At 41.8% G+C, this 72,089-nt stretch overlaps 1 protein-coding gene across 1 annotated transcript; it reads right to left on the reverse strand.

The window, feature by feature from the left end:
• Positions 1–1,255: 1,255 nt before the first annotated feature.
• Positions 1,256–49,693, reverse strand: GLB1L3 (galactosidase beta 1 like 3). The gene is made up of 22 exons (XM_036013663.1): positions 49,564–49,693; positions 49,150–49,248; positions 48,324–48,414; positions 47,696–47,827; positions 47,283–47,495; positions 34,913–34,981; positions 34,180–34,275; positions 32,839–32,947; positions 28,711–28,803; positions 26,731–26,812; positions 25,700–25,764; positions 16,404–16,488; positions 14,133–14,270; positions 13,460–13,540; positions 12,674–12,780; positions 11,687–11,827; positions 11,296–11,367; positions 10,711–10,789; positions 10,175–10,262; positions 9,765–9,876; positions 1,521–1,637; positions 1,256–1,377 (listed from the first exon to the last, which is right to left on the reverse strand). Exons 1-22 carry the CDS (start codon positions 49,691–49,693, stop codon positions 1,306–1,308), a joined length of 2,271 nt encoding a protein of 756 aa, XP_035869556.1. The 3' UTR covers positions 1,256–1,305.
• Positions 49,694–72,089: the final 22,396 nt, after the last annotated feature.

Here is a 72,089-nt window from a genome sequence, read left to right on the forward strand (position 1 = left end):
AAGCTGTGAGCATTTCTCTCTAATACATGAGTAGGCTATATTCTGGACAGCAGGCTTGTGTTTACACTCAGAAAGGATTGACATAGGTAGGCAGCTGAGGTATAAACAAAAGAAGAGACATATTCAAACACCTCTTTAAACTTGGGTGTTTCCATCTACAAAACAGATATGTTGCATGATGGTTAAGTTTAGAAATGATGTATATATTGCATGTGAAATACAGTACATTTCCATGATTTTCATGATTATTACTCCTGGTTTTCTCTATTATTCTATAGGTTTGCCAAAGATTTCATGGGTTTGAGTCTAGAGCCCTGGAGAATAAATTTATGCAGGAATTGTGTAGAATACATGTTAGAATTTTCATCTTCTAAACCAGCCATTCAGATTACTGGGAGAGAAGATAATCTGACTTTGTCCTCATACCAAACAGGGAATTTTCTTTTTCCCTTTGGATAACCAGATTACTTGTTACATTTCTTGAAGCTTTTAAGCACTATTTCTAACAAGGTTGTAGCATGTTGTTATCATGCATTGGTCTGAATTTTGGCCAAATGCTATATTTTGATTATAAGAATGTGATTAGTTTTCAAAGGTATCACTTAAAAAAATCAGTTAGGTTATTCATGTCTGTGTGCCGCATCTCACTAACATCTGCCCACAAGCAGTAAGAGCTTTGATGATACCCAGATGGCTGAGGAGTGACAAGGCACAGAGTACTCAGTGCCAGGCTTTGCTGTCATGCAGTCAGAACCAACCAACCAAGTTTCTGTTTCTTCTGATTGGATGTGACGCACCAGGTCATCTCAAAGACACTCAGGCTGCAGGGAAATGCCTAGAGACATTGTTCACTCTCCTTGGTGTTCCCCCTCTTACACATGCACAGAGCCCAGGTGCTTGCCAGCCAGCATATACAACACTCTAGCATGGACAGAGAAGTAACTCTTACTCTCTCTTCTGTTAGAGATCCTTCACTTCCTCCCATCTAAATACTAATAAGCAGAAATAAAACATGTTTTTATTTTATTCATATCTGTCTACAGGTATATTTAATTAGAGAATAAGAACATCCTAAAGATTCAGCTTTAGGTAAATCAGTCACTGAAGTTTTGAAGAGTTTTTAAAATTGAAAAATAGGCATCATATTGATATACTACAATATTTATAACAATTTTCCCACTAAAAGTTATTTTCACATATTTGCTATTGCAGGCAACAGTATGTTTGATGTTCTAGACATAAGTCCTCCTCCTGAAAACTGCTTGTAGATGAACACCAACAATCCACAACAAAAAATGTTACGGCCTAGTGTTCAAGCTTGGGTTTATCTGTGGTTTGGATATATGAACCACTCTTGCTTCTTTCAAACAGGATGATCTAGGAAGAAAAAAAAAGACTAACAGTAAGAAAGGGTAAGCCTATTCAATACAGGATGTGACAGACACTACAATTTGCATTCTGGGGGTGAAGGCAAATCTTAATATTTGTGACACATAGAGGCAGGGGTGGGGGTGACTCACCTCATTGTCTTCTGGATGAAGCCAGGCACCGGGAAGATAAAGTGTTTCCTGTGGTCCAATGTACCAATATCGTCCAAGGTTACGTCCATTGATGAACACAAATCCGTATTTCCAGTTCTGGAAAGGATGGAGGCTTGAGACATGGAAACAGATTCACACTGGGAACAGAAAATCTAAGGCACTTGAGCAGTGAGAACAAATAGAAACAGACTCAGAGAGCAGGATGAGAGCTAAGAGGGGAATATAGGGTGTGGAGGGATAAAAGGGAAAAGGACTTATGGACAAGGACAACAGTGTGGTATATTGGGGGAAAGGGAGTACAAGGGAACATGGAAAAATACAATAAAAAGGACACACTTTATGGCATTGAAAGTGAAAGTGAGTTTACAAACTTCTGGAAGTCTGACCCTGTTGTACCTGGTCTAGGGATGACAGAGAAAACATGAACCAACATTTTAGTGCTAGTGTTACTATTGTTCCTACCCTATGGTGGATAAAACTACATATGTTTTAACAGCAGGTCTTCTGCTTCCAGAAATAAGTACTAGGTAATACAGAGGAACACTACTGATGAGAGCAGCTGTAAAAGCTGCATGATTTTTGATTTGCTTCAACAAAGTGAAGAATTACAGGACCAGGGTCTAGGAGAAGGAAACTGAGAGACAAGGAGACATTGGGGCAGTTCTTCCACTAGAGGCACCTGCCTGTTTAGGAAGGAGTAGCTGAGTGGAACTTTTCATAGTCTCACAAGTTTCAAGGAACAAAAAAGCAGATGCCAGGGAACCTTATTAAATAATATACACCCTGGGTAGGAACCTGAGAGTCTGCACCCTAGAAGAAGAGTAAATTAGAAACAGTCCAGTCACTGGATGGAAGCCTTGATTCAAATCGTTTCAGTCTTTGCAACTGTAGTAGGTCTAGTGTCCCTGGTCACCTCTAGAAGTGGTTGTAAATCCTCTAACATTTTAGGCCTCGAATTATTTCTAGCACTTTTCATAAAGTCTGCAGTCAGTTGAAAAAATAATCAAGCAGGTGGTGAGGGAAACAATATAATAAAACCAGAGAGGAACAACAGACAACAAAATAGATGTACAGATGATACAGATCATGGATTTACAAGTCACTGGCTTTGAAATAACTATATCAATAAATTGGTATGTCCAAAGAGATAAAAGACAAGACTTAGAATGTTGACAGAGAAGTGTAAACTACACAAAAGGCTATAGTTTATTATTAGTAAGACAAGAAATAACAAGTGTTGAAGAGGTTGTGGAGAGAAACACACATACATTCCTGGTGGGAATGTAAACTGGTACAGCCACTGTGGAAAACAGTACAGAGATTCCTCTATACAGTATAGAGATTCCTCAAAAAATTAAAACCACAGTTACCATATGACCCAGTAATCCCTCTTCTGGATATATACCTAAAAAGTTTGAAAACATTTATTCATAAAGATATTGATCCTTTATGTTCACTGCAGCATTGTTCATGGTGGCCAAGACATGGAAACAACCCAACTGTCTTTCAGTGGATGCATGGATAAAGAAGATGTGGTAATATATACACTGGAACACTACTCAGGAGTAAGAAAAGATGAAATACTGCCATTTTTAAAAACATGAATGACTTTTGAGAACATCATGCTGAGTGAAGTAAAGTAGGCAGAAAAGGATAAGAATGATATAATTTCACTCATGTGTGGAATATAAAACAGAAAGCAACAAATAAACAAATAAAACTAACAGACAAAAACAAACTCATTGACACAGAAAACAGTATGGGGGTTTGCAGAGGAAAAAGGGGATGAGGGCGGTTGAGAAGAGTAAAGGGAGTTGAGCATATGGTGATGGAAGGATGCTAACCTCTGGGAGATGAGCACAATGCGGTGCACAGATGACGCATTATGACACTGCCCCAATTAAGCTCATGTAATGTTATCAACCAATGTCACCCCATGAATTTAATTAAGTTTTTCACAAATAAAAACAGCTATAGTTATAGAATAAAAATATAGAACTGAAACATATAATAATAAAAATTAAGAATTTAGCAGATGTTTTGAATAGCAGATTAGATAAAACTAAATAGGGAATATAGATAAATAGAGAATTACTTAGATGAGTAAGGAGAAAAGGAGAAATTTTCCAAAATGAGACTCAGAGGAGAAAAAAAGAAAAAAAAACACAAGACAGAGACAAAAAAGGTATACCTAAATGGTCTAACATATACAATTATTGTCTCTGAAATACTCCAGTTAAAAGACAAAAATTGCTGTACTACATTTTAAATAAAGCAGTTATATGTAATGTATAATAAAATCATCTAAAAAATAAAGGTATTAAAAATAAAAGACAACAATGAAAAATTATAATAGGTAAATATTAAGTAAAAGAAAGTTGCTATAGCTCTATTAATATCAGAAAAAAACGACATTAAGGCAAGAAGCATTGCTAGCAATAAATAGGAATATCTCCTGATGACAAAATTTTATATGAATATATATAAAATATGAGTATATATAAAATGAGTATACTTATATGAGTATATATAAAATAAAGAGAAGCTAAAAGCAAAGATTCAAAATAGTATATAAGTAACACTGATAGAATAACAGGAGAAATCAAATTCCAGCCACAGTGGTAAATTTTCATACAATGCTTCAATAGCTAATAAGCAAAACAAACAGGAATCAAGATGTAAAACATTTGAAATAAGATGATTAACAAAATTGAACTAATTGATGTGTAGAATATTGATCTAAGACATCAGAATACACATATTCTTTCCACTATACATCAGAAGCTCTATAAATTTGATCATACATTGTACTAAACAAGTGTTAACAATTTTTTAAATTTTAATTTTAATTGTTGTTCAAGTACAGTTTTCTATCTTTTACTCCCATTCCAGCCCACCCCCCAGCCCTCCCCACCTTCCCCCCATTTCCACCCCACCTAGTTTTGTCCATGTGTCTTTTATACTTGTTTCTGTAAACCCTTCACCTTTAACATTTTAAAGTTCTCAGACCACAGTGCAATTAAACAAGAAATTGATAAGAAAAAGGTACCATAAAATGTCCTCAATAATTTTTATAAGCTGATGGATGCAATCAAATCCATGCATAAATGAAAAATAATAGCCTAAATATATATTTAAAAGAGTAAAGATTAAAAATCAGTTATCTAATTACATATTTAAAGCAATTATAAAAAGAAAGCAGATAACACCTGTGATAAAAAGTGAAATAAACAAAATAATAAAGGTAATGGCAGAAATTAAACAGAAGAAATATATAATACACTAACAGTCACAGACAAACATTCATTCTTTGAACAATTAACAAATGTTCAAATGTCCTAGTGAGATTTGTGGAAAAAAAAGAAATGTTACTATAGATGATTCAGACATAAAAATGAACAAATTAAACACAATATATTTGAAAATTTTGATGAAATGGAAAAAATCTTAGAAAAATGTATTTTATTTAAACTTTTAAGAAAACAGATAAAGAATACTTTAATCTTGAAGGGATTTTATCCACTTTTAACAAACTTTCCCACAAAGAAAATGTAGGCTCTAGATGATTCCTTTGATGAAGTCTACCAAATACTTTAAAAATAATACCAATCTTATAAAATTCTAATTCTCAATTTTTGAAGGCATTAAACCTTGGTAATAAAACCTGACAAAGAAGACTTCCAATCAAGATGGCAGTGTAGATAAACATGGTACTAACATCTTCCCACAAACTACATCAAAAATACAACTAAACTACAGAACAGCCATCCTGGGGAACTACCTGAAATCTAACTGAATGGAAGTCTTACAACTAGAGTTTTAAAGAAGAAGCCATATCCAGACTGGTAGGAGGGGTAGGAACATGAAACAGGCAGGTCCCACACTCACACATGGCAGTTTAGTATCGGAAGGGATATGTTGGCTGCAGATGTCCTCCCTGAGGAGCAAGAGGTCCCAGCCCCACACCAGTTCCCCCATCCCACCACACCAGGGCTCCAATGCCAGGAAGACAAGTCCCCATAACTTCTGGCTGTAAAAACCAATGAGGATTGTGGCTGAATGAGATGAAGGACTTCTGGAGTCCCAGGCAGTTCCTCTTAAAGGGTCTACACAGGAACTTACTCAGACTCACTCCCTCTGAGCTCCAGCACTGGGACAACAGCTTGAAAGGAACCAGGGACATAATCAGAGGAACTAAATTTTCTGGCATTGGGGAAAGAGCTGGGCAGGGCAGGGACAGCTCTCTGCCAGACAAAAGTGATGGCAGAGGTTCCTTTTCTAAGACCCCCACCTTCCACAGAGCCAATAGGTGGGTGCTGTATCTGAGTCTCCATCAGTGTGACTCACACTGTTTGCCCCACACTGGTGATTCCCTGAGACTTGGCTGTACCCAACTTGCAGGCCTAATATAGCCATTCCCAGGGCTTTTCCATACAACTGGTCTTTCTTGCCTCATGCTTCAGACTTTCCTGAAATCCCTCAAATATGCAGCATCTGGCCCCTACCTCTTGGTACATGGCCCCGGGCTCAGCACTAGCAGCAGTTGGCCTTCAGTTGCAGCCTGGTCTCTTCTGGGCAATTCCAAGCCCATCACAATTAGCAGACATCTGCAGATCACTCTGTAGCTTGTGCTGGTGACCTCAGGCAGGGTACAGGTGGTGGCTGTTGTTACACCTCCCAGGATGCTCCAAAGCCAGTGCACCTGGTAGACAGCTTCTGGCCATGTTGGATTTCAACCCTACCATCTCCACCAGTGACCCACTGAGGGGGCAGACACAGTGAGCATCAAAGCCCCTCTGAAGCTGTAGGGTTAACTCCAGCATAGCAGCTCCTCTGTTCTAGTTGCAGCTGATCCTCACAGCTGAACAGCCTGGGGGCCAATCTTTTCTAGGCATGCCAATAGCAATCATGGCTCTACTGCAATAGGACAGTGCACATAGCCCACAAAGGGGCACATCTGGAGTGCCCAGATCAGATAACTTGGAAACTGGGCCCTGCAGGACATCTACTACACAAGGTTATTTTACCAAGTTTGGGAGACATAGCAGCTCTACCAAATACATAGAAAGAAACATGGGGGAAGACAAAATGCAGAGACAAAGAAACAGATCCCAAATGAATGAACAGGAGAACTCTCCAGAAAAAAAATAAGTAAATGAAATGGAGGCAAACACACTACCAGATACAGAGTTCAAAATAATGGTTATAAGGATGCTCAAGGAACTTGGTGAGAACTTCAACAGCATGAAAAAGGACATAGAAACCATACAAAAGAACCAGTCAGAAATAAAGGACATGCTAATTAAAATGAAGAATAATTTATAAGGAATCAATAGAGTAAATTATGCAAAAATTAAATCAGTGACTTGGAATAGCAAAAACCACCCAATTAGAAGAGGAAAAAGAAAAAAGAACAAGAATCCAAAAATATGAAGACAGTGTAAGGAGCCTCTAACACAACTTTAAGTGTACTAACATTTGCATCATGGGGGAGCTGGAAGGAGAAGAGAGAGAGCAAGAAACTGAAAACCTATTTGAAAATATAATGACAGAAAATTCCTTCACCTAATGAAGGAAATAAGACATACAAGTCCAAGAAACACAGAATGTCCCAAATAAGATGACACCAAAGAGGCCTACCCCAAGGCACATCAAAATTAATATGCAAAAGATTAAACACAACCCTAGTGCACTGTTGGTGGGAATGCATAATGGTGCAGCCACTGTGGAAAACAGTATGGAATTTCCTCAGAAAACTAAAAATGGAACTGCCTTTTGACATGACAATTCTACTTTTGGGACTATACCCTAAGAATCCTGAAATACCAATCCAAAAGAACCTATGCACCCTAGTGTTCATAGTAGCACAACTTACAATAACAGCCTAAGTGTCCATCAGTAAATGAGTGGATCAAATAACTGTGGCACATTTACATGATGGAATACTACACAGAAGAAAGAAAGAAGGAAGGTGCTCCTACCCTTCATGAGAGCATGGATGGAACTAGAGAGCATTATGCTAAGTGAAATAAGCCAGGCAATGAAAGAAAAATACCATATGATCTCACCTATAAAAGTGGAACCTAATCAACAAAACAAACAAGCAAGCAAAATATAACCAGAGATATTGAAAGTAAGAACAGACAGTAATCAGAGAGGAGGTGGGAGGAGATTTTTAAAAAAAGGTTAAAGATAAAGAGAAAATCTTAAAAGTAGCAAAAGAAAAGCAGTTAGTTAACTACAAGGGAGTTTCCATAAGAATGTCAACTGATTTCTCAACAAAAATTTTGCAAGCCATAAGGAGTGGCAATAAATACTTAAAGTCATGAAAAGTAAGGATATACAATCAAGATTACTCTACTCAGCAAAGCTATGATTTAGAATCAAAGGACAGATAAAGAGCTTCCCAGACAATAAAAAGCTAAAGAAGTTCATTACCATCAAACCAGTATTATAAGAAATGTTAAAGGGTTTACAATAAAATGGCAATAAATATTTAACTATCAATATTGAATCTAAAAATCAAAATAAACAAACAAGTAGAACAGAAACCAACTCATAGATACAGAGAACATTCTGATGTTTGCCAGATAGGAGAGGGGTTGGGAGAATGGATGAAAAAGGTGAAGGGATTAAGAAGTACTATTTGGTAGTTTCAGAATAGTCACAGGGTTATAAAGTACAGCACAGGGAATATAGTCAATAATATTATAATGGTTATGTGTGGTATCAGATGGGCATGAGATTTATCAGGATGATCACTTAGCAAGTTATATAACTTCTAATCACTGGAGTGTATACCAGAAACTAATATAATATTGTATGTCAACTGTAATTGAAAAATTTAAAAATGGTTTAAGAAAAAATATGACAAAGATATCTCATTCATAAACATAAATAGAAAATCAGCCTCAATTACTTTGAATAGCCAAACACTGAAAATAATACATAGGGCTACCAACAGTAGAATGGTTAAATAAAATATTAATATGATATATTTATAAAATGAAATCCTGTACGACTGTGAAAATGAACATCACTAATGGTTGAATCCACAATATTGAACAAAAGAAACCATATAAAATAAAGAAAACATGCAATTATTTCCATTTACATAAAGTCAAAGGAGGAAACACTAAATGAGAGACTTAGGAGTACAGACAACAATTTTCTCTCAGGGAGAAGGGTGGCCGTCACTGGGAGGACTGGGGACAGCATTTTTCATCTCAGTGGTAATTATTTGGTGTTCACTTTGTGATGTTTATTCAAGTCTATGCTCATGTTTTGTGTACCTATGCTATCTATGTGTGTTCATACATAAAAGATATATAAGGTAAAAATTACCTCCCAAAGAACAACAATTTGCAGAATATAATGGATGAAATGATCACATTAATGCAAAAAGTGACTATGTATATGTTTTGGCAACATTATATATGAAATCACACACACTGCTAGTAGTGCTTACTTCTAAGAAGTAGAGAATAAATAGAATGGGGTGGGTTTCAAGGAAAACTTCCACCATTTGTTCTCTATACCTGTTATTATTTGAGTTTTTCCATTGTGTTTTGAAGTATTATTTTGTCATCACTAAAAATTTTAATGTGGGTAGGAAGATAATTAGATGTTACTTATGAACAACAATTCTGAAATTACAAGGAAAGTAGTTTATAAAAGACAGGTTTTAGTGTCATCTCCAAAGTTCCCCCAAACAATGGTTGCTTTTTTTTCAATTACAGTTTACATTCAATATTATTTTGTATTAGTTTCAGGTGTGCAGCATAGTGGTTAAACAACTATGTACTTTACAAAGTGGTTCCCCCACATTTCAAGTACCTACCTGGCCCCGTATATAGTTATTTCAATATTATTGACTATAGTCCCTTTGTTGTACTTTACATCCCCATGACTATTCTGTAACTACCAATTTTTATTTCTCAGTCCCTTCACCCTTTCCACCCAGCCCTCGGCCACCCTCCCCTCTGGCAATTGTTTAAAAAATGGTAACTTTAAAAGACTGGAACATGGAGGGTGACTTGTTTGGCAATGAGGAAGAAAGGGGAAATATTCTGGCAGGAACACAATGGCTTTGCTTCAAGACTCATTAGAAAAGAATAGGTATAACAAAGAAAAACAAACAAACAAAAATAAATTTTAAAAAAATTTAAGGGAAAGAAAGGATAAGTGTTTGAGACACCAGAGCTGAAGAGAGTGCGCACTCACCGGCAGTTTCAGGAAGGTGTCCTTAGGCTCAGAGCCAGCCTTCAGGGTTCCAAGGTAGAAGGCAGGGCCCAGGTGGCTGTTTGGAACAGGTCTCCAGGTGGCAGAGCGGAGCCTGGAAAAAGGGCCACACCTTGAGGGCAACGAAAGCCCGTTTCCAATTTGTCTCAATATTGACCCTAGATTTCCCATGCAGGGACTAGGATTCTGTTTCAGTGGGATAGAACAGACTGTGAGCAGTAAAATTAGAGCCAGGAGACTTGTTCCAGGATTCCAATTCTGATCCTAAAGGACTCGACAATGCTGAGCAAATCACTTTAGTTCCCTGAATCTTGATCTGCCAAGTGAAGAGTATAAAATCTCTGAGTTCCCCAATCCTTCCAAGTGTCTTCTGGGAGTAAGTGGGACTATACCTCTCAAAGAAGCTCATTTTCATTTCCAGAGAATAGATTGTGAAGCCTTCCAGGGGAATGTTGTTGATGGTAACAGATCCAGTTAATCCTGCAGGTGAGAGGTAGGAAGGAGAATATGGTTGGCATTGGATATTCTCCGTATCTGGGACAAAGAACACAGACTGTATATCCTCTGTGACAAGGGCTCAGATGCAAGGGCAAACCCTTGTCTAACTCACTATGACTGAAAGTTTCTCGCTGTATGGTTTCATACTACTGAGGAGATGCTCCATTTAACATCAGAGCTTTTCCCAAAATCCCCAAGGAGTCCGGCCCTGCTCTGAGACAAGCCAGCACCCAACATGACTGCCCCATGTTCCTATTCTGGAGAACTGAAGAGGGCAGGACAACTAAGAGGAAAGGAGTTTGCATCTTTGGTCTGAGACCCCAAGTCTCCCACTGCCTAAATGTCTCCTTTTCCCTTCCAGTAGTACATAGCCCCAGTCTTAGGATCAGGTCACCATGGAGAGAGCCTGTTTCTCAGGCCTAGAGCCTACCTTTCTGCTGAAGTTGAATTTTCCATGAATAATTTACTCGTCCTTGATTCTCCACCAGGATCCTCAGAAGTTGACATCCCTGTTTGGGATAGACCAGTGCATGGGAACTACAGTCATGCAGAAGTTTTACTCCAGAACCCAGTCTTTTTTCTGAGACCCAGATGGAAAAGCAAGCAAATAGGAGGTAGGGAAGCACCAGAGCCCAGCAGTCCTCCCTCTCATAAGGTCCCTGTACGTTCCTGTTCCACACTCAGTCTCTCCTGTCTTCTGCTGGTCTGCCTTAGGAAAGGCAGAGAGACTCAGCTGTGCCTTTGATAGGGCCTGACCAGAGGCTGATGGTTGACTTGGGGCTTAATGCAGAAACACCATTCACATGGAAGCAGTGTGCTGCAGCTCCTGACATGTCTGGGCCTGGAAGATGCAGCTATGCTTATAGCTCTAAACAGACGCTTCCTGTTGGGACCCAAAATGAGAAGCAATCCCCGAGGGCAGTGGCAGAGAAAAGAGGCAATCTATGTCAGAGCAGGCTGTGTTTACATTTGAGTGAGAGGTCTAGGGCAGCATCTAGACTCTTGAATTACATACCCTGACTTCAGGAATGTTCACATTCTGATTACGACCATGCAGAATGCCCATGCTTTCCTCATTCAAAAACACCTGCAAGAGCAGAGCTGATGTCAGACTGGTAGGCCTCTCTGAGGAAGGGAGAAGGGAAGTTTGGGAAAAGGTTGTAAGGATGGACCAGCCTTGATGCTCACAGGTAGCTAGAAGCTAACACGGAGACCCCAACAGACTTAGGTTATAAGGCAGAAAGCTAGTCTCATTGGTTTGACTTTGTATTTCCAATGCCTCACACATAGCAGGTGCCTAAAAATACTATCAAACAGTCAAGTTGACCAGTGGCTAACTACCTTCCCCTATAGCAGAGTTAGGCTGAATGTTCTGCTTACCTGCACAGACAGTCTGCTGACCCTACCTGTGCTGTATCGTGAGCATTAGCGTGCAGCAGACCTCCAGAGCAGATGGATGTCTCATAGAGTATGAATCCATAGGACTGACCGCTTCCATTGTGTATGGGAAGACACTCCATGTTGACTGGCTTACCTGACACAATTGGCTGTGAGAGAGACATGGCAGAAACATGATTTAGGGTGACGGGAAGGTAGGCTCCTTCTTCCTAAGACCCTTGTCATTACTTTATTGTACCTCCTAATGATCCCTAAATGATCCTCCTAAAGAGATCTTTGGGTGAGAAACACTGAACAGACACTATGTGATGACTCTCTTCTGCTTTATGTTTCCACTGACCAGGGAACTGGGTTGGTGGGGGCACAGTAGAGGGAACAATTGCAGTAATTGTGAGAATTAACAGAGAGAATATGCTGTGTTCTAACACAACTAAAGTCAAATAATGAATTATGCACTAAACAAATATTTATTTAGCACCTGCAAGGTATTGGGCACTTCTTTTTATGTAAAAATGGCAATAGAAGAAGTAAAATCAATGCAGACTTAAGAGCTGACATTTTCCGAACAATTTCCATCCTTTCTTTAAAATAGGACAGGAGGTCTAATGTAAAAGGGCAAGTAGGCACCCACAAAAGTTCAGTGATTTGGCCTAGTGGGTGGTGAAGAGTTAGAAACTCAGTTTCACGGGTTCCTAGCTCAGCAGCTTGTCCCATGTGGATTGTGTCCCCACAAGAGCATTCACCAGGTGGGTTCATTCGAGCTGGGAAGCAGGATCCTCCAATATCCTGCCTTGCCTCCTACCCCCACTCACTTTTCAAGTTCAAGCCCTTTAATTGTCCCCCAAGAAGGAGCTTGTGAGTCTTACCCCATAGTTCTAAATTGGGGAAAAATGCAGAGAATTAGTTTCCACACTTTCCATTAAAAGCCCTTGAAAGAATCTCTACTCTGTGGCCTAAGGCCTCTCCCCACATTACAGTGCCCAGACAGCACTCACCTCATGTAAGTACTGCAGGGCATCCCACAGCGGCAAGTAAAGGGATGGCCTCACCGAAGGGTACACAGCCTTAGGAGTGAGCTCAGGTAAGTGGGGCAGGGGAATTGCTGCAATGAAAATGGGCCTGAAATAACTGCTGCCTCCTCCAAGCCTCCCCATCCCTATACATAAATGCTTGTATCCCAGAGCCAACCAGAGAAATAGGTCCTAGCCTGGCACATGTCTATGCTTCTACAAGAGGTATGAAAAACTGTGAAGACCTAAGTTAGAGCCATTTTGTGTGCACAGAAAGCTGACAGGCACAGACACTACCTGAAGAGGTAGTGTTGATCGTGTAGACTGAAGGCTCTTGGGAAGCAGGAACTCTACATTAGGCCTTTGGCAATGCCAGTGCTTACCTAGTTTCTAGCACATGGTAGACGGTTAATTAACTTTATTTAAATAAAATTAAATAGAATTATTTTTGCTATTGTATGTAAGGCTATGCTACATTACATCATATTAAGAACTTCACAAACCATAACTCAATTTTCACAACCATTATAAAGGAGATTGGTATCACTGTTTTCATGTTTTGAGGAAGAAACTGAGGCTTAAAGGGCTTAAAAACACTCATGCAAAACCATACAACTTTTATGTGGGAAAACCACATAAAAGATTTGAAACTGCTACCCTTGCTCTGAAGCACTTCATTAAGATTATGCCCATAGAAAAAATCCTTCCCTTTCCCCACCCTTCCAATTCATGAGGAGGGCCAGTGCTCAAGTTAGAATGGTTGCTGAGTACCTAAGACAGATCCCAAGAGTTTTCGAAGCTTGAAATATTTTTCTGTATAATCCCCAGCCTCTGTCAGCACAGCATCATAGTCTGCAAGACATAAGGACACTGTCACTGGCCAGTCAATCCCACACAGCAGACCATGCTCCCACACTTCTGGCATGAGATGGGCCAGAGCCACCAGCAGAAGACAGAAAACCCATCTTTCCTGCTCCTGGCCTGGTCCACCAGCTCAGGCCAGGCTGTGGAGCACTAATGCCAATCTAGGAACATTCCCCACAGCCCTTCCTGGGATCCAAAGGCTTCCATGACACTGGGCCCATCCTCTATTTCACTTTCTAATGGACACACCCTTCTTCGCTCAATCTGGATCACCCAGCTGTGACCATCAATGCGCTTACAGCAATCACCATTAGTAATCTGTCTCTTGGAAGGGTCAAGTCAATGGGTCAACATACATGATGATGGAAGCTGAGCTGTCAGTCTTGGGCAGCCCCATATACCCAGTGACAGCCTGTTGGGGGCTTTATGGACACAGAAGAAAAACAGAGTGAAAAATCCTGAATGCTCAACATATATTATAGGTCAAGAACCCAGTGATACCGACTAGGTTTTTGAAGCCTCCTCTGTTACGGTCCATCAATACCTACACTGGCAGGTGGCCAAATCAGTGAACACTTGCCATAGCTGGTGACAACACCCTTGTGCATGTCAAAATGTGTGGCCCCATTCATGAAGCCAAAGTTGGTTCCACCATGGAACATATATACGTTGAAGGAGATCTCAAATTTGATAAATTCATACACAGCTTTTTCAACATCTGTAATGGAGAAAGATAAGAAAGTAAAGAAAATTAAAAAGCACTAATTTGATAAGACACATATGCTCTCCCATGTTCACTGCAGCCTTATTTACCATAGTCAAGATATGGAAGCAACCCAAGTGCTCATCAATGCACCACTGAATAAAGAACACATAGTACAGTGATACAATGGAATATGACTCAGCCATTAAGAACAAAATCTCACCATTTACAATGACATGAATGGACCTATAGGGTCTTGTGGTAAGTGAAATAAGTCAGACAGAGAAAGACAAATACCATATGATTTCACTTATATGTGGAATCTAAAGAGTAAAATAAATGAACAAAACAGAAATAGACTCGTAGATACAGTGAAGAGATTGATGGTTGCCAGAGAGGAGGGGGATTGGAGGACTAGGTGAAAAAGGTGAAGGGATTAAGAAGCATAAATTGGTACTTACAGAATAGTCATGGGGATGTTAAGTACAGCATAGGAGATATAGTCAATAATATTGTAATAACTATGTGTGGTGCCAGATGGGTACTAGACTAATCAGGGGTATCACCTTGTAAACTATATAAATGTCTAACCACTATGCTATACACCTGAAACTAATATAACATAGTATTACATGTCAAAAATAAATATCCAATATCCAATAAAAAATTAAGAGAAAACAGAAGTTGCTGGTGTAATCTTATCATTCTAAACCCCACCCCCACAATCAACTTAATTATTTTGTCCTTTGACCTCCAGTACGATTCCAACCAGAAAATAGGTGGGGTTGACCAGAACTGTTGGCGGCAACCACATTTTGTTTCCTAGAGCCTTGTTTAGAAATAATTTTCCTCAGAGTATGGACATAGTTGGACCCCTAACTATAGCCCAAGAACCCTCACATCACTTAAATATCTAATGTCATTATATATTTTTGAAATTGTACAAATAATTAGTAAACTCTCATTACTACCTTCCAGGGCACTGCCTCTAGGGACACTGGTTTAGAACACTACAATAGTGCACAAGTGGCCATTCTCCATTTTTCAGGCAGAAATTCTGGGTTTTGTCACCATCATTTAACTGGGGTGCTAATCTCTCCACCAGTTGTAAATAAGGGAGAGCAGGGTGGTTAAACTTAGCTGTGGGATCCAGTCCTGCTGCACTCTTCACTGTCTGTGTGATCTTGGATGGCCTGCTTTCCTCTCTCAGAGCCTCTTCCTCTTCTTTTGTTAATGGCATGTCCCAATGCCTACTAACTCCATCACAGGACTGATGAGAGAGTTAACTGATGAGAGAGTATAGGTAAGAAACGTGGCATCATCCCTGACATATAAGTGATTGGAAAAATGCTGTTTGGTGGGGTCGTGGGGGGAGTTCTATTTTCAGGCCAAAGCAGACTTTTCTCAGTTGGTTGATACTTTCCAATGGTTCTCTTTACTTCAGGTACAAGTGAGCTTGTTTTCATAATAGCAATAACAAAATATTTTAGTAGCAAAATTCTTTTATTAACAACATCTGCCAGGCACTGATCTGAGTGGGTTCCATGGGTTGCCACATTTAACCTGCACAACAACCCTATGAGGTAAACTACATGATGATTCCTATTTCTGGATGAGGACGCTGAACCTGAGAAGGGGTCAGCGGCCAGTGCAGCTGAGCAGGGACAGAAACGCTGACCTCTGGCTCCAGGATCTATGCTCTCAGCCACCATTGCTAATCTACCAACAATTACTGCCACACCCTTGACAACTCCCCAGCGATGGCCTGTGCATTTTCCAGAGACAGTTAAGAATTTTGGCTGATGCATCCCCTTCTTTAGAGATGTCATTTTGTCAGAGACCCTCTTGTGACCACCTTGACTCCCCTCTGCAGGTCTGTCCCTGTCTTTCTATCACTGTGTCCCCTTTGTCAGATATTGTTTTACTTCTTCATTATCTGCCAGCTCCTCTAAAGTATAAGCTCCCTGGGAGCAGGAGCCAGGTAATTTTTTCTGCCAGTGTACCTCCAGGCCTAGCCCTGCCCCTGTGCATCATATGCATTGAGCTAACAGTCACAGTCAAATGAGCTGAGTAGCCAGCAGAGAAATGTGTGAAGGACCCACAGCTCAGGGCCATATCTGCTTGGTTGAAGCACTGAGAAACACTTACCTTTTGCATCTTTAACCATGTGTTCACTTCCCCATGTGTCATACCAGCCGACCCAGTATTCCATAACCATAATGGGCTTATTCCTCTAGAAACAAACCAAATAAAATACTCACAAAAAGGGAAAAAAATCAGAAAAACTGCATACAACATGATGATGAAAGTTTAGGAACTTGTGTTTTTCACTTTTTTCCAAGTCAGCCCAACTCCCACTCACCCACTGCCCCTTGGTTTCTCCTCCTCCTGCACATTTGTGATCGCCAGTCCCCTTCCCACTTGAAGCACCTGCTTGCCCCACCCAGAGAGTACCACCTATAATCCAGCCTTGTCAGAGGGGAAGCTGGTATTGAAAGAATCAGCTTGGGATACATGAAGACTTGACTGCAGTTCCTTATGGAGAAACTGAGGCTCAACTGTTACACTGCTGATAAGTTCAAAGACACAGCTCAAATCCAGGTCTGAGTCAAACTGTCAGCCACTACAGTACATTGCCTACTAATAATACCATTAGGAGGGAGCCAGAGTAGCAGAGTAGGTGTATATTCCACCTACTTCCTCCCTGGACCACTTCAAAATTTCAGCTAAATTGTGGAACAATCGGCCTGGATCACCATCTGAAGATTAGTTAAATAGAAGTCTGATAACTAAGGATGTACAGAAGAAGCCATGTGGTGACTGGTAGGAGGGGCAGAGATGAAAAAAGGGCAGACCCCACACTCACGTGTGGCAGCTGAGAATCAACAGAAACATCTCAGCTGCAAAGGTCACCCTGAGAGCAAGGGGTCTCAACCCCCACTCAGCCCAGAATGCCAGAGCTGGGAAGAGGAGCCTATATAACATCTGGCTGTGGAAATCAGCGAGGACTATGTCTGCCCACATGAGAGAGGAGTCTGTTGGGAACCCAGGCACTCTCTCAAAGGACCAACACACAGAATTCCATTCATGGGTACTCACCCTGAGCTTCAACAGAGGGACAGCAACTCAGAAGGAACCGGTTATAAAGGGAGAGACTGAGTGGTGTGACTTTTGGGAGAGGGCTGGAGGGACAGCTGCCAATGTCCCTGTGTTGAATCCCTCTCCCACACCTCCCACAGACACCACCTTTCCTGAATCAAGCACTCTTCATACAGCATCAGCCTAGTGAAATTCACTACTCCCACCCTGCTGAGTCTATGAGGCCATGCCCCAACAAGCTCCCATAAGACTATGGGATCTGCTGGCAGCGGCCAGCCTGGGCCTGCATTGCAGTCTTCTTTGAAAAACTGTTGAATTCTGGGCAAGGTCAGAAGGTGCCAGAGACACACAGGGAGAGAGTGAGTTGTGTGGCTTTAGGAAAAGGGTTGTTTTCCTAGCATGTCTGAACATTGTAACTGTCCCTATGTTGGGCCTACCCTCACCCCAGAGCATTAGCCTGGGAATCTACACAGGGACCACCCTGCCATTTCTGGAGGCCACACCCTGCCAAGCTAACACAAGACTATAGAATCACCTGGTAGTGGCCAGCCTGGGCCCGCATTGCAGTCTTTCTTAAAAACTCTCAAGGAATTCCAGGCAAGCTCAGGATTGCCAGACACACACAAGCAGAGGCTGAGTTCTGCAGTTTTAGGGTGAGGATGTCTTCCCTTGTACCTGACAGGTACAAGAGTTCCTGTGCAGAACCTTCCTTCCAGGTGGCCACATCTTAATCTATCTTAGCCTGATGATTCCCTAAGACCCCTCTGCAAAGTCCACAGGCCCCAGGCATAAGATGGCTGGCCTTGGTGAACCCTAAGACTCTTGCTAAGTGGCCTCAGACCCAGCACTGGTGCCATTTGAATCTGTATTAACCTGGTGAACACCACTTACCCTTACCTGGGGACTCATTAAGAAACCACCTGAGGCTTTTACAGTGCATGAGCCTAGCAGGCTACTGGCAGGCAGCAATAAGTCTTGGGATACCTTGAGCCTTTTGCTGACCTGCCCCAGTCCTGGTATTAGTGGCAGATGAACTTGGTATGTCACTTTGCCCCTCCAGCCATGTCCAGGCCCAGCACAGGCAACTATCAGCCATGGGCCTCTTTGTAGCTCCAAACAGAAAGCCCAGGGCTGGTCACAGGCAACATCTGACATTGACCTTCAGCAGAGTCCTTCCCAAGAATCCTCAGGACCAACACACCTGCTTACTCTCTTCAGACCACATCAGACCATGACCCAATGCATTCCACATGTGGAACAACAAATAGGAGACCTTGGCAGGAACCAGACCCAGTGGGGACAAATTTTACTTTTTGAGGTCGTCCCCACACAATAGCTCACACACTGTGGTCAGGGTCCATCCTCACAGTCAGCCATCCTGAGGGCCAACCCCACTAACAGATTGGCCCCAGCAATCAGGGCTCAAGGATGTAACCCACAAAAGAGACACTCCTGAAATACCCAGATCAGGTATTCCAGGAGGCTGCACCACTCAGCCTCATAGGACACCCACTACATAAGGCTACCCCACCGTGACTGGAAGACATAGCAGATCTACCTAATACACAGAAACAAATACAGAGAGGCAGCCAAAATAGGGAGGAAAAAAATACCCTAAAAAAAAAAAAAAAAAAAAAAAAAAAAACAGATGAAATCTCCAGAAAAAGAACTAAATGCAATGGAGGCAAGCAATCTACCAGATACAGAGTTCAAAATAATGATTATAAGAATGCCCAAAACACTTAAGGGAAAAATGGAAGAACTCAGAGAAAACATCAACAAAGAGATAGTAGACATTAAAAAATAGAAATCATAAAAGAAGAACCAGTCAGAAATGAAGAATACAATATCCAAAATGAAGCACACACTAGGAGGAATCAACAGTAGATTAGATAAATTAGATTAGAGGATCAAATCAGTGATTTGGAAGACAAGGTAGCAAAATAATACATAATCAAAGCAGCAAAAAAAGAATTTTAAAAAATTAGGATGGTTTAAGGAGCCTCTGGGACAATACTAAGCATAGCAAAATCTGCAATATATGGATACCAGCAAGTGAAGAGAGAAAGGGATCGAGAAACTCTTTAAAGAAATAATGACCCAAAACTTCCCTAACCTAGTGAAGGAAAAAACACACCAACAAGATAAACCGAAGAGGCACACATCAATGCACATCATGATTAAAATGGCAAAAGTTAAAAACAAAGAAAATCTTAAAAGCAGCAAGATAAAGACAGTTAACTAAAAGGGAGCTTCCATAAGACTGTCAGTTGATTTCTCAACAAAGATTTCGCAGGCCAGAAGGGTTGGCACAAAATATTCAAAGTGATGAGAAGCAAAGACGTACAACCAAGATTACTCTACCCAGCAAGGCTATCATTTAAAATTGAAAGAGAAATAAAGAGCTTCTCACATAAGAAAAAAAAATGAAAAGAGTTCAGCACCACCAAACCTGTAGTACAAGAAAGGTCAAAGGAACTCCTTTAAAAATATAAAGGGAAAAAGGGGACATACATATGCATGATAAAATGGCATAGATACGTATTAATAATCACTTTAAATGTAAATGGATTAAATGCTCCAATCAAAAGACATAAGCAAAATGGATAAGAAAACAAGATTCATGTATATGCTGTCTATAAGTGACCCACCTCAGATCAGAAGACGCATACAAACTGAAAGTAAAATGATGGGAAAAGATATTCCATGCAAATAAAAATAAAAAAAAACTGGAGTAGCAATATTTATATCATACAACATAGACTTGATTGATTTTAGAGAGAGAGGGAAAGAGAGAAACATTTACTTATTGTTCCCCCTATTTATGCATTCGTTGGTTGCTTCTTGTATTTCCCTGACCAGTAATTGTACCCATAACCTTGGGGTATTAGGATGATGCTCTAACCAACTGAGTTACCTGGCCAGGGCCAGACAATGTAGACTTTAATATGAAAGCTGTAATAAAAGACAAAGAAGGATATTACATAACAATAAAGGGATCAATCCAACAAAAAGATGCAACCCTTGTAGACATTTATGTACCCAATATAGAAGCACCTAAATACATAAAGCAGATATTGATGGACATAAAGGGAGAGAGATCAATAGTAATACAGTCATAGGAGGAAACTTTAACACCCAATTGATATCGATGAATAAATCTTCCAGGCAGAAAATCAACAAGGAAACAGCAGCCTTAAATGACACAGCAAACCAAATGAATTTAGTTGGCATTTTCAGAGCATTTCACCCAAATCAGCAGAATATGCATTCTTTTCAATGTACATGGAACACTTTTCAGGACAGACCACATGTTAGGCCACAAAACAAGTCTCAATAAATTGAAGAAGACTAAAATCATAATGAGCATCTTCTCTGACCAGAATAATTTGAAATTAAAAATCAATTACTGGAGACATACTAGAAAACACACAAACACCTGGAGGCTAAATAATATGTTATTATACAATGAATGGATTAACAAGACATCAAGGAAGAAATCAAAAGACACAAATGAAAATGAAAACACAACCAAAATTCTATAGAACACAGCAAAGTAGTCCTAACAGGGAAATTCATAGCAGTACAGGCCTACCTCAAGAAACTAGTAAAATTTCAAATAAACAATCTAAGCTTATATCTAAACAAACTGGAAAAACAACAAACAAGGCCCAAAGATCAGAGCAGGGCTGGTTCTCTGAAAAATAAGGGTAAAAAAGATAAACAAGATTGATAAATTTTTATCCAGGTTCAACAAAAATATGAGAAAAAACCAAATACATAAAATCAGAAATAAAAGAGAAGTAACAATGGACAGTACACAGATAAAAAGTATAATAAAAATATCCTGCAAATAATTATATGCCAACAAATTGAACAATCTGAAAAACGTAATTTCTTAAAAACACACAGTCTTCCAAAATGGAAACAAGAAGAAATGGAAAATACAAAAAGACCAACTACAAACAAAATCAAACAGTAATTTTAAAAAAAACCCAACAACCAAAAGTTCAGAGCTGGATGGCATCACAGTAGGATTTCATCAAATATTCAAAGGAGAACTAATACCTGTCTTTCTCAAACTATTCCGAAAAATTCAAGAAAAGGGAAGATTCCCAAGCTCATTTTATAAGGCCGGAGCCTTATAAAAGCTAAATAATACTAATTAACAGTAAGTAATTATACTTAGGGCCTTATAAATACTTATAATACTAAGTAATTATAAGTATTATCCTGATTCTAAAACCAGATAAAGATACAACAAAGAAATGATATTATAGGCCAATATCTCTGATGAACATAGATGCAAAAACTCTCAACAAAGTATTAGCAAACTGGGTTCATTAATACAGTAAAAAGATCATACACTATGATCAAGTGGGATTTATTCCTGGAATGCAAGGTTGGTACAATGTATGCAAATCAATTAATGTGACTACTACATAGACAAAGTGAAGGATAAAAACCATAGAATCACATCAATAAATGCAGAAAAAAAGCATTTGACAAAATCCAGCACCAATTTATGAGAAAAACTCTTGGCAAAGTGGGAACAGAGGGACCATACCTAAACATAATAAAGGCTTTGTATGACAAACTCATAGCTAACATTGCACTCAACTTGTAAAAACTAAAAGCATTTCCCTTAAGATCGGGAACAACTCAGGAATGTCCATTTTCACCACTCTTACTTAATATAGTACTGGAAGTCCTAGCCACATCAATCAGACAAGGAGGAGAAATAAGGTATCCAAATTGAAAAGGAAGATGTAAAACTGTCATTATTTGCCAATGTAATGAGGCTGTATATAGAAAACCCTGAAGATTCCACCAAAAACTACTAGAATTGATAAATAAATTCAGTAAAGTAGCTGAATACAAAATACATATTCAGAAAATTGCTGCATTTTTATACACCAATAAAGAGCTTTCAGAACAAAACCCTAATAAAACAATCCCATTTACAATTGCATCAAAAAACCCAAAATACCTAGGAATAAATTTAACCAAGGGAGTAAAAAATATGTGCTCAGAAAATTATAAGACATTGAAGAAGTACTAATAAATAGAAGCATATGCCATGCGCATGGATAGGAAACAATTAATATCATTAAAATGATATTAATGTTCTACACTACCAAAGAAATCAATAGATTTGACACAAAAAATCTCTATCAAAATACTAACCTTATTTTTCATAGAACTAGAAAAAATAATCCAGAAATTTGTATGGAACCACAAAAAAACCTGGAATGCAAGAACATTCTTAAAAAAAAAAAGAACAAAGTAGGAATATCTCATTACTTGATAACAAACTATACTATATGACCAAAGGAATCAAAACAGCATGGTACTGTCACATGTAGACACATAGACACATAGATTAATGGAACAGAATAGAAAGCCCAGAGATAAGTGTCACAGGTTCGATTCCCAGTCAGGGTATATACCTGGGTTGCAGGCCACAGCCCCCAGCAACCGCACATTGATGTTTCCTCTCTCTCTCTCTCTCTATCTCCCTCCCTTCCCTCTCTAAAAATAAATAAGTAAAATTATTTAAAAAAAAGAAAGCCCAGAGATAAATCTATACCCATATGGTCAATTAATCTTTGACAAAGAAAGCAAGAACATACAATAGTGTAAAGTCAGTCTATTTAATAAATGGTACTGTGAAAAGTGGACAGATACATGCAAAAAATGAAACTAGACAACTTTCTTATACCATATACAAGAATAAATGCAAAAGGTCAGACTTGAAACCATAAAACTCCTAGGATAAAACATCGGCAGTAAAATCTCTAACATTTCTCTTAGCGACATTTTTCTGACACATCACCTGGGGCAAGGGAAACACAACAAAAAAAATAAATAAATGGGACTATATCAAACTAAGAAGTTTTTGTACAACAAGGGAAACCATCAACAAAATGAAAAGATAGCTGACTGAGTAGAAGATACTCACCAATGATACATCCAATAAGGTGTTAATATCCACCATTTATAAAGTACTCAGATAGCTCAACACCAACAAAACTGTACTGAATTAAAAAGTGGACAGAGGACCAGAATAGACACTTCTCTAAAGTAAACAAGTGACAAATAAACATATAAAAAGATGCTCAATGTCATTAATTATCAGAGAAATTCAAATTAAAACCACAATGAGATATCATCTCACACCTGTCAGAAAAGCTGTCATCAATAAACCAACAAACAAGAAGTGCTGGCAAGGATGTGGAGAAAGGGGAACCCTAGTGCACTGTTGGTAGATTGGTCCTGCCACTATGGAAAACAGTATGGAGGTTCCTCAAAAATTTAAAAATGCCTTCTGAATGAGTGATTCCACTTCTGAGTATACAAGAGCATATGCAATAGAATGTTACTAAGCCATAAAAAAAGAATGCAATCTCACCATTTGTGACAGCATGCATGGACCTAGAGAGTATTATGTTAATGAAATAAATCAGTCACAGAAAGACAAGTACTACATGATTTTACCTATATGTGGAATCTAAAGAACAAAATAAACAAACAAAATTGAAACAGACTCACAGACACAAAGAACAGACTGATGAGGGGGCTGGGGGAAAAGGTGAAGGATAGAGAAGTGCAAATTGGCAGTTACAAAATAGTCACAGAAATGTAAAGTATATATGAGGAATACAGCTGTAATATTATAATAAGTATGTATGGGGCCAGATGATACTAGAGTTCTCAGAGGATCACTTCATAAATTATATAAATGCCTAACCACCATGCTGTACACTTGAAACTAATTTAAAATGATATTGAATGTCAACTGCAATTAAAAATAAAACATTTCAGGAAAGGAAACTAAAGGCCAGTGTTCCTCATAATCATGGAAGCAAATATTCTCAACAAACTATTAACCAAGTGCATCTAGCACTGTACAAAATGAAAATACATCACAATCAAGTGGGATTCATTCTAGGGTTGCAAGACTGGGTCAGCTCTCAAAAGCACCATTAAGGATATTAGCACAGCAAAGGAGGAGGACCATGAGAAAAGTATCATGGCCACTTTAGGTAGATAATAACAAGAGTGCACGGCACCCACTCTCAGAAGGAGTGAAGTGCTCATTTTTGCTGTGGTAGAAGTGAACCTCAAAGCCACCAAGCTGCATGAAGGAAGACAGACAGGCACAAAAGACTAGCTGGTGTATGACTCCGTCTACGCAAAATGTCCAGAAAGGCCAGCTGCAGAGAGAGAAAGCAGATCGGGGGTTAGGTAGGGCTGGGGGTGGAAGGGGTATTCACTGCTGATGAGCATGGGGGGCCTTTTCAGGGTGGTGGTGATCCTAAAACTCTATGCATTGAATTATATACTCACAGTGGGTGAGTTTAATGGTGTATAAATTATGTTTCAATAAAGCTGTTTTAAAAAGTGATAGGACAAAAAGAAACAACCAAAGAGACTTATTCAAGGCATTAAAACTAGAGAGAACTATGGGTCCACCCCTGGCTGAGTCCTGTCTTTCTACAAGGTCAGAAACTCTGTAGAAATTAGTGAGACAAAAAATAAGATGAATTGGCTCTTTAATTAAAACTGGTGAAGGAGGGAGCACTGTGGGAGGCTCTGACCAAGAGAAAGAACCATGCTTCTCGGGGCTTGTGGAAGGCCTTCCTGCATGGCAGAGGAGCAGCACCAGCTGAAGCTGGATGAGGACTGCATCTGGCACACAGGCCATGGCACAGGCTTAGGATATCATCCTAGATACAAAGGAAATCCAGGAACGTGTGCTAAGCAGAAGACTCGATAGTCATATTCAGTCTGTCAGAGCTCAATTCAGCTGCTCTGTGGATGTAAGCCCTGAAGGCATGGGTGGTCCACCTCTGTAACTATCACAGGGGTCACTGGTTGAGAGGAAACTGGGATGTAGTCAATCCATGTGTGTTAAATGAATTCATGTGCCATACAGTTGTTCATTCCCATGATTTGCACAGCCTGGCTAAAAAAGCCTGACCTACCAAAGCTGGGTGTGAGTCCTGTGTCAGGAACACACATGGCCTACATCTGAGCTCTGTCCTCAGAGATGAAGGAGTGAACCACCTCCCTCTGATTCCCCTCACGTAATCCCTCACCCTTTCTCTGGTCATCTCCATTGGGTGCTCCACTAAGAGGTGACAGAAGTGGAGTTTGTCCTTATTTCCCATGACAAAAGATATAAACTCCCCAAATTGCTTGGGCACACAGCTAGGCCCCAGGAGGAAAGCCATCGTCTTTTGGCAAACCTGCTATCCTCACTGAACACCAGCTGCACAGGCAGAGAAGGTGGTCCTGGCAGGCAGAGGGGTTAAGACACTTTGCCTCTAAGATGTCCTTACCTGCACATCGTAGAGGCTCATGAAAGCATCCTTCCTGAATGAGTTTATATTGATGGTGGCCAGTGCTGTAGAAAGAAGGGAGAGATGCCATATGAGGCCCTGTGACAAGTCCTACCAGGGGCAGGATAGAGGCCCATCCCTTGCCCACAAAAGGAAGTTGTGTTGAATAGTAAAGATATCACTTACTACAACATACACAGGGCCATCATATATGTCCCCACATGACTGGACATTTGCAAGGACAACATTAGGGAAGAAGGGCAGTTAAAATTAACCATATTATGTGCTAAGAAATGGAACAGGCCAAGGTCACACAACTTGATTAAACATAGGAATTGAATGCAGGTTTCCTGATCCTAAGTCTCATACATCTTCCACTGTATCATAACAGTGTGCAGAAGAGCCACCAAAAAGGAGGAGAGAGCAGCCGTCTACAGAAGCAGCCAGTCTGGAGCTAAGGACTACCTGAAAGATGTTTCCCTAGAACCATCTGGCAGTGCCTACCTGGTTCATTTCCCTCACTATCATCATTTTATAGTTTTTGTTCTGAATGGTTCCATTACTAGACTTTCAAGGACCTACTCAGAGTCCACTGTGCATCTCAGGCAGCAGGACCCCAGGACTGGACTATGTGGAGGCTGGCTTCCTGACACAAAACCGATCTTCTGCTTCTCCACAGGACGCTGGATGTTGGGGGAGATGGCTTTCATTCCAAACCATGCCCAGTACCAGTGAAGATTCTCAGCCACAGAAAATTTATGGAAGATAGAAAGATGGACCGGGGACAGAGGAGCTCCCTTATAGCTCTGCCATTGAAGGACAACAGGAGCAAAGAAAAGTAATGGGGTCACCAAGTGAACTCTTCACTTTGACCTTGAGTTCCCATAGTGACATCAGATCTCCAGGGCCCATTTTAATATACATGAAAAAGAGGCAGCAGAGATAGTCTTGGTTCTTTTGATGCTTGTTCAAGATTCAAACTGGCAGGTTAAGAGACCCAATTCTCCCATAAAATAAGTCTAAATTTGTACCTCCTTCTATGCGACCTCTCAGCACTTCTTTCTCACCATCTGAAGTCAAGAGCATCTCCACTATCCCTCTTTTCAGCAGGGCCTGTTGAGAAAACTGGATAAAATGAACCTACTTTTCTTTCTCCCTTGGGAAGAAAGAAATTAGGAAATAAATACAACTGGGCTGAGACAGACAGCATGTGAACCAGAGAAAAAGATTTGAATGGAGAGTCTGACTATCTACACAGATCTGTCCCTATCAGGTTTCTCCCAGTGACAACCTACCAACCACAGAAGCAGCTGAATAGGCTGACACCCCATGGTCATAGCCCCCAGGGGAAAAGCACAAAGCTGAATTTAGGAGGAAATATCCCGAGGGAGGACCAGAATCCCAGAAGAAAAGAGAAGACTTGGGAAACTCTTGGTGCTTGAAGGGGAGAGGCTACAGGGCCCTAAGGAAGTTCAGAGAGAAATTCAAACTTGGGTCCTACCTACACACTCAACAGGCAGCAGGAAGCCTGCCATGGCTTTGGGGAAGAGGAAGATCTAATTAAAAAATCATGTTTACTAAGAGTGTAAGAAGCAGACTGATGACCAGAGGGCAAGAGGACCCTCTCTGTGTGTCGTATATGTTCACTGAGCTATATCTGGGACTGGGAGTGGACTTGAGTGGTGAATTTTAAAAATCAAGGAAAACTAATGCTAGCTGAATGAGACTGACATAAGGTGGTGTGGTGCCCCTGAGAAACCTCAGGGAGGGCAGTTTCTCACTGACCTCATACAGCTCCAGAAGCTGCAAGGGTAGTGCCTCTTTCCTCTCTGTCACCTGATCTCTTCCCTTACCAGCTGGCCACTTCCCTCCATGGCTTTCCAGGCCACCCTACCCAGAGGTTTCTGTGTGAACAGGGCTAACATGGGACCCTGCCTCCTGCTTAGCAGCCTGAGGAGGGATCCAGTTTAGACTAGAACTCCTCAGCTTCCGGAATGTGGGAAGTCACAGAAAAGGAGGAGCCTGACCCACCAACAAGGACACCCAGCAAGACTGCAGTTAGTCCGTTCCCTGAGATATACCCTCCATGAAGGAGCAAGGACAACAGAAGAAAGTATTAGCAATGGGTTGGCCAAAAAGTATGTATAGTTTTTTTCCATAAAATCAAAGACACATTTTTCATTTTCACCAATAACTTTATTGATTTGAATATTTTGAGTATGTCAGCTATCTCCCACATAGTATAAGGTTGTTTGTTCTCAATTAATGTCTCAATTTGATTGCTATCAACTTCAACTGGTCTGCCCGACCATGGAGCATCATCCAGTGAGAAATTTTCTGCATGAAACTCACAAACTACCTTTGACACATTTAATCAGTCACAGCACCTTCTCCATACACTGCACAAATCTTCTTTTGTGTTTCAGCTGCATTTTTACCTTTCTTGAAATAATAAAGTATAATATACCAAATACGTTGTATATTTTCTTCCATCTTCAACATTAAAATAGATATACAAAATTCACCAATTTTGATCATTTTTAAATGCACGCTGATATGACAGAGGTCATACAATCTAAAAGAATTGTTTCAAATGAAGTCAAAGACAACTATGTGCTTACTAGAGACACTGTTTGGAAAAAACCAAAGACCTTTTTGGCCAACCCAATAGTACAGGTCAGAGAGCTGCCAGGTGACAGCTGTCATCATTAAGTTCACGGACATTATCCCCTATTCACCAACGCCTAACTTTCAAGAGCACTGTGGGTAATAGAGATAGCAGCAGGAAGGAATAATCTTTTAACATCATATATTTTACCTCAGAATAAAGTTATTTCAGTGCACCTTAACCACTCTGACCATATTGTACATTCAGAGAAATTGAACTTGATCTCATATATTTGCATAACCCACAGAACCTAACAGAGTCCTGTGGCAGACTTAGATGTTGCAAAAGAAGCAGGTTGAGGAAGAAGGAAAGTAAAAATGGAGACAGACTGAGTGTTTCTCACCTTTTGAAGGTAAGGCATGTACTCTTCATCCTTATTAAACGAACCATACTCATTCTCCACCTGCACTGCAATGATGGGGCCTCCCTTGCGGTACTGAGACAAGCAGAGAAAGGGTGAGGGTGAAATTGCAGGTGAAAAAACCTGGGGCCTCTGGGTCTACTTGCTAAAGATAGTACACCTGGTGAGGACACTTTGCTCCAAGCTATTTATTTCCTTACCTGAAAGCTCTCTCTCCTCTCCCCAGTGCTGTAGTCAGAGTCCCCTCCAGACACAGCACCTGCTTCTAGGAGTCTTGTGGTCCCTAGTCTTTGTAATGAGACCCACAGTTCCTCCTCTACTTCTCATACTAACTAGCTACTTAAACATGAGAGTTCATACCTACAAACTCACCTGCTTCCACACCCACCTTATCTACTTTCCCACCCAGCAAAGAAATGGGCTTCCCTCCTCCTTCCTCCTGTCATAGGGCAATGCCACCCACCACCCAAGCGGGGAGGCCCCTGCCTCCCACCATGAGCTCAGCAGCTACTTCTCTGCACTGCTTCCTCTCCCTTCTGTACCGTCAACCTTTCTTCCCAAACTGCCCTTCTTCCACTTCTCAGAAACTTGCAGAAAAGAGAGTGTGCTCCAGATCCTTCCCTCTGCCTTTCTCTTGCTCTCTCCTGCCCCTCCCCTCCTTTTAAGGTCTGTATGACTAATTTATTTTGTGTTTTATTCTGCACTTAGTTGACATTCAATACATTACTTTCAGGTGTGCTTCCTCCTCCTCAGAGCCCTGCTGCTTGAACGGGGCCCCCATTGGCTACACTTCCTCACTGTGTCCTGCTCCTCCAACCACTGTGGTAAAGTTTCCACCCCCTCATGTAACTTCATCCAATTCTCAACATTGGCCCAGTCATGCTGAAATTACACCATTCACTCTACACATTCAAGTCAATTCTCTGCTTCTGGGAGCCTCTCCACACTGAAAGCAGAGCGAGCTCTGTGTGGTGGGTGGCTGATAAATCCACTCCCCACGTGGCTCCTACTGCTCCCAAGGGAGTGCCATTCAGAGTGAGGGGCTCCCTTTGGGACAACCAGAAAGTGTGAGCTCCTGGGCTGGAACAGGGAGAAGAAGCACATTTGGTGGGCTTCCCTGACAGCCTCACTGTTTGCCTCTTTCCCACCTCTCTATGTTCCACACTGGCTGGACTTCTTTTAGTTCTTTATTTTTTTAATATTTATGCATTTATTTATTTTTCAAAGAGAGGGTAAGGGAAGGAAAAGAGAGGGAGAGAAATAGCTATGCAGGAGAGAAATACCAACCTGTTGCCTCCTACATGTGCCCCAGCAGAGGACCAAACCCACAACCCAGGCATATGCCCTGGCTGGGAATTGAACCAGCGACTTGTTGGTTCATGGGACAATGCTCAGCCAACTGAGCCACACCAGACAGAGCACTTCTTTTAGTTCTTCACACTCCTCATTCTATCTCTGGTCATCAGGTCTTCACCCACGTTGGAGACTCCTGACCACACCCCTGGCCTCGCCAATGCCTGCTCACCCTTCCAGTCACTATTGAGTTTCTGAAACACAACAGTGCTCCGGGCCTCCCTCCCCCTACACTTCCTCCACTGTAGCAGTTATCACGCACATCACAAGTGCTCACTTGTCTCTCACATGGGGTAGCAGCCCCATGGGGTAGGACCATGTCTGTGCTTCTTACACCTGGAAGCTTAGCTGCTACACAGTGCTTGATGCATAGTAGGTGCTCAATAATTATTTGTTGAATGAACATAAGTATTCTGAACTGATGAACTGAGAACAATGACTTATATTATTGAAGAGCATCTCCTCAGCCTGAAGAGTGATATTTCCAAAAAAATACCTTGTAGCAGAATTCACAGTTAACCTTTTGAAATAAACAGGATTAAAGGAAAAAATACCTCCAATAAAGTAGTACATATACTCTAAAAGTTATTTTAAAGTAACAACTGAAGTGAAGACAACCAATCATATTGAAACACCTTAAAATACTAATAATTTATTAACGATAAGCCCTATACTTTTCATTTGCACTTACAATTCTGTTTCTTAAAACTTTCCTAGAATTTCCCCCCTCATGATTTCAGTGGGTGTTTATGAATTTGCTTTGCTTGCTGGATCTATACAAGGGGTAAGCAGCATTTGTACTTGTTTTTGAACTTCCACCCATTCAGAGTCTTTCTAGTCTTAAGGGTCAGATTTTTCACTCCTGCGCCAGAGTCTCACCCCAGCTGCAGAAATAAAGCCAGAAACATATGCTTAGCCCTTTCTTACAAAGGACAAAACTGGCCCCATTGAACAGACAAAAGTTTAATCCTACAGACAAGGTCTCTTCCCCTGAGCATTGCTCATCTCTCTTAAAGCTGTATTGCCTTATTTCCATTTCTAATCTCCCATTTCTTCTCTTTAAAACTATCCTAATAAGAGTAACTCAAATTCACAATTCAGAATTATTTATAAAGGGCTGGATCTGCATTACCTTTCCCCCCAAAGAAGCATCTAAGGTAATAATTTATATTATCTTAGCTATTTACATTACTACTAGGTAGAAGACTAATAGCTATTATCCTGGTTTTTATCCCATCTCCAGCTATATCCAGAGATGGTCTTAAAATAACATTTATTTTGAAATAACAACCATGTGCTTCCTATTGTGTGAACAAGAGTTTTATGTTTAAAACCAAGCATAATGATCAAACAATTGCTTCCTTGCAGACTACAGGGCATAATGCTATTTGTTTTTTTTTCTGTCACAGACTGATCTATGAGCTCCAGGTAGACATTGTGAAAATAAAGGCAGGTCCTATCAAGTACATAATGGCTAGGCACTCCATGGAGGAAGGAGAATGCATGGTACCTGAGCTCTTTGCATTTATGAAACTCAAACAAACTGGAGTGCAAGTCATAACCTGTATGGAGTGCATACTCATCCCAGTATGGAAATGACACACATGAACCAAGTTATTCATTATAACAAAAACTTGCAAAATTAGATGCCCATGACAAGGGCATTAGTTAAATGAATTTTGATATATTCATATCATGAAATACCTTGCAGTCATTAAAAAGAACAGCAGGTTTAGTCCTGGCGAGTGTGCCTCAGTTGGAGCATCATCCCATAAACTGAAAGGTTGTGGATTCAATTTCCAGTCAGAGCACATATAAGAGGTAACCGATTGATGTTTCTCCCTCCCCCTCCCCTCCCCTTCCCCTTGCCCGCTCCCTCTCTCTCTCTCTTTAAATTCAATAAGCAAGTCTTCTGGTGAGGATTAAAAAAAAAGAATTGGCCGTGGCTGGTGTGACTCAGTGGATTGAGTGCTGGCCTAAGAACCAAAGAGTTTCAGGTACAATTCCATGTTAAGGCACATGCTGGGGTTGCTGGCCAGGTTTCCAGTAGGGGGTACATGAGAGGCAATCACACATTAATGTTTCTCTCCCTATCTTTCTCTCCTTCCCTTCCCCTCTCTCTAAATAAATAAATAAATATTTTTTTAAAAAAGAAACTAAAAAAAGGAATTACAGTTTTCAAAAATATATTTTCAAGTGACAAAAGAAAAATGTCCAATAAGAGTTATAAAATTTTGAATAAAAAAGTACAAATGTGTGTATAAATAACTTGCTTCCATGTGCATAGAAAATCTCTGGAAAGACACAAAAGTTTGGTGAAATTGGTTGTTTCCTGAAATGGTAGCTGAAAGTTTGGGGATAGGGTAGAATGGGAGACTGTTATTTACATTAACTCCTTTGTACTTTTTCAAGCTTTCTCACCAAATGTGGGTATTAACTGTTCAAAAGAGCAAAGACCATTTAAGAGTAGAAATAAGTAGAATAAAGATCAGTGAGTCTAGTGAACATCAAGTACATTGGAAAAAATGGCAACCACATGCCCTCGCTTTCTGTCAGTTCAGTCTGTTGTGATGTGTCTCTTTCCAGAATTCCTGGGGCAAAGGCTGAATTTGAGATGAGGGTCTAGAGTTCAAAATTTCAAGAGTGTCAGCTTCAACATTCATAGAGGCTGGGCCTGGCCTCTTCTGTGAATAAATCAGAACAAGCTATTTTCCTAAAGTAAATATAAGAAAGAAGGAAAAGGTACTCAGGCTTTACCTGCAGAGGAACCACTCTGGCAATCAGATGATCAAAATATTTATCAACTGCTTCCACAAAGCCATTGTGGGTTGTTCTCAGTCTCAGCTCAGGGTCCTGTAGTAGCCAGCTGGGGTGAAAGGAGAGGAGGTCAGCATTGGAGACAGGAAGACAGGAGGCAGGGTAAGTCAGGGCCAGGCATGTAAGACAGCTCACTCCTTGTCAGCTCCCTGCAGCACAGTCTTACACCTTTGGACCCTGTGCCCACAGTTGGGCAGACTCACGAGTCTTGAAAGAAAGCTCTTTGGAGCTTCTGACAGCGTTGTTGGAGGTACAAGTGTCTAGTGACACTACAACCTAGGAGGCGCTTACAGCTCCACTGTGGCTCATACACCCACATCTTAATGAGAGACTAGGTATCCTTTCACTGAATGCTCGCCTCTGCTCTTTTTCCATTCATTACAGGCCTTTGTCCTGAGCACTGTGTATGTACCTTAGGCACAGGGCTACACCACTTCTAATACCTAACTCCAGCACAGAGCAGGAGCTTTCAAGCCAGTGTGCACACCACCAGGGCACGTGTGAAGGGCTGGGCCTCCACTGACCCTCAGAGGAATCACTGCTCTGCTAGGATATCCACTTCCTTCAAGGTCAGGCTTTTCCTGCTCCTGAGCTGGGATGGGAGCACAGGCCCTTCCTGCAGAAAGCAAACACCTTCCTAGAGTAAGAAGGGTAAAATGCTCACCTGCAGGCAAAGCCATGGACTAAACAGAGAATCCCATCGGCTTGCAGAGTCAGCAGAGGAGCATTTTGTGACTCTCACCCTGAACCTCAGTTGTCTGGGCTAAAGGCCAGCATCACAGATGAGAGAATAAGATGAAGAAACATGAGAGGGAATGGAGGGGAGCAGTGGTTTCTCAGCTCAGGGGAGAATCTTGTCTTCCATTGACAAAATAAGAGAAAAGTCAGAAGTCCTCAGACCAAGTCCAGAAGCTATGAGAATCCTCCCTTCCACTCACTAAAGCTCCAACTTCCTTCTTTCCCAACAGGAGAATGGACATGAGAGACAGTTCCTTCCCACAAAAAGAGAAGAATGCGACCCTCCTGATGCCTGCCCTCCCCGCCCATACTCAGCCACACCAACAGCACTGGACCAAGCTCTCAAGTCCCTCATTTGTCACAGGAGCACTGCAGCAGAACCACAACTCACCACGTTACTGCAAGCATCTCAAGATGCCATGTATAGCACATACAACAGTGCAAAACACAGAATACATGCCCAGCACTGGTAGATTTAAGTATGACTTTTAGTAAAACAAATGACTTTATCACAACCACAACCGCCCACTCAGCTGTGCTCACCTGGGCAAGCCACCAAGGTCGATCTCACTGCAGATGTAGGGGCCTGGACGCAGAATCACCCACAGCCCAGTCTCAGCAGCCATCAGGACAAAGGCTCTGGGAAGGTCAAGGTCAGCCACTCTCAGGACACCAGGGCAGAGGGTGGGGACCAGCCCAGCACACACACCTGCTTCCCCCTCCCAACCAGAAACAGGGTGAGAGAAGGGAAGGCCAAGCCCCTGCCCCTAGCAGAACAGGAGATCCCACATGGGTGGTCACAGGCCACAAGCCCTGGCAGCTGGGTTCTCACTGGCTCCCAGCCTAGGACCATCTGCACAGCCCATTGGGTCATGAGGAGGAAGGTGTCACACAGGGGCCAAGGGTCCTAACAATGAACCTGACCCCAGTGGCCTTGCTGCCCTCCAGGGGCAATCCCTGTCCCAGCACAGGGGGCTGGACCCCATGGCACAGCAGGGCTGACACGGGACCAGGCACCTCTAGGCTGCAGTGGGCAGAGGGGTGCTCAGAGGAGGCAGGCCCGCACACCCGGGGGTAACAGGCACAGCTGGAGAGCATCAGATCCTGAGTGCAGAGCCCATCAGTGTCCAGAGAGCAAGGCTCTGACCCCAGTCTCCGTCTGGTTCTCCAAGCAGAGATGAAATTCCACTAGGGTCCCTAATGAACCCCAGCCAGCCCTGCCCTGTCTCCCAGGCCCTGGACAGGTCATGGGAGCAACAGCAGCAGCAGCACGTACTCCAGGTCCAGGTTCCCGGAGAAGTCAAATGTGCCCCGTTGTGGCTCGTGGAGGTTCCATGGGACATAACTGGAACAGGAGAGAGGGAAGCACAATAAGCAACTTCCTATTTCTTTCTTTTAAATTCCTAGGTCAGCCCTAAACCCATGCCAAAACCTAGGAAAGCTCTATTTTGGGATGAGTTGAAGTTTCCCATGGCAATTAAACCTGTATTACATGAACAATAATGATATTCAATAGCTCCTCTCTCTCTTACCCAGTTGTGGTCCAAGCTGTAAATAATCCTGACTCTAGATTCCTTGGATTCATACATTAATTATTCCACTGACCACTCATTTTTTGTAATATCCACTAAAAATATAAAGGAAAGGCCTGGCTGGTGTGGCTCAGTGGATTAAGCACCAGCCTGCAAACCAAAGGGTCACTGGTTCAGTTCCCAGTAAAGGTTCATGCCTGGGTTGCAGCCAGGTCCCCAGTGGGGGGCACATGAGAGGCAACCACACATTGATACACCTCTCCCTCTTTCTCCCTCCATTTCTCTAAAAATAAATACATGAAATCTTTAAAAATATATAAAGAAGAGTAAAACACACAAATGTCTACACCTGCCCAATAAAGTCTTGCTAAGAATTAATCAGTATAAGAATCAGGAAGAGTTTCAATAGGATAATGGACATGCAATGAAGGAAGGTGCCATCACCATCTTGGGGCCCGGCCAGGAGGCCTCAGCCAGGCACTGCCCCCCTTGCTGAGTGTGTAGGGTGTGTAGGGCAGAGGGCCATGTGTAAAAGTTTATTAGGTGCTTTTTTCATTAGGTGACTATATTTTGTGTATAACCAATAAAGTTTTCACATATTGTTCCCTAATCTCATATTTCTCATAAGCCTTACAGTTCTTAATCCACAATTTTGCACAGTGTGGAGATTTTTAAGGTATGTTGCATTATGGCAGAACTGGCTATATTTCAAGATGTTTTTGTGAGTAGGAATGAAAAGTTAGTTTGCTAAAGACTTCAAATATGCATGGTAAAGTTTATAACTATATAATGAGAAAATAAAATAAAAATATTTCACTAAATGATGCTTATAAGTGACTTACTTTAAACAAAATTGCTTAAAAATCAAAAACAAAACAATGAAAAAAGATACTGATGAGGCAAAATTAATCTAGCAATCTTAAATAGCAGGCAAAGTGGCTTTTAAGGCAGAAAACTCATAAGCAGATGCTATGAGAAGTATCAAATAATAGTAAAAGGAACAATTCACCAAGGAGATACAATAATTATGGCCTTCTGTGACCTTAGTGTCATGGCTTAAGTAAAAGAGAAGTTTAATAAATCAGAGAAGAAATGGCTAAATCAATAGTCATAATCAGATTTAAACATTTCTATAAGAAACAAGATGACAATAGCAAAATAATGTAAGGATATGGACTTGAACAACTCAAGTAAAAGGCTGGGTCTAGTAAGTATACACAGAGAGCTCAGTAGCCAACTGATGGAGCATATACATTCTCAAAACATGCATGGAATAGTTGTAAAATGTGAATTGCCAAAATCTTCATTACATGGCCCATAATCCCAAGACAAATGCAGCTAAATCAGAATATTACACTTTTAAAAAAGTAAAATAAATAAGACAGAAAGCATATAGGTGAAATGTTTGAAACCAAATGACTTTCAAAATACCATAATAGCAAAATTAGTGGGATATGTACCCAAAGCAGTACCTAAAGGACTCAGTCCTGAATAAGCATATTAGAGAACTGAGCTAAATATCCAACTCAGGAGACAAGGAAAAGAGAAAGAGGGCAAGGGGCGGAGGAAGAAAGTACTAAATGAAATAAACTAGAAGAAAATAAATTATATGTAGCTCACAAACTGTGAAATAGGAAACTAAAAGATATAGAGAAGAATAAGAAAGGTATAAGCAGATTCTTTGAAAAAACTAAAATGTAGATAATATCAAGTAGAAAAAAAGAGAAAAGGTCCCAAATTCACAAAATGGTGTATAATTTCCAAGAAAGATACGATGATTTTTTAAAGTCCCAGAAAAGAAAAAACTATATAGACTAATAGGATATACTCTAGAAGAAATAATAAGCATGAGTTAAATAATAACTATTAAAGAAAAGTTATGTTGTCCCAAATATGTTCCTGTCACAACCACAAAAGATAATAGTCACAAAGTTTAACAGGTGAATTTTAGGAAACATTCAGAGTAAAAATTCTTTTTGCAAAATATTTGCAGTGAGGCCCTGTCTGGTGTGGCTCATTTGCTTGGAATGCCATTCTGTAGACAGAAAGGTCGAGGGTTAGATTCCCAGTCTGGGTACACAGCCAGGTTTTGGTTCAATCTTCGGTGGGTACACGTGGGAAGAAACCGCTCCATATTTCTCTCCCTCTCCCTCTGCCTACACTCTCTTTCTAAAATCAATGAAAAATGCCCTTGGGTGAGAATTAAATATATATTTTTTTCAGTGAATATAAAAGAAGATGTAGTCACTTGATTAGTTTACTATAAGATTAATATCAAAACTGGATAAGACACTAACATGTATAAAACTTTAAATCAATTTCAGTGATTTGCATGTCTGAAACATAACCCTGGAAAATCAAGTCCAGCAATCTGTGTGTGCAGGTGTGCACACGCATGTCTCAGAATCAGACAGAGTTGACCTGGAGCTGTGGACTGACTGAACACCAGAAAAACTGTCAATATAACTTACTGCTTTAACAGAATACCATGTAACAAATGAAAACCATACAGTCCCTTCACTAGATTCAGAAAAGGCTCTCAGGAAAACTCAACAATTACTTATGATTAAGTGATTTGCAGATTAGATGAGCCAGTTATCAGTTTACTGCCTCTCAGCTTCAAATTCACCCTCTGCAGTATGGGAAGGGCCCTTTACGGGTTTTCTCTTTCACAGTGAATGCGGTTTTTATCTTTGCGGTGAGCTGGCCATGGAAGAACACTGAGGAGGAAAGGGGCTTCTAATTGCAGTGCAGTTTTGTGTTTGTTTGTTTGTTTTAATTTCTGTGGTCTTGCTATATGGCTGGTTACTGGTGTAGGTGGGTGAAGACATCCATCAAGTGGTTCTTTCTTTTTTAAAAATTCAATACATGAAAATGGTGGCTTTGTTGCAGGGAGTGTAATCTCCTTCCTCTATGCAGGGGAGAGAAACTCAATGATTGGCGGAGGAACAGAGCAAGGGGCCTAGGTTATCGCAACATTTATGAAAACAGGACATCAAAAATTATAGCAGACATTGAAAAACCAGATGGTAAGGAGACTGCTTCAGGACAATAGGGACCCAGGGATCAGCCCGGGGACCAGGGGGGTTGCAGCCACCAGGCCCCGTGCTCCTGGGTCTGCTTCAGGGCACCTGGGAGAGCAGAGTCACTGTTTTCTCCCCGGACAACAGGGATTGGGCAACACCAGGGGAGGCCTTGTTGCTTGAAGGCACAGAGAGGGGAGTTGGACTGGGAGACAGTCGCGCAGGGGCTGCAGGCACCCAAGCATAGCCCTGGGAGGGGTGAGTGCCCCCAGCCTGTGCGACCAGGGGCAGCCTGGACGTGTGCCCAGACCTCCAACCCAGTGGGAGTGTGGTTCTGTGAAAGACCCAGACCTTGCAACCCTGAACAAGGAAAGGGCGTGGGTGTTCCCAGGTTTCTGGAGCCTGCAGTGGTGAACTTGGGGGAGCATGAGCCCCTTCGGGATTTCCAACTTTCTCATTGTGAACCTGGAAGGGTTGCGGCGCTTCGGGGGTTCTTCGAGCCTGCAAGGGGGAAATTGGTGGAGGTGCACACCCCCTCACGATCCCCGGAGCTTGCACCGTGAATCCAGGAAAGGCGCGGGTGCTTCCCCAGAATAATAGAGCCCGCCACAGAGAAATCTGGGGGAAAGGCACGTCTCCTTGTGATCCCTGGAGCTTGCACCGTGAACCCGGAAAAGACACAGGAGCTCTGCGGGGGCCCCGGAACCTGGGAGACCACGGCAGTGAGCTCTGGAGGGCATGCTTGGGAGCACCCATACTCACATCAGGGTCCTGCAGGGGGACGTCGAATTGGCTCAGGGGAGAGTGAGCTGCTGGCCCTGGGGACAGTGCCCCAGAGACTGACTAAGTTCTGACTGAGAAGAGTGAAAAGCATTCCAAAGGCCCCTTAGCTTGCTGAAGTCAGCAAGACCAGAAAAATTGGTTTAGGCAGTTAGAAACCAACAAGAGGATTTTTTTGGGGGGGGGAGGGGTTGGGTCTTTTTTTTTTTTTTGGCTGTTGTTTGATTGTTTGATTTTATCTTGTTTTTTAAGTGACTTTTTATTTTTTAATTCTTATTATTTTTATATCTCTCAATTCCTTATGTTTCTCTTCCTTTCATCTTAGTATTATTCCTTCCACTCCAAATTTATCTCTCCTGCATTCCATCGTCTGCTTCCCCGGCCCCCCCCCCCCACTTTTTTTTTTTCTGAGCCTGCAAGTTACTGCAAATTTGTATTATCTTTTTCTCACTTTTCTAACATTTTTTATTTTAATAGTATTTTGGTATTCTTTTTCTTTCTGTATAATCTTCTTTGCTTGGCTGGTTATACTGTCATTTGATAGGTTCCCCCTGTTATCTCAGTCACAGCGTGTTGATAATTTACAATCCTTCATTTGTGTTCCATTAGTACACCTCTCAAGGTTCTATACTCCTTATTCTTGTTATCTAGATCTCATAGATTCTGCCACATGATTGTTGCTTTAATATTACTGTAAATAAGACCTAGTTCATACAATTGTAAATACTTCTCAACACCCCTCCCTGATCTCAGCCCACTTAGCAATTTCCTGAACTCTATTATTCTGGGGGTTGTCTCTATTCTTTTACACACTACTCCTATTTACTAATTTTTATTCCAACCCTACCTCAGAAACTGACTTCCCACACCCTCACAGCTTTCTAGATCCAACTAACAATCCTTTCGTACCCAATAAGAGTCTTATCTTCTTTCCATCCTTTCTAAAACATGGCTAGTGGGGTGGAAGATCATGGTTAACACTATACGTAGACAAAGGATATCCCATCTCTTCTCTACTGGCTGCTACTGTAAATATCATAGAATACTGTCTTGCTGTCTTAAACTATTTTGCTTTACTCCTCCAACTGATCACAAAAAATGAGTAGGGGAAGCTGTGAACACCAGGATACACGAAGGAGACTGCACCACTGAATCTCACAGGTATTCTACCACAGAAGTTCACACCATAAACACAGGGAACCAGAACAGATCAATTTAAGAAACAGAGACTAACAAGAAGAGTCTCACAAACAATGAGAAGACAAAGAAACAATCCCCAAATAAAGGGAAAGGAGGAAGCCTCAGAAAGAATGCTAAATGAAATAGAGGCAACTCAACTATCAGATACTGAGGTCAAAACAATGATTATCAGGAAGCTCAATGAACTCACAATGAGCTACCAGAAACTACAGGGAAGCTACAATGATCTCACTGCAAAGTATATCAACATGAAAAAGGAAATAGAAACTATCAACAGGGGCCAAGAGGAAATGAAGAATACAATTTCTAAACTGAAGATCACAGCAGAAGGAATGAAAAGCAGGATCAATGAAGCAGAAGACTGGATTAGCTAATTGGAGTACAAAGTAGAAAAAAAAAAAACACCCAGAAAGACCAAAAAAAGGAAAAGAGGCTCACAAAAAAATGAAGAGGGGTTAAGAGAAATGCAAGACAATATGAAACGCAATAATATCCGCATAATAGGAATACCAGAAGGAAAAGAAGAAGAGCAAGGGATAGAAAGCCTATTTGAAAAAGTAATGATGGAAAACTTCCCTAATTTGTTGAGAGAAAAAGTCACACAAATCCAGGAAACACAGAGTCCCAATCAAGAGGAACCCAAAGAGGTCCACCTCAAGACACATCATAATTAAAATGGCAAAATTTCAAGACAAAGAGAGAATATTAAAGGCAGCAAGGGGAAAACACAAAGTAGCATACAAGGGAGCCCCAATAAGGCTAACAGCTGACTTTTCAATGAAACACTCCAAGCCAGAAAGAGAATGGCAAGAAATAATGCCAAGTAATGAGAACCAGAGGCCTGCAACCAAGGCTACTATATCCAGCAAGGCTCTCAATCAGATAGAAGGCCAACTAAGAAGCTTCCCAGAAAAGAAGTCTAAAAGAATACACCTCCACCAAACCAGCTCTGCAAGAGATGCTAAAGGGACTGCTTTAAGGAAAGGAAGGAAAAGAGAGAGAGAGAGAGAGGAACACATGTACATAAATGGCAATAAATAAGTACCTATCAATAGTAACCTTAAATGTAAATGGATTAAATATTCCAATCAAAAGACATAGAATAGCTGAATGGATAAGAAAACATGACCCACACATATGCTGCCTACCAGAGACCCACCTCAGGATAAAAGACCTGCACAGGCTGAAAGTGAAGGGCTGGAAACAAATTTTCCAAGCAAATGGACAGGAAAAAAAAAGCCGGGGTAGCAATACTCATATCAGACAAAATAGACTCCCAAAAAAGGGCCATAAAGAGAGACCAAGAAGGTCACTTCACAATACTCAAGAGAAAAATCCACCAAGAAGACATAAATATTGTAAATATATATGCACCCATCATAGGAGCACCCAAATACATAAAGAAAATCTTAAAGGACTTCAAGAAAGATATTGACAGCAACACAATTATAGTGGGGGATTTTAACACCCCCCTGTCAAAAATGGACAGATCTTCCAAACAAAATATCAACAAAGATATCATGGCATTGAACAATACCCTAGATGAAATGGACTTAACTGATATATACAGAGCCCTCCATCCCAAAGAAGCTAAATACACATTCTTTTCAAATGTACACGGAACATTTTAAAAGATAGACCACATGATAGGACACAAAACAAGCCTCAAGAATTTCAAGAAAATTGAATCATTACCAAGCATTTTCTCAGATCACAAGGGACTAAAGCTAGAAACCAACTCCAAGGAAAAAAAATCCAAAACACTTAAAATCATGGAGATTAAACAATGAATGGGTCAGAATGAAATTAGGGAAGAAATCAAAAGGTTTCTGTAAACAAATGAAAATGAACTCCACAACAACCCAAAACTTATGGGACACAGCTAAGGCAGTCCTGAGAGGGAAGTTCATAGCAATATAGGCATACCTAAAAAAGATAGAAATTTTTCAAACAAACAACCTAACCCTACATCTACAAGAACTCGAGGAACAACAACAAAGACAGCCCAGAGTAAGTAGAAGGAAGGAAATAACCAAGATCAGAGCAGAATTAAATGACATAGACACTAAAAGCACAATTTTAAGGATCAATGAATCCAGGAGCTGGTTCTTTGAAAAGATAAAATCGACAAGCCTTTAAGCAGACTCATCAAGAAAAAAAGAGAGAAGACCCAAATAAACACAATCAGAAATGAAAGAGGAGATATTACAACAAATACCACAGAAATACAAAGGATTGTAAGAAATTACTATGAAGAACTGTATGCCAAGAAATTTGAAAACCTAGATGAAATGGACAAATTTCTAGAAAAATATAATCTTCCAAAAGCCAATGAAGAAGAAGCAGAAAGCCTGAACAAACCAATAACAGCAAAAGAAATTGAAGCAGTAATCAAAAAACTCCCAACACACAAAAGCCCTAGATCAGATGGTTTCACAGGAGAATTCTACAAAGCATTTAAGGAAGAACTAACCCCTATCCTTCACAGACTATTGAAAAAAAATCCAAAAAGATGGAAGACTCCCAAACTCTTTTTATGAGGTCAACATCATCCTAATTCCAAAACCAGATAAAGACACAACAAAGAAAGAAAACTTCAGGCCAATATTGCTGATGAGCATTGACGCTAAAATCTTCAACAAAATACTGGCAGACCGCATCCAACAATACATTAAAAAGATCACACACCATGACCAAGTGGGGTTCATTCCAGGAATGCAAGGATGGTACAATATTTGAAAATCAGTAAATGTAATACATCACATAAACAAAAGTAAAGACAAAAACCACATGATCATATCAATAGATATGAAGCATAGAAAAAGCATTTGATAAGGTACAGCACCCATTTATGATAAAAACACTCAGCAAAGTGGGAATAGAGGCAGCATCCCTCAACATAATAAAGGCCATAGAGGAGAGACCTACAGCCAACATCATACTCAATGGGCAAAAATTAAAATCTTTCTCACTAAGATCAGGAACAAGAAAAAACTGTCCACTTTCACCACTTCTATTCAATATTGTACTGGAAGTTTTAGCCACAGTGATCAGACAAGAAAAAGAAATAAAAGGCATCCAAATCTGAAAGGAGGAAACAAAACTGTCACTGTTTGTAGATGACATGATAGTGTACACAGAATATCCTATAGACTCCACCAAGAAACTGCTTGACCTAATAAGTGAATTTGGCAAAACAGAGGAATACAAAGTCAATATCCAGAAATGAAAGGCATTTCTGTACACCAACAATGAAACAGCAGAAGCAGAAATCAAGAAAAAATCCCATTTGAAATAGCAAAAAGAAAAATAAAATACCTAGGAATAAACCTAACCAAAGAGGTAAAAGACCTGTATTCAGAAAACTACATAACACTGAGGAAAGAAATCAAGGAAGACACAAACAAATGGAAACATATACCGTGTTCATGGATGTGAAGAATTAATATCATCAAAATGTCCATACTACCCAAAGCAATTTACACATTCAATGCAATTCCTATCAAAGTACCAATGGCATATTTCACAGACATAGAACAAACACTTCAAAAATTTATGTGGAATCATAAATGACCCTGAATAGCTGCTGCAATTTTGAGAAAGAAGAGTAAAGTAGGAGGGATCACAATACCTGACACTAAACTATACTACAAGGCCACTGTAATCAAAACAGCCTGGTACTGGCATAAAAACAGGCACATGGACCAATGAAACAGAACAGAGAACCCAGAAATAAACCCAAGTCTCTGTGGTTAACTAATATTTGACAAAGGAGGCAGCAACATAAAATGGAGTAAAAATAGCCTCTTCAACAAATGGTGTTGGGAGAACTGGACAGCTATGTGCAAAAAAATGAAATTAGAGCACCAACTTACACCTTATACAAAAATAAATTCAAGGTGGATAAAAGACTTAAATATAAACTGTGACACCATTAAAGTCGTAGAGGAGAACGTAGGTAGGAAAATCTCAGATATTTCACACAGAAAGTTTTTTACTGACATGTCCCCTAGAGCAAGGGACATACATAAAGGAAAGAATAAACAAATGGGACCTCATCAAAATAAAAAGCTTCTGCACAGCTAAAGAAAACAGTATCAAAATTAAAAGAGAACCAACTCTATGGGAAAACATATTTGTCAATGATACCTCAGACAAGGGTTTAATCTCCAAAATATATAAAGAACTTACATGACTCCAGTCTAAGAAGACAAGCAACCCAATTAAAAAATGGGCAAAGGACTTGAACAGACACTTCTCCAAGGAGGGCATACAGAGGATCCAGGGACACATGAAACAATGTTCAATATCACTAGTTATCAGAGAGATGCAAATTAAAACCACAATGAGATACCACTTCACACAAGTCGTAATGGCCATCACAAACAAAGCAACAAACAACAAGTGTTGGAGAGGTTGTGGAGAAGAGGGGTCCCTAGTGCACTGTTGGTGGGATTGCAGACTGGTACAACCACTATGGAAAGCAGTATGGAACTTCCTCAGAAAACTAAAAATGGATCTGCCTTTTGACCCTGCAATTCCACTGTTGGGACTATATCCTAAGAACACTAAAACACCAATCCAAAAGAACCTATGCACCCCAATGTTCATAGCAGCACAATTTACAATAGCTAGATGCTGGAAGCAAGCAAGATGCCCATCAGTAAATGAATGGATGAAAAAACTATGGTACATTTACACAAAGGAATTCTATGCAGCAGAAAGAAAGAAGGAGCTCCTACCCTTTGCAACAGCTTGGATGGAGCTGGAAAGCATTATGCTAAGCGAAATAAGCCAGGCAGTGAAAGGCAAATACCATATGATCTCACCTTTAACAGGAACCTAATCAACAAAACAAAGAAACAAGCAAAGTAACCAAAGATACTGAAATAGAGGACAGGCTGACAGTGACCAGAGGGGAGAGAAGAGGGAATTTCAGGGGAGAATGGGAAGGGTTTACAGGAACAAATTTAAAGGACACATGGACAAAAACTAGGGGGAGGGTGGAAATGGGAGGGAAGTGGGGAGTGTTGGGTGGGTGAGCTGGAATGGGAGTAAAAGGGAGAAAACTGTACTTGAACAATGATTAAAATAAAAAATAAAAATAAATTCAATACATTACAGGTATAATCTCTACCAACCAATGGAGAATTAACCGAGACTGGCAAGGAAACAAATACAGGGTGTGGCAAAAGTAGGTTTACAGGTTTTCGTTGCAAAACAGTACAATAATTAATGAATAACATTGCAAGAATAAATTTTGTGTTTCAGGTACTCAAAATTGTGAACCTACTTGTGCCCCATGCTGTGTTCTGGAATTAGCATAACTGATACAGTCACAGGGGAAAGACACGGCGCCACATGTCCTGTTGTGTTTGCTGCTACTTTCTGCTTTTTCCCTTTCCATATTGAAGGTCTGAGCTTCTCTGGCCTGTCTTTACTCGCCCCCCCCAACCCCCGAGTTGTTAACTAATAAAAGCCCACCGCCTGACCATGAAAACAACAGACCTTTCTAATTTCTGGAACAAACATCTGATCAGGAAACAGAAAGATACATTCTGCAACATAAAATGATAAACTGCACTGCAAAGGCCCTTGGGCTTTAGAACAAGGGCTGCAAACTGCTGTGAACACAATCCTCAATCTCTCAACAGAGCCCACAGTTAGGAAAGGACTGGCCTGTTTGGCAGCTGGGGACTGGAGCCTGCTGAACTCCAAGCACACCCCTGTCCTAACTGTGTGGTTGTGGGAAAGTGCCTTAACCTTTCTCCACCCAAGTTTCCTCAGAGGAGATAACACTGCATACCACACAGGACTGATAACAAGGATAACTTCCCCGGGGTTCAGAACACACCTGGCTGTGAATACTATATGCATGTAAGTGTGTGGTCTTCATTTATAATGGTAGGTGTATTGCAATTAGCATCTCTGTGTACCAGCGATGGCAGGATGGTACACTGAGGGCTGGTTTCCCTGCCTTTCCTCCAACCCTTCCCAGGCTGGTACCGGCACACCCTTTTGCACGTGGCTGCCACAGTGCAGCTTTCCATACATGTTTTTCCTTGGGCCCTCCCTTCAACTCACCTTTATTGATTCCCGATTTTTTCAGTTTCAAGACGTTTCTGGAAATAGCTCTGTTATGAAGGGAATGCCACATTCCTAATTCAAATGCAATTTTTGCTTTGGGCAAGGTTTTTGTTGGATGGGCGGTCTGAGCACAGACAGGAGCTCCTGCCCTCTGTAAGACGTGGGTTCGTGCTCAGTCCCAGCCTCAAGGTAGCACCTCCCAGAGCAGCTGAGACAGGGTGTCTTCCTGAACTGGCTAAGCCCTGTGTGCTCTGGCTCCTTGCCCCACATAGCGGAAATTAAACCATCCCTCTCACCAGGCATCTGTGAGAATTAGGCAATTTTGGTGACAATGCCTAGAAAATGCCCCGCCATCAGTAAACTCTAAATACGTGTTACCTTTTGTCACCAAGTGCATGATTGTGTTAAATATCATGCTACATTTATCATTTAAATGTACATTTATTCAATCATGTTGAGTTTATGTTTAAATCCCTCCGCTGGACAAAACTGGGTTCATGTTTCTGTTTGCCACCACAGCTGAGTGCATGCATGTTGCAGTCACGGTGGAGGGCGTTTTCAGAGAAACATGATAAGGGTTTCATCTCATGTAATCATCGCACAACCATGTGGGGCAGGCACCAGCCACTCTGCCCGGTTTCCAAGGACGACCCCAGGCCCTGCAGGGTGATGGCTGGGTACAGAGCTGGGTCTGTCCACCAGGCTTGTCCCATGGGTCAGCTACAGTATTCATTCCCTTTACTCTGCTGAACTTCACTTTCGTGACACTAGTATCTCCTTATGTGTTCACTTTGATATGACTATTATGCCTCTACAGGTTCATTTCCATGTACATTAATAAGAATTGTTTCAGTAAGTACGAGCTCTAAGTGACCCTTGAGCACAAAAGACACATGCTGGACATGACTAGGCAGAAGGTCAGTCCTCAGGCCGGGCTCCTCAAAGCAGCCCGAGCCCAGATGCAAGGCTATGACCCTCTGTGGGGCAGCAACCTCCCAGAGGGCGGATGGGCAGCAGCACTCACGTAGTGACAGTGTTGAAGCCACAAGCCTTCAGCTTCAGGAGGCGGTCCCTCCAGTACTCCCTGGGCACCCGGAAATAGTGGATGGAGCCCCCAAAGATCAGGAACTTGTGCCCCTCCAGTGTGAAGTATGGGGTACTCTCAGCTGTGCTTTGCATCTGAAGTCCCACAGTTCGGTTCTTCAGCTCAAGAGGGGTCAGGTGAGACCAATTAAACCTGCTGAAAGAGAAACTGAGAGAGAAAAGACGGAGAGAGAGATGGACAGGGAGAGACGGAGACAGAAGAGGCTGCTGAGCCCTCGAGGAGAAAGAAGTCCTTCTTAGCAGGACTGCCCTGTGCACGCTTCTGATGCTATTTTCTCCAGAAAAGGGAAGAACGCTGCTCCCCGCCCCCCAGCTCTCCCCTCTCACACAAACCTGTATTGGTGTAACTGCGACTCAGTTTCCCCAGAAATAAGGTCCTCTTTTTGGTTCACCCGAGGAGCAAAACCTGACCAGACAAATGGCAGGAGGAAGATGCATGTGACTCTTGCCCACGAAAGGCACGGGCTGAAAGAGAAAAAGAACAGTGACAAGGGGAGGGCGCGGCCTCCTCGAAGTAGAGAGTCCCGGACGCTGGCCCAGCGGCGGTGGGGTGGAGGCGGGGCTCCTGGGCCTGCCTGATGCTAGGAAGGCTGGGGCTTTGCCTGGAACCCCCACCCGAGACCCCCGCCCGGGACCCGCCCGGCACCCGCCCCCAGCACACATACAAGCAGGACTAACCCACAGTCCACAGCCGTCAGGACAGAAAGCAGAGGCGCGGCTTTTAGTCCCAGAAGCCTCCGGTCAGGAAGAGGGCTGTGCACTGGGCCACGGGGGGGTCCCAGGAAAAAAGGGGAGGAGGACTCGGGCTCAGTGGACAGGGGCAGGTCTTCATCCACCGGGCTCAGGAAGGACGCCAAGTCCGGGCCGTGGACAGAGCCCACGCGCATAACCAAGGTACGGGAGGAAGAAAGCGTGTAAGGGCAGCTGAGTCCTGAAGGGCAGGGAAGGGCAGTGCTGTCACCTGAAGCGGGGCCGGAACTCATGTCCAAGAGGCCAGGGCACCGAGGTCCCGCGCTGCCGCCGCCGCCGCCTCCCGTGAGGACACCGCCGGGCTCAGGTGCGCTGCGTGCCGGGAGCCTGGGACCTGCCAGCCGCCACCGCAGTCACCCCGGCTGCCGTATCCTGTCCAGCCGGGCCAAGTTGCAGGCCCTGCGGCTTCAGGGAGCGAGAAGGGCAGCGCCCCGCGTAGGACCCAGGACTTGGAGCAGCTGCACGTAGTCTCTTCAGCCAGGAAAGTAAGGCGGAGGGGCCCATGAGCGCCCACGACCTTGAGTTTCCTTAAACTGTGTCACCAGCCAAGTGACCAGAAAGGGCAGATACGAGTGGGAGGATGGGAGGAAAGCTAGGGCCACGCCACGCATCAGAAAGCAGGGAAGTTTGATTTCGGCCGCCTCCAGCAGCTTTGGCAAGGGCCCTTGGTTCCAGGATCAGATGCATCATTTCGCATAATGAAATCAGTTTCAGCCACAAGTCAGTACTACTAAAATGACGTTTCACAGAGTGCAATGGCCCAGACACGCCGAGGGGCGCAGGCTGCCCTGAGCAGTAAAGTTTTCTCACACCTAACGTCCGGTTAAATGTGTGCAACTAGCAGGACGGAAAGTGGGAATCGCTTCAATGTGTTTGCACAAATATGTGCACGAACAGTTTGGCATCCTTGGTTACAAAGTATCAGGAGGTGGGGCGGGAGAGACCACGATCTGGAGGAGGTAGGTCAGGGAGGAGAACTAGGATGCAGCGCTAAGCATGGACCTAGGCCAGAATCTAGCTTTATGGAGTGTACTTACTTGGCTGCAAGGTGGAGGCTAGGTGGGGAACAGAAGGCGCTCCTAGCAGACCTGGAGATCCAAGGGTGATGAGGCTAGGATTGTTCTCCTGGTAGTAACCTGAAGCGAGAAGAGGACGTGGATTCAGGGAAATGTTTCAGGTGGAACTGGTAGCTCTTGGAACTGGTTGATGAGGAAGGTGACAGAGAGGAGAATGACAACCAACATGTTTTGGGGCTTACATGACGTGGAAAGATGATGGTGACAGTTACTGAGACCAGAAGCACAGATGTGACAGAGGGTCCCAGTAGAGGGAGAGGAGTGATGCCACCGGTTTGGGACAAGCTGGATTGAAGTTCCTGTGAGGACAATGAAAAGGAAATCTCTGATGGTGTCTTTCTGAAGCCTATGCTTTTCCTCCCCAAGAAACAGCACCTGGAACAACAGACCGCAGTGTTCCAGGAGCAGTGTGGATCTTTTCTCTCGTCTCACTCACACAGTACGCTTTCCTTCCTGAGACCTCAGCTCCCTGGAAGTTTTGTAGACCTAGCCATCTTTTTTCCATTCTGATGTTGGGAAGCAATGAAACTTTGGCGACTTTCTACATCTTACACAGAAACATAATATTTAACTCCTTTGAATATACCTTGTTGGATAAATTTGGGTTTACAGCCAGCAAAATTTCATTCTTCTTTGTCAAGATTTTTTCAGCTATTCTGGGATCTTTGCCTTTTTGTATAAAATTTAGAATAAGCTCATCTATTCTACAAAAAGCCATGATAAAAATTTTGATAAGCATTGCATTAGACCATACATCAACTGGGCAGAACTGACTCTTCACTGTGTTGAGTCTTCCAATCCATGAACGTGTGTGTCTCCGCTTCATTAGACTTTCTTCCACTTGTGATTTCAACATGCAGATCCTGTGCATTGTTTGTTAGGTTTATACATCAGGATTTTAAGTGGTATTGAACTTTTAAGTTCACTTTCAACATGTTCATTGTTAGCACATAGAAATGCAAATTGAGTTCTTGTATTGATTTATATTCTGGAACTTGGTAAACTGACTTTATTGATTCTAAGAGGTTGCTTTAGACATTGAACATTCATTTCCTTGGATTTTCTATAGGCAATCATGTCATCTCGCAATACAGTTTTATTTCTTTTCAAACTCTGATTCTTTTTTTCTTTACCTCTTGTGGTAGCTAGGATTTTTAGTGCTATGTTTTCTAGGGTGTTGAGAGCTGAAACTCCTTACCTTATTCCCTTGCTTAGGTGGAAAACATTCAGTCTTTCACCAGTAAACATTTAGCTGTGGGGCTTGCGTGTATATTGTTCATCAAGTTCTAGTAGTTCTTCTCTTCCAGTTTGCTGAGATGTTTTATTATGAGCAGTGTTGGATTTTGCAAATACTGGGACACTCTCTCCATTGTCTACAACATTACTATCTTACTTCCTTATTGAAGATACCTTTGACAGATACAGAATTTGCAGTTTGTGATATAATAAGAAATATACATTTTGGCCTTCATTCCCAGTTCCTGGCACAGAGTTCTTAAGATACTTGGAATTTCCCTGCATTACAAGGATGAGAAGAAGAGCATCTTTTGTTATTTATAACAACGGTCTTTTTCAATCATCCTGAGTTATATTAATGAGGTGACTTTTTGGAAAGCTCTTAAGGATAAGGAGCTGGTTGCTAGGGGACCCAACCCTGTGATTAGAGCATTGGAACTTTCATGCCACCCCACCCCCGCAACACTAACTCTGGGGAGGGGGAGGCTCTAGAGGTTGAGTTAATTACCAATGGCCAATGATTTCATCAACCATGCCTACATAATAAAGCCTCCATGAAAATGCTATCTGAAAAAGTTTCAGGGGGCTTCCAGGTTGGTGAGACACTGAGGTAGTGGGAGAAAGATGCACCCAATAAAGGCACAGAAGCTTCCTGCCCCTTCCCTAGGCCTGACCCTGTGCAGCTCTTCCATCTGCCTGTCCCTGCATTATATCCTTTACGATGAGCCTGTAAACCTAAGGAAGTGTTTTCCTAGTTCTGTGAGCAGTTCCAGGGAACTACTCCATCTAAGGAGGAGGCTATGGGGACCTCAGATTTGTAGCCTGCTGATCAAAAATACAGGTGGCCACCTGGACTCACATCTGAAATAGGGGAGGGGATGTCACATGGGTCTGGGCCTTGACCCTGAGGGGTCTGTGCCGACTCTGGGCAGTTAGTATGAGAACTAAGTTAAAGCATAGGGCACCCAGTTGGTATCTGCTTAGAGCTGGAGAATTGGTTGGTGTGGAGAAACCCACACATAGGGTATTAGAAGTGCTGCATGATGAAAGGAAAAAGGCTTTTCCATGAAGTTGACACTAGTATTCTTTCAGCACTTGAAAAATATGTTGCCACCTTCTTTGGCCTACGTAAAATAAGGTTGTATTCCATGTCTCACAATTTTCTGTAACTCCAAGCAAGTAATGCATCACTTCTCTCTGGCTGCTTTCAAGATTTTTTCCCTTTATTTTTAGTTTTCTTTTACTTTCTTTCCCTTTTCTAGTGTTTCAACTTTTTGAAGACTTTATGATTTAGAGTAGTTTTAGGTTTACAATAAAAATGAGGATCCTCTCATTTTTTAACAATACAATAAAAATTCAGGGTCCATGCCTGGTTCTCATATTTATGTTTTCTTCTAATTTCTGATAATTCTTTATAAATTAATCCAGAACTCTTAATTAAGTAGCCATGCTACAGCAAACTGTATATTATATGGTTTCTCAAACTTATTCTTCAATAAACTTAGACATTTAAATAAGATGAAATTAGGACAATTTTTATCATATTAAAATCTAGATAGAAGGCTTCATCCAGCCAGGGTGGAATAACATGGAACAGATTTATCCTCCTGCCTTAAGACAGCTAGAAAACCATGCAAGACAAAAGTGTTTGGATGTATATCCATTATTCATTTAAAAAAATTTTTAAAGACTTTTCAGATGTTGGACAGAAGGCACCATAGGTCTGTGACCCCTGAGTAAGAGGAAGCCAACAAGATAAGCCCTGAGCTTACTGCCTGCAAGGAGCTTCCAGTATGGAAGGAATCTAAGCACAAGGAGGGAATCTAAACAGAGCCCAGCGTTCTTGCTAAGTTGAGAAAATAGAGATGAAAACACAGGGGCGCCCAGGCAGCTACTTTGCAGAACAAAATACCAGAGAGGAGAAATCTCTACAGGGAGTTTCTGTACAGTTCCTGTTCCTCTACAGAAACCTGCAGAAATGAGGCTTTGACTCAGAGTCTTTGGCTTAGTTTGAACTGGGCATGTGAGAAAACTACCAAGGCCAGGGAAAGAGCCACTAAAAAAAACATAAAAACTCTTCCAGGCTGGAACAGCTCTGCAAATAGTTCACATTGTACCAGCCAGAGGGCAAAGATGATCTCTTAATGTCTCATAAGACTACTGAAGTCTATACGCCTCTAACAAAGCTAAAAGTCAATTCTTGAAGAGATCATACTAATTACAAGTAACTTAGGGCATCCCAGGACAAAGCTCAAAAATATCTAAAGAATTACAGCATATCCATCAAACAACAACATAAAATTCACAATGTCCAGCATCCAATAAAAAAAGGCCATCTGTGCAAGAATTAGGGAACTATGATGCATAACCAGGCAAAAACTCAATCAATAGAAACATACTTACATGTGATGTAGATGAAGGAGCTGGCAGAAAAGCGTATTAAAATAACTTTTATAATTATACTCCATATGGTAAAGGTTGAGGAAAACATGAGCATGATAAAAAGTAAACTGAAGATTTACAATATATTCGAACTTCCGGTGATTAAAAACACAATATCTAAAATGAAAAATAGACTGAATGGATTAACAGCATATTAAACACTGCAGAAGAACAAATCAGTGAACCTCAATAGACAGGAAGAGAAATTATCCACATTAATGACAGAGAGAAATTAACAGAGAAAACACTGGCATTCTCTGAGACAGTATCCAGTGGTCTGGCATATGTGTAGTTGGTGTCCTGGAAGGAGGAGAGCAGGAAAAAATACTCAAAGAAATAATGGCCACAATGTTTCAGATTTGACGTAAAGATGTTTACCTTAGATCCATGATTAATAATTGCTATGCAGAATAATCATCAAGAAATCACAAGCCAACCCTGGCTGCTGTGGCTCAGTGGACTGAGCACTAGACTGCAAACCAAAAGGTCACTGGTTCAATTCCCAATCAGGACACATGCCTGGATTGCAGGGGCCAGGTCCCCAGTAGGGGGCACACAAGAGGCATCCACACATTGATATTTCTTTCCCTCTCTTTCTCCCTTCCTTCCCCTCTGTCTAAAAGTAAATAAATAAAATCTTTAAAAAGAAAAAAAAAGAAATCACAAACCAAGAAGAGAGTCTTCACCAGGCCTTACCATGCAGGCACCTGACCTTGGGCTTCCAGATTCTAGGTCTGTGAGAAATAAGTATCTGTTGCTTAAGGCCCCCAGTCTATGCTATTTTGTCATGGCAGCCTGAACAGGCAGTAGATTCATTGGTAGTTAATGAAAACCAGCAAAATTTGTAAAAGTAAAATTTAGCCACTTTTACTTGTATACCACGCTTGCTTTAGAAAACTATTTAAAGTAGTAAGATATTTATTATAGGAAATGAAAAATGCTCATTTGAGCTATAAAATGGACTCAGTAGTCCCCCAGTAGTTTATTTGATCCATGATGATGGATAGTTGATAACATCAGATAGAGGGAGAGATGAGACACCTTCTTGCTAGTCAGAAATCTTCAGATCCCCAGTTTTAAGTTTATTGCTGATAAACATTCAAATTTCAAGTAAATTGATAATCTCCTCCATCAGACTGAGCTAGAAATAAAATGGATGTGCTACATGTCATACAGGGCACTGGTACAAAGGGAAATGAAGCAGACAGCTTCAGCTCTGTCCCTTAGAACCAGAATCTCTAAATGAGGTTTTCTGTGGCAGGTAGACCATCTCAGCTGCTATCTCTGGTTTAGTGTCACTCAAATGTGTCCTTTTTTAGGGGGGAGGACCACTGAATCCTCTAGATGCACTCATTAGTTAAGGAAATGGAAAGGCATGCATGAATCTAGGTAAGAATCCAAGGTTAAAATGTTTTATCAAGCCTGCCTGGTGTGACTTCGTTGGAGCATCATCCCGTAGACTGAAATGTTAGGGAGTTCAATTCCCGGTCAGGGTGTATATGAGACGGCAACCAACCAATGTTTCTCTTTCTTTCTCTTCCTTCCTCTCTCCCTGAAAGCAATGAAAAAGTATCCTTGGGTGAAGATAAATGTGTTATCAAAAAAATGTTTTCAAAAAAATGTGTTATCAAAAGTGTTTTCACCCTGGCCCTTGTTGGGTGGTTCAGTTGTTTAGAGTGTTATCCTGAATACCAAAATGTCATGGGTTCAATCCCCAGTCAGGGCACATATGGGAGACAACCAATTGATGTTTCTCTCTCACATCAACGTCTGTCTCTCTGTCTTTCTCTCTCTGCCTTCCTCTCTTTCTAAAATCAATAAACATCCTTTGGTGATGATTGAAAAAATAAAATAAATAAAGAAGTGTTTTTTCCAATAAACTAAAGTTAATATGTGAGCAGGTTGAGGTGGAAAGATTGGTCTCTGCTTCAGTGCAGCTTTGATTATGGAAACAACGCCAGGTCTCTAGCTGGTACAATAGGAAAGGAAGACCCACCTTGTAGGGTGAACAGTAAGCAGGCTGTTCTTGCAGATAACCTGAGCCATTATAAGTTAAGAGTTGGAAAGGAATTGTCTTTAAAAATATTAAAAAGCTTTGTCCTAAAGTGATTCATTTCCATCAAGTTTTTTTCTGTCATTAACAGCTAACATTTACCAGGCACTCATGGGCCAGGCATTGTTGTGTTAGTATTTCTTATCTCAGCTCTCACTGCCTCATAAGGTGAGTGCCATCATGACCCCTACTTTAGCAATGAGGAAACTAGTGCACAGAAGTTTCAGTGACTTGTGTCAAGTCACACAGCAGGTTGCTGACAAAGCTGGGATTTGAATAACCCCTAGTAATCAAGTTAGGTCTCTCATTGCACAGATGCTCATTTATTCAATTCCATTCAGCTGGACTCAGCTCAGCAGATGCCCATGACCTGGCAGCCACATGCAAAGCGCCACACAGCACAAAACTGCGAGGAAACCTGGAGGAAAGGGATTTAGGAAAATGTATGATGCATTTAGAATGACACAATAGGTGACTAGCAAAGGAGAAGTACAATGCTTCTAAAAAATCTATAAAATAAATTATGGAGAACATGGAAACCTTTATTAGAATGGTTGAAGGCTTAGAGAGTCTCCTGTTTTCTTTAATAATAAAGCAATCTGACACTTCTCTCAAAAAGACATACAAATGGCCAACAGATACATGAAATGATGCTCAGCATCACTAGTTATATGGGAAATGCACATCAAAACCACAATGACATGTCACCTCACACCTATTAGAATGGCTATTATCAACAAGACAAGAAATAAGTGTTGGAGAAGTTGTAGGAAAAAAAGGAACCTTCATACACTGTGATGGGAATGTAAATTGGTACAGCTGCTATGGAACAGTATGGAGGGTACTCAAAAAATTAAGAATAGAGCTATCAAGTGACCCCGGAATACCTCTTCTGGGTACATACTTGAAAATTTTGAAAACATTTATTTATAAAGATATATGTAGCCCTATGTTCACTGCAGCATTATTTACAATGGCCAAGACATGGAAACCAATGAAGTGTTCTTAGATGTGTGATTAGATAAAGAAGATCTGATACATTTACACAATGGAACACTATGCAGCCATAAGATGAAATACTGCCATTTTCAACAATATGAGTGGATTTTGAGATCATTGTGTTAAGTGAAATGAGTCAAATGGAAAAAGACAAGAACCTACAATTTCATTCATATGTGGGGTATAAAACAGAAAGCAACAAAGGAACAAGATAAACAAAAACTCAACACAGACAATATGGTGGTTACCAGAAGGGAAGTGGGATGGGGTGGGGGAGGTACTAAGGATAAAGAGGGTCAAATATATGGTGATAGAAGGAGATTTAACTTTAGGTGATGATTTATGAGGGGGAACCCCCCCAAACGGAATTATCTTCTGGAAGGCAATCCCCTTGCAGAACAGGGTTCCCCCACTATGTGAGTGTTCTAGGTAGGAACCTATCAATATCAGTGTACCAGCTGGCATTGTTGTGAGAGTCTGCATTCAGCTTCAGTGATTTTTTTGAAGACTCTTTAATGCTCATTTAACATTCATTTCATGATGAGTGACTTAACGGGTGCACCTGCCCACACTGTGCTGAGTGTTCAGCAGTTTTTGACAAAAAAAAGCATGACCCCCATGCCTTACCCTCTCTATTCATCTGATCTCATCCAGAGAAACTTTTTTTGTTTCCCTGGATGAAAAAAGTCCTCAAGGGGAAACATTTTGCCCATGTGGAAGAAGAGAAACAGAAAAACAGCAGAACTAAAAGGCATCAAAATTGATGAATTCAAAAACTGTTTTGAGCAGTGGAAAAAAGTTTCAATAGGTGTATTGCATCATATGGAAAGTACTTTGAAGATGACTGAAGTTTAACTTCTGAAAATGAATATGCAATTTTTTATAAATAAGTTCTGTTTATAAGTTCTGTAATAAGCCTTGTATTATAGAATCGTACACTTGAAACCTATATAATCTTATTAATCAATGTCACCTTAATGAATTTAATAACTTTTTATTTTAAATTATTTTTAATTTTTAAATTTCAGTTGACATACATTATTATATTAGTTTCACATGCACACCCCAGTGGTTAGACACTGTATCACTAAGTGATCATCCCAATAAATGTCACACTCATCTGACACCACACATGGTTATTAGAATAGTGTTGACTACATCCCTTATGCTGTACTTTATATCTCTGTGACTGTTCTGTAACTGCCAATTTGTACTTCTTAATCTCCTCACCTTTTTCACCCATCCCCCCAACCACCCTCTCATCTGGCAACAGTCAAAATGTTCTCTGTATCTATGAGTCTGTTTCTGTTCTTGTTCATTTATTTTGTTTTCTTAGATTCAATTATTTATGGCTATGTATTTTTTGCCATTTTATTGTTTATATTTTTATCTTTTTTCCCCTTCTTCTTAAAGAAGACCCTTTAACATTTCACATAGCTCTGATTTTGGTGGTGATAAACTCTAGCTTTTTCTTGCCTGGGAAACTCTTCATCTTTCTTTCAATTCAGAATGATAGCTTTACTGGGTAGTTATAGGTCCTTGCTTTTCATGACTTTGAATATTTCTTACCACTCAATTCTAGCTTGCAAAGTTTCTTTTTTTTTTCTTTTTATTTTGATCATTGTTCAAGTACAGTTTTCTCCCCCCTACTCCCATTCCAGCCCACCCACCCAACCCTCCCCCCTTCCCCCCATTACTCCCCACCCCTAGTTTTTGTCCATGTGTCCTCCAAATTTGTTCCTGTAATCCCTACCCATTCCCCCCTGAAATTCCCTCTTCTCTCCCCTCTGGCCACTGTGAGGGGATAGTCTCACAGTGGCAAAGTTTCTATTGAGAAATCAGCTGAAAATCTTTTGGGAGCTCCCTTGTAGGTAATTACCTGCTTTACTCTTGCTGTTTGTAAGATGCTCTCTTTCTAACATTTTGCATTTTAATTATGATGTGTCTTGGTGTGGACCTCTTTGGGTTCACCTTATTTGGGATTCTCTGTGCTTCCTGGGTTTGTATGTCTCTTTACTTCACCAATATAGGGAAGTTTTCTGTTATTACTTTTTCAAATAAGTTTCCAATTTTTTGCCTTCTCTCTTCTCCTTCCAGCAGCCCCACAATGTGAATGTGGGTACACTTGAAGTTGTGCTCCTTACACTATCCTCATTTATTACAATTCTTTTTTCTTTTTGCTATTCTAATTGGTTGTTTTTTGCTTCCTTATATTCCAAATCACTGACTTGACTCTCAGAATCATCTACTCTACTATTGATTCCCTATAAATTATTCTTCACTTTAATTAGTGTATCCTTCATTTCTGACTGGTCCTTTTTTATGCTGTTGAAGTCCTCACTAGCTTCATTGAGCATCTTTATAACCAGTGTTTGAGCTCTGTATCTAGTACATTGCTTGCCTCTATTTATTTAGTTTGTTTTTTTTTCTGTGTTCTGTTCTTCATTTCAGACATGTTTATTTGTTCTCCCCATTTTGGCAGCTTCCCTGTGTCTGTTTCTAGGTATTAGGTAAAGCTGGTATGTCTCCCAGGTGTGGTAGAGTGGCCTGTTGTAGTAGGTGTCCTATAGGGTCTAGTGGCACAGCCTCCCTGATGACCTGAGCTGGGCACTGGAGGTATGACCCTCATATGGGTGGTATATGCCCTTTTCTTTTAGTTGAGCCTTGGTTGTTGTTGGCCTGTCAATGGGAGAGTTTTACCCAGGCCAGTCAGCTGCAAAAATGGTCTGTGACCACCTACTCCCAAGCTGTGGCCACTGACCACCAACCTCTGACCACCATTGGAAGATCAGCTGTGCCGGGACCTACTCCCACAGAGCAGAACTTACTTCAGCAGGGCACTGGTGCTGCTGAGTTCACCCTTTGAAACGTGTTGCTTGTGGGGGTAGTTGGGTGGTGGTACTTGGAGGTTGCCTGAAGCTGTCTACTGGGTGCACTGGCTCTGGGGCCTCCCAGAAGGTACAGGCCAAGGTCAACCACCATCTATGTTCTGCTAGGAGTCACCCAGCATGAGCTACAAAGCATTCTCAGATGGCTGCTACTTGTGCTGGGCTTGGAGATGCCCAGGCAAGGTCAGTCTATGAACCAAGGCTAGCTGCTTGCTAGTGTGGGCCTGGGGCCACTTAGTGAGAGGTACAGAGCATGCTGAGGCCAGATGTTGCTGAGATTTTAGGAAAATCTCAAGTATGAGCCATGATAGAAATTTGTATAGAAAAGCCACTGGAAACAGTTGTGTGGCCTGCACGTTGTGTGGGTTGGAATCTTAGGGGATCCCCAGGGCAGGACAAACAGTGTGAGCCAGGTTGATGGTGAATCAGATATGGTGCCTGCCTGCTGGCTGTGTGTAAGGAGGCTTCAGAAAGATAACCATGGCCTCTGCCAGCACTTCTGTCTGGGGGAAAAACTGTCCCTCCAGCTCTCACCCCAAAGCCAGACAGTTCAGTTCCTCCCTTATGTCCCTGGTGCCTCTCTAGCTGCCTGCCTCAGTGCTGGAGTTCAGAGCAAGTATGTCTGAGTAAGTCCATGGATGTGGGCTTTTTGAGAGGAACTGCCTGGGACTCCAGAAGCCTTCTGTCTCACTCAGCCTTAGGTCCTGCTGGTTTTCAGAGCCAGAAGTTATGGGAACTTCTCTTCCTGGCACTGGAACCCTGGTGTGGGACCAAAATCCCTCGCTGCTTCAGAAGACCCTCCTCAGTAGAGATATCCTCTCCAATTTTTATCCATTACACATGGGTGTGGGACCAGCCATTAGCATCTTTGCCCCTCCTACCGTCTCATGTGGCTTCTTTAATTCCTTGGTTGCAGGACTTCTGTTCAGCTCAATTCCAGGCTGTTCTGAATGATGGTTGTTCTGTAGTTTAAATCTAATTTTGATGTGGTCATGGGAGGAGGTGAGTGTCACATTTGTCTACCCCACATCTGATTGGAAGCCTCATTCTGACTTGTCCTGATAGGTGGTTTCCCCCTTGCTTCTGTCAATGCTTTGAGGCTACAATGTTCAAGTCTATAATTCCACTGTGGAAGTTCATAGTTTATGTATTTGGGAGTTGCCAAAAGTGACTTCAGGATAAAGCCTTCTGTGTGGACATATAGTGGTTAATGACTATGAATGTGTGGATAAAACCCCATATACAATTAGTCTTTTACTTCTGAGTAAATCTTAGAGAGTTTATAATACTGTGAATTTTTATTTTTTCTTTTAATAACCAGTTTTCAAATAAACCATTTGGTTATTGTACTTAATTCAAACCAGATTTTATTTAGCTTAAGATACCCACTTACACACATATTTTGGAGTAGACATAAGATGTGTCAGAGGTAATGTGGTTCAGTATTATTATTTTTATTACCACTTCTTAAATACATATTATAATTATCACTTACTTGAAATACCAAGTCCTGAAATACCAACATTACATTCAGCACAAGCTCTGATTTAGAAACTGTTTTATAATATAGTATCCAAGTTCATTGTTACATGATGCTTTCTTCTGTCTATCCTGGATGAATAGTTCTTTGAGATGCAACTCATGTACTATCATCTTGTGATTTTATATCATATTTTTAACTATAGCTTTTACTTTGCATTTTTCCAATAATTTCATACTGTGGATTTTCATCAAAATAAAGATTTCTCCAAGTCCCCTCAAATTTACTAGCCAGATCATGATTTTGCTTTGATATGAATAAAAAGGTGAAATTTAGCCCTGGCTGGTATAGCTCAGTGGATTGAGCACGGGCTGCAAACCAAAGTGTCGCGGGTTCAATTCCCAGTCAGGGTACATGCCTGGGTTGCAGGCCATGACCCCCAGCACCTGCACACTGATGTTTCTCTCTCTCTCTTTCTCGCTCCCTTCCCTCTCTAAAAATAAATAAAATATTTTTTTAAAAAAGGTGAAATTTTATGAGTGACACCAAATGTATATTTAAACATTATTTTATTACTTTCAATTAAATGTTCTTTTGCTTTTTGCAATTGGAAGTACCAAGTCTGAAGGCAACTGTATATTTCAACTAAAGCTGTTATGTGAAAAATGTGGGTAGAAAATGCTTGTGAAGAAAAAGTACAAATAAGTAAATATTATTTGCTCCTTTAGGATAATGTTCAAAAGGTAGCCCAGAAGTCAGCATGGAGGGCAAGCTCACAGAGGACTGCATCACTCCCTGGGTGGCCCTGAACAGCGTTCTCCTGAGTGAGGCACTTTGCTTCCTTGGTGGCAGAAGTCCAGCGCTGACTCCGGGAATATTATTGCTTACATACTGGTGAACAGCCAACTGAATTCCATCTTTTTTTTCACCCTCAGACATTTTGTCACCACTTCTAGAGAGACCAGTTGGTTGCCCTTTTGAACATGCCTGGATGAGGGATCGAACCACAACCCAGCAGTGTGCGCTGACCCACGATGCTTTGGTCCATGGGACAATGCTCCAGCCAGCTGAGTCACACCAGCTGGGGCCCAGCTGAATTCCTGAGCCCCAGAAGAGGAAGATTTGCCTGCATGGATGAAGCCTAGGAATAATGAATGAGTCTGTCCCTTCTGTAGAAGAGGATATATTCTCAGACCTCAGTTCTGTGGGTGGAAAATCAAATCTAAGTCATTAACAAACTTGAACAACAACCTTCAAGGTTTCAAATTTCATATGGTAGAGACTGAATTCAAGTCAGAAAGTATCATTTTAGTTGTTTCAGAAACTAGCATTTTGCTGTATCTGAAAGTGACTTTTTTCTTTATTATTGACTCTGTTGCAGATGTCCTCGCTTCCCTGCCCCACCTTTGCCCTCCTCCTCCTCACAGCCCCCACACCTCCTCCCCCCAGCCATCACCACACTGTTGTCTGTGTCCACAGGAAATACGTCTAAAATGGCTTTTGAGAGAGAATGATGTTGTACTCTGGTAAAGTCAGTTGTTCAATACAGATTGACTGTATCTTCATCCCAGAACGTCCACGTCCCCTGCTGCTCACAATATGGAAACTTTTCAGTGAGTCCACAAAACGTACCAGTCCTGGCCACCCCTGCTGAACGGGAGGAGACTGGGAGTATGCCTTGTCATAAGGGGGAAGGGGACAGAGAAATATAAGTACAGTAAAATCATTTAGCCTCCAACTTAAGTTATATTAAATTAAATTAACTTTCCCTAGTTAGAGATGTCAGCTAGGCTCAGGAGTGTATCATTACAGTGCTTGCATTGGTTTAAAAGACAGGATTTTAAGATCCTCTGACATTGTACTAAAAGCATGTAATAAAACCATGCTGTCCACCTCTTCCTTAAAAAAAGTAAAATTCAATTCCCACAAATCTATTCTCTGTGAGGGCAGAGATGGAGTGTCGAGGTCACTGCTGGATCCTGGCACCTGGAAAACTGCTTGGCATGTAACGAGCCCTCAGTGAGGGCTTGCTGGCCACATGAGTGGTTTAGGCAGCCCTGGGAGGAGGACTGGGTCTTTCTTATAGAAAAGAAATGACAGCCTGAGATGGGAAGTGCCAGGCTCAGAATGAGGGAAGCCTCTGGAGTCTCAGAAATCAGTCTGGGTGACAAGAAAGAGAAGACAGAGCTGGCCATTCTTTGAGATAAAAAGTCATTAGTCTTTGTGATACTATTTTAGTCAAATCATGCCAACTACTCTCTTAGACTGGGAAAAAACATGCACCATTCAATAGGAATACCTTTAGAATTCACTTGTCAAAGGTATTCTTGGTTTTGCAAAATTCTTCCTATAATGAAACTAATGTGCACTTTAATTTTTACTATGGGGTGAACTTAATAAAAATATCTATAAAACCAAGAACTATCAGTTCACATGTCTCCATAATAACCTGTGAGGAGACATTCGCACATTCTTAAATCCACACTCTACTCAGTGGAGCCAAGTGCAGCTGCGGCTCTCCCCGCCAAGGTCATTGAGCTCAGTCTGTTTTACCGAGGTGGGGTGGAATGGCAGGTAGCCTGGGGAAACCCATCAGAAAGTTTGTGGCCAGGATGATTACTGTTTTCAGGAACAGGGACTGCCACTGAAAAGGTGAGTGGGTATGTTTTAAGCAGGATCCATAAACTAACTTCCCAATAGTATGAAGAAGGAGACACCCAGTTTTAAGGATACATCCAGCGACTGTTTTCACTGAAGGACTTTCCTGTTCAATCACCCTAAGAGTCTTAATCTGCAGTGGATTGGGAAACCATTCTAACTTGAGACAAGTCACTCCAGTCCAAGGGGGGACCTGAACAATAGACCCTAAGACGCTGATAATAAAAAAGGACAGTTAGATTTTCCCCCAAGGGGCCTTTAAAGTAAATTAACACTAGGACTGAGATCTAGAAAGCTCTTTTTGGTAAACAAACAAACAAAAAAACAACGTGGTCTGTGACACAGCCTAGAGGGAAAATAAACTGAAGTGAGGATGTAAACAAGTAAGGCCATCTCAGGTTTCAGTTCCAAGGGGGAGGTGGAGCCAGATAATGGAGACAAGTCACAGGGATGCGGGAGCCTCGCCTCGTGCCTAAGCGGCAAGATGAGGAGGTGGGGGAGACCCTCGTGACGAAGAGAGCCGAGTACAAGGTTTCTTCCTCATGGAAAGGCAGATGGCGGTGAGGATGGAGAGCTCTCCCCTGGCCGTCCCTTAACCCCATGGCCATCCACCCCTGGTTTAAATGTATCCAGAGAAAATGAGGAAAGAGAAAATTAAAGGAGACTTAAACTCCCTGCTATTTTTTTCTCCTACCTGCACAGCAAGCACCAACAATGTGGAAGTTAGACTCTGCAGGGACAAAAGCCCAATATAAAATTGCAGGTTGTGTTGCTAGATTACTGGGCTGCTTTATTTAACGACTAAGCAACTACAGAGATGTTACCAAAGCTCCCTGATGATTTTATTTACAGAAAATAAACCCCAGCAAGCAACCTGCTCAAACAGAAATTTGGGTTGACTGCAAAGAGAGACAGGAGTTATCTTCAAAACTAAAATCTTACCTGAGAATAAGTAAAGAACTGAATGACCGTCTGGGTGATAGAAGAGAAGCCCAGCAAGTAGCCGGCAGGCGCAGAGAACTGGAGACGGGAGGTCACAGAGGGGGAAAAGCATTCCCCAGGAATCAGAAGTCCAGGAGCCTGACCCCAGCTCCTTGACTGGCTGCATGCACAACTTTGGAGGATTCCCTGCCTTCACTGAGATGTTCCCCTCAAGGCTAATTCAGTCCCTTTGGTCACTTTTCCGTTGTCTAGTCCATCAGGTGCTGTGCAAGACAACCAAGAGGCCACACGAACAAGCCTGGGCACCTGCTTGACACAATCACCCCTGACGAGGGGAGGCAGGTGTGTTCAAACACACCTTAGTGTCTGAATCATAGAATTACATGTGTGCAAGATATAGAAATAATCTATTTTCTTATTTGTTCAAAAGTATGTGTGTCTTCTAAGTGATACTGTGTGCTAGATTCTGGGGATTCAAAACTCAGTGATCTGTTTCCATTCTCAGGGCCCTGTTGCCCCAAGTCGATGGCCATCCCACAACCAGGCGTTCGAGCCTCGGCACAGTGCGTTGAGCACCACGGTAAGGAGGGCTCCACACGGGCTACGAGGACAGAGGGGCTTGTTTAGGCCAGAAAGGGTTTCTTCATCAGGACAGGCTCCTAAAGGGTGAGGAATTCACCAGGTGTATAAGCGTGGAAAGACATGTAGGACATAACAAAAAATGCAAAAACACAATGCCAAGAAATTACAAGGAACTTTTCAGAAAGACAGAAATACTTCAAATTCTAAAGTGGAACAGCAACAAGGAAAGGAGGGTGATAGGCTTATCAATGGAGGCTGCGGGGCCAAGCGCCCAGGGACTGCGACTGAGCTCGCCATCCTTCTCTACAGAAATAGGAGCCAGAGGGATTTGGAACACGCCCAAGCCCACACTCTAGCAAACACTTCCGGTGGCAGTAGAGAAAATGCGTTACAGGGGTCTATCGAGATGACATTATAAAACCATTAAAACACAAAGATCAACTGATGACATGGAAATGAGTGTACTACATAGTGTTCAATTTAGAAAGTTACAGAACAGTATGTACCGTATTGTAACAGTAACAGCTTTTAGTTACTGAGAGCTCACTGTGCTTCAGGCTTTGTGCTAAATAGCAGACAAAATAGTGCTTTTATCTCACATCCACCTCTCAGTAACCAACTGAAGCCCATGCAAATATGACCCCCATTTTATATCTGCAGAAACAAGGTTTTGCCTAAGCAACTTGCCCAATGCAGAGGGAGAGCCTAGAACTGGGCCCACAAAGTGCAGGGTGCGTTTGCTACCCTCCCCAACCTGCATTGAGCTGGATCGTAGAAAAGGTTTCTGACAAAATAAATCTATAGTAGCTGTGGAAAAACAGATGACTATTTCAGCATCTAAACATTCACATTAAGAGGGATGAATAAAGACTAAAAGTGGCATATTGATTCATGGTGGGTTTTGCTTCCAAATTAAGTGACATTCAAGTCAAGCTTAGCTGCCAAATGATTGGTTTAAAAAAGCACTTAAGGTTTTACAGAGTTTTGTGGATGTCAGAATTGTAGGTGAGGAATTGTAAACTTGTAGATTTTGACATTATTATTGGAACATACATAGGGTTCTAGTTTCAAGTTAGCTAAATGAACATATCCTGCAATCTTCCTCCCTTGTACCAAACAGTGAAAATGATCAAGATTAAGAAGACAGATTTTATTTTCAATAAGTGAACAGATAAGTAAACTCAAAAGCAAGGGTAGGGGGTGGGTAGGGTAAACACTCAGATGTCCAGAAAGCAGGAATTTCTTAGGGACAGAAAAAAAAAAGGATGATGTGAGAGGGCAAGCCTCCTGGAAGGTCCATGGCTAGTGCCCATCACCACAAAGGAAGGAAGAAGCCTACCGGAGCCCAGGCTTGGTGCCGGGAGGCCTAGCAGCTCCAGGAAGCCATGGGACAGGCTGTAGACAGAGCGCTTCAATGTTCTAGTTGCACACCCTGCCAACAGCTGGTGACGGCTTGCCCCCTACACCCTCAGGCCTCGGGGCGGAAGCGGCTTCCCAGGATGCATCCGCCTCTCTCATTGGTTTTCTCTCTCATCTTAACTGAGCTTCCCTCAATTCCCTCTTCTGAGTGTACCATCCCTTGCCTGCTAGAAACCAGGCTGGTTTGATACCAGAAGTGGCCCCAGAAAATAGACCCTTAGAAGAAGGTTTGTGGAGCAGATTAAAAGGTGTTTAATAAACACATGGGGTAACCTTCCTGGTGGAGGGATATAAATATTGTGGCTGCTGCGGAGGGGGCATGATTACTCTGAGGACTTGGGTGTAGTGCACATGGTGGGGGGTGGGGGCAGGCAGAGGCCCTGGTTTCCCATGGCAACAGTGATCACAAAGACTATGCAGCGGTCAGGGTAACTTACAGACCCAGAAAAGTTATACAAGAAGAAAAACTTAAAATCCCACTCAGGAAAGGGTAGAAGGTCAGAAAAACTTTGAAGGAGGCTGGTACACTTCAGAGTGGGCTGCAGTCAGGACTCCACAGGCACATGGGGGCTGAGAACAAACCCCTTTGACCTTCTTGAACCAAACAGCCGCACCCCGCCTCAGCCCAGCAGGAAGTACAAGGTCTAGTCCAGGCAAAGAAGCTATACATTACAGATGGTCAGCATTTTACCAATGTGTATTAACAGGAGTCTGGGACAATGTACGGGTGGCACTGGGATGCAAGGGTGTCAAGCCAGGCGGAGGGGGAGGAAAATATAAAATTAAATCAGGCAGAAGTCCCTCACATGATAGCAGGGAGGGAAAATATATATATATAATTATAATATATATATATATATATAAAATCACCCCCAAAGTGGGTACAGCAATACTTAATAAATGACAAAACAGAGTTTAAGGCAAAAAAGGTTTAGTGGCATTAAGGAATTATACTACTTAAATATAAAAGGGAGTGTGCAAGTAAAATATAATAATCCTGATCATGTATAAATTTTAACAATGTAGCCTCAAAATTTATAAAGTAGAAAGTAACATAATTACAAAAAATTAAAAAATTCAAAGTTATATAAGGGACTTTACAATGTATTTCTCTGAAAACATAGCTCAATCAGACCAAAAATAAATAATTTTGAATAATGTGCGTAATAGGCTTAAGCTAATAGATACATAAACACTCTTCCATGCACAAAAACTCATACAAAGTTTTTTGAAATTTGACTGTGTATTAGGTTACAAAGAAGTCTTTGCAAACTTCAAATAATTGGCATTTTATAAAAAGCACTTCCATACACAGGGAGGCCCCACATGCTGCTGGGCTCCAAACCCAAACAAGGTTACAGATTTTTATAAAAATAGACCACCTCTCTTTCACACAAGTTGTTCCAGATAAGAGAATAAGGTAGGAACCTAACAAGCTCATTTTATGAGGCAAACCATCTAAACAAGGGGAATGAAAGAAAAATCAAATATCACTAATAAATACAGATGCAAAATGTTAAGTACAAATCAATATAACAAATCAAAGCCAAAGCATAGTGACTAGGTGGGGGTTATCTGGGCAAAGCAAGGGTTCAACGTGAGAAAACCTGCTCACATAATTTACCATGTTAACAAATTTTTAAAAAATGCCATATGGTCATCTCAATAGAGGGATAAAAGCATTCAACACACACGTGAAATTTAAAATAACACATTTACGGAATTAGGGTGGAAATTCTTTTACGTGATAAAGGACTGTACCTGTCCAGAACGTTTTTATTCAGTTGCCTCAAACAATGAGATTTTGTTCTCTCAAAGCAGGAAACCTGGATGAGAGCGATTCTAGGATCAGTCGTTTGAGGGGCGCGTTCCTCCTCCTCTCTCTGCTGCCCCCAGAAAGGTGGCTTGTCCCACACAGGCCTCTTCCCAGTGCCTGGTGGGGCCAGGGCTCCCAGCTTGCGGCACAGATTTAGGGACGCCAGCATGGACACCTATTCTGGAGGCTCTTTTTATTGTATTTTTGTTTTTTTAATGAAGAAGTCAAATGCTTTATTATTAAATTTTCCTATTTTCCTGCAAGGCTGTTGCTTCATTGTATAGAAACACTACGAGTAAACACAGTCTATTGTAAAACTGAGATGGCATTGTTTGTCACGTGGCTGTAACGAAACACAGAAACTTTTCTGTGCTGCAGGTCGGTTCTGACAGAAAGACTGCTAAATGCTGTAACCTAAGTCCAGAGGCAGACATAAGCAAGTCACCGTATAATTTCAGGCTCAAGATTATAATGTTATCCTTGAATTACATAATTTTATAACTAGATTTTAAGATAATCTTAAATTGCACAGATAATTTCAAGACTTCTGAATATTATAACTGTAGCCTTGACTAAAAACCCCAGGGTGTTGTGAAAAAGACACAAATTATATTTATCTGCAATCACTAGAAAGTTTAGGGGTATTTTCTGCTAGTAGCATTGTTAAAATTTTTTCCCATTGGTCTTGCTACAAGTTGCAATTTTAAATCATCTCTTCACCACTAATAATTTAGACAAATCTGTCTGATGAAGCTGTGTCATACTACTTTATTTGAGGGAGCGGGTGTCCGTTCTCACTCCTCAATAGAGTTTATGTATTTCTTGTAAGCTTCTTCACGCATGAGTTCTCCAGTTCTGAAGGGGCATGCAGTGTCGTCCAGATGAGACAACCATCTTCACAACAAGATTTGTTGACAGGTCCTGGATTTTCTGCAAGGGCTTCATTAACTCCAGCTACTTCTCTGGATGGAGGAGAACCGAGTTCACTAGCAGCCTTCACAACTTTCCAAAGCTTCCAAGTCATCTGGTTTGTCCCAATTTCAGGCAGATTACAATAAACATCTCCCGAAGCATCCTGTGCAAAATTGCAGATTCCCACTATGCTAATACCATTGTCTGTTGTTATCCATTCATGTTTCTTTGTGCCTTTACCCATGGAGAGCAGAGGGGCAGGACTGGGTGGGCCGAGGCTGCAGCTGGATGCTCTGTGCCCTTGGCTGCACAGTGTTCAGGGGTTGGGGGGTAAAGGTGGCTTGCAGCACAACTCCTACTCCACCCCTGCCGGGGTTGAGTCTCTTTTTGACAAGTGAGAAAGGTTTTCAGGAGGCAGGCCCTTAACAGCATTTAACTTATGTCACGTGGTTCATCAGAGGACCATAGCCCCACCCCCAAAGCAGTCATTGCCAAACACTCAGCTTAGGACAATTACAATTTAGTGCTGCATGGCAGTTAAGGTTATCCTTTCTAAGGTGTAGATTCTGCAATAAATTTTAGGTTTTATAGGCCAGGAAGACTGGCAGCATGGATATTGGGGAGTATCATGCACAGAGGTCCCAAACACACACCACTGGCTTCATGGGATAAACATATACAATGTGTTATAGAGGCAAACTTACCAGCGGTAAAGTAGCAAAATTTACAGAATCCACCTTGCCATCACAGAGCTTCAGTCAGGTCATGGGTGCAGCACGGCCCCTCCCCACCATGCCCTCCATCTCTGCAAGACAGGAGGACAGGAAACATTTGTGTCTGCACCAGGATGGAGGTTCCCTGTTTGAAGAAATGACTTTCCTGGAAAGGAACCCTGCAGCTGCCATCCACCTTCTGCTGAACTAATTCAGGCCCAGTGAGCCAGCTTTCTGCTCAGCTCACTAGCAGTGAGGAGGACAAGCGCCTCTGGGGCCATTCACATTTATCTCCCGTCAGCCCTTGGCCAGGTCCCCAGAGGCTCATTAGATGTCATTGCTTTCTGCACCAGTTCTGACCAATGCCCAGCAGAGTGGTCTCCACAGCTGTGTCTGGGACTGAGGCCGCAGCGGCCTCCCATGGTCTGGGACAGATGAAGTGATGTGTCCTGCATCACAAGGGGTTCAAACAATGAACATGGCCTAGAAGAGCAGAGAAGGCTGTTTGAGCCTATTCATTCTGTTTCTGTAATAGGAAAGGGAGGAGTTTGGCTCTGGCCAATGTAATGGACAGGCTGTCCACTGACATCAGAGAAAGCACAGTGTGACCCATGTGACTGCTGAGGTTGAGCAGGCACAAAAGTAAAGAATGAAAAGAGAGGCAGGTGCTGCACCTCAAAAAAGGAAGAGGAGTGGTCTGTTCCTTCCCAGACTCCCCTAGTTTCCCATCCCCTGAGTGCTCGGTACCTCGGCACCCAGCCAAAACTGAAGCTGTACAGTTGTGTGCACATTGTCCGTACACAGAGATAGCCAGTTGAGCAGTCATTATTGGAGGGAGTGGGATCTTCTGGCACATGGCGGGAGACCTGGATGTTGGGCACCCCAGCCCTTCACAGTGGTTTCGTTAGCAGACGGCCGCACACACTTGGCTGGCTTTGCCAGCCCAGATGGAGCTGTGCCACACGCAGGTACGTGCATGCACACGTACACGGAGAACAAACACCTGGCAAATTGCACCAGTTTCCATAGACAGGCCTGCAGAAATCCAGTCCTGAACTGCAAGGAAGCCATTCATGTTGGTCCGAGGCACTGTGGAAAGTGTCCCGGTGTCTCTGCAAAGGTGTGCTCTCCAGTCAGGAGCACCAAGCGAAGTGCCGCCTGCTGTGAAAGCTTCAGTGCTGTGGGTGACAGGCAATTCACTGTCACTTGGGTAGTGTGCTACAGCATTCTATCATATATTTCCACCATGGGGCAAGCTTCTTCACCTTTGAACCAGGCTGTCTTTTCAGGGGGTTCAGTCTTTAGACAAAGTCCCAATCTAGTAATGCACTAGGCAAAGGCACCTTGGGTGGTGAAAAGGCCACCTGTGTATGAAGTGACTCTGGTCTTTGGGGCCAGCTGTAGCTCATAATAAAATGTATCATTTTCCTACCATAATGGAACTTTTTGGAGCTTTTCCCACCGTACAGAAATTTAGTTACAAGAGGATGTTTTTCAAGGCAAGAATGTTGAGTCAGATGGTCATGACCATTCTCTGGGAAGCAACCTGTTTCCACAGATACTGAGCAAAAAGAAGTCCTCAAGTTTGAAGGCAGAGAGACTGACAACAGCAGGGCTGAAATGGGATAGGTTATAAAGAGGCTCTGAGGTGGCTACAAATAAATGCTTACAATTCTATGGGGTCAGAGGAGATAAGAGATTCTGGGGCAGAGACTGATTTACTCTCTCCTGGGCTACTTCCATGGCTTCTGCATGTAGGGGGCCCCATCAAAATGTGGTCTTATGACCAGTGACTCACTATAGGTGCTTTAGAAAAATCCACTGGTGTGGAATACACTGTCTGTAGTTTTCAGAGAGGCCAATCAAGTGCTTGCCCTTTTGTTTCAGAATTAATGGCTAATCTGTTTTATAATAGAATATTTCTTAAGCTACCACCCAGAGTTTTCCAAAGATGATCACTCAGAAACAAGGTCTTGGGTTTTGTCCTTATTCAATGTCCATGATTTTCTGATCAGCTGTACTTGGACAGCACATAATAGAACAGGAGCCTTTTTATAAGTAAAACTGTTACCATTGCAACAGAACCTCTGAACATCCAACAGTTTACACGGGGTAAGGTGTGTTCAACCCACTGATGATACATTGCTGGTATGCCATCCAGGCTAAGGCAAATGAATCTTGATTTTTTTCTAGCAGAGTATATGTAGGGCACAGCAGACCAGGTAGAAATTAGAGTGGCAAACTCAGTTAGCATTGTGCTACTAGTACATGGGAGCATCAGCGGCCACTCCTTGTGCGAATCTCTATAGTTCGTGAAACTCCAAGCAGCAGTGGCTTCCACTGGCCAGAAAGCACTGTTGAACTTGGAGGCAGTGTTCTATGCCACCCATGCCTGCATTAAATGTTGGGGGAAGGGCCAAATACACTTCCTTCTCTTGGTCTCAGACATTTCCATTGTGCAGCCTTGGTAAGCTTTACAGGTCATGCCTGGACACATTTTCAGCTGGCTTTATGGGTGCAAAGGCCAGAGGTCACAGCATTAGTCATAAGTCCATGCAGTCCAGTATAGAGAATCCCCACAGCAATTGTGTAGGCCAATAAAAGAGCAGCAAGTCTAGTCTAGACTCACAAATACAAAACATCGAAATAGCAGGCCTGTAAGCTCTGGTGTGTGGAAGGCAGAGGACACCCTGTTCTACAACCAGACTCTGTTCCAGTTAACCCAGCTGTTACAGAAACAACAATGGGGGGGACCTGGGAT

Source organism: Phyllostomus discolor, chromosome 13, assembly GCF_004126475.2.
Source record: "Phyllostomus discolor isolate MPI-MPIP mPhyDis1 chromosome 13, mPhyDis1.pri.v3, whole genome shotgun sequence".
Taxonomy (NCBI): Eukaryota; Metazoa; Chordata; class Mammalia; order Chiroptera; family Phyllostomidae; genus Phyllostomus; species Phyllostomus discolor.

What these genes read in the sequence shown, in the direction of transcription:
- GLB1L3 (XM_036013663.1), bottom strand. Translation starts at nt 49,693, where the DNA reads ATGGAAAAAAGATGGCTAGGTCTACAAAACTTCCAGGGAGCTGAGGTC. An exon ending in GAGAGGTCGCATAGAAGGAG is followed by an intron (nt 25,765 to 26,730) that starts GTACAAATTTAG and finishes TTCTTTCTACAG; the next exon opens with CACTGGCCACCATCAATATA. An exon ending in ACTCTTGGGATCTGTCTTAG is followed by an intron (nt 12,781 to 13,459) that starts GTACTCAGCAAC and finishes TTTTCATTGCAG; the next exon opens with CAATTCCCCTGCCCCACTTA.